At 32.4% G+C, this 72,089-nt stretch overlaps 4 protein-coding genes across 5 annotated transcripts; all 4 read left to right on the top strand.

The window, feature by feature from the left end:
- Nucleotides 1-16,995: 16,995 nt before the first annotated feature.
- On the top strand, nt 16,996-24,762 carry LOC142626668 (peptidyl-prolyl cis-trans isomerase CYP23). The gene is made up of 8 exons (XM_075800377.1): nt 16,996-17,262; nt 17,363-17,476; nt 17,580-17,728; nt 22,076-22,148; nt 22,235-22,324; nt 23,207-23,246; nt 23,846-23,928; nt 24,343-24,762. The coding sequence occupies exons 1-8, from the start codon at nt 17,143-17,145 to the stop codon at nt 24,361-24,363; spliced, it is 690 nt and encodes a 229-aa protein (XP_075656492.1). The 5' UTR covers nt 16,996-17,142; the 3' UTR covers nt 24,364-24,762.
- An 18,229-nt stretch (nt 24,763-42,991) lies between these two features.
- LOC142627341 (transcription factor PRE6-like) lies at nt 42,992-44,380 on the top strand. Its single transcript, XM_075801186.1, has 2 exons — nt 42,992-43,549; nt 44,030-44,380. The coding sequence occupies exons 1-2, from the start codon at nt 43,421-43,423 to the stop codon at nt 44,180-44,182; spliced, it is 282 nt and encodes a 93-aa protein (XP_075657301.1). The 5' UTR covers nt 42,992-43,420; the 3' UTR covers nt 44,183-44,380.
- Nucleotides 44,381-47,758: 3,378 nt separating this feature from the next.
- On the top strand, nt 47,759-52,473 carry LOC142628248 (binding partner of ACD11 1). Its single transcript, XM_075802314.1, has 5 exons — nt 47,759-47,812; nt 47,961-48,151; nt 49,915-49,990; nt 51,592-51,705; nt 51,819-52,473. The coding sequence occupies exons 2-5, from the start codon at nt 48,030-48,032 to the stop codon at nt 52,242-52,244; spliced, it is 738 nt and encodes a 245-aa protein (XP_075658429.1). The 5' UTR covers nt 47,759-47,812; nt 47,961-48,029; the 3' UTR covers nt 52,245-52,473.
- Nucleotides 52,474-55,252: 2,779 nt separating this feature from the next.
- Nucleotides 55,253-68,856, top strand: LOC142628150 (sucrose transport protein SUC3). 2 transcript variants are annotated; one of them, XR_012842994.1, is made up of 15 exons: nt 55,253-55,786; nt 57,355-57,420; nt 58,938-59,036; nt 59,121-59,185; nt 59,277-59,361; nt 59,472-59,505; nt 59,654-59,753; nt 60,057-60,132; nt 61,275-61,613; nt 65,528-65,671; nt 65,882-66,115; nt 66,210-66,273; nt 66,356-66,399; nt 67,900-68,175; nt 68,523-68,856. XR_012842994.1 is itself a non-coding variant. In XM_075802161.1 (14 exons), exons 1-14 carry the CDS (start codon nt 55,505-55,507, stop codon nt 68,068-68,070), a joined length of 1,803 nt encoding a protein of 600 aa, XP_075658276.1. In that variant the 5' UTR covers nt 55,253-55,504; the 3' UTR covers nt 68,071-68,365. The 2 variants fall into 2 exon arrangements, 1 of the variants encoding a protein (XP_075658276.1); XM_075802161.1 differs by lacking the exon at nt 68,523-68,856 and having other exon boundaries at nt 67,900-68,365.
- Nucleotides 68,857-72,089: the final 3,233 nt, after the last annotated feature.

The raw sequence follows: 72,089 nt of genomic DNA, 5'->3' as shown, positions 1-72,089 counted from the left end.
GTAATGGCCTAATACATTACTTAATAGACCAAACAAATGTTACAAGAAGATATTTAGTTTTGATAGGGCAGCCTCTCATGTGTTATTTGGCATCTATGGTAAGCAAGATTTAGATTAAATAAAAAAATCAATAGATTTATTTTTTGTCTAAGCAAGATTTACAATCATTATTTTTTGCCATTAAGTCAAGACATTAATCAATTTATTTTTTGTGTATGCTATATTTTAACCGGAGTCCTTTATTCAAATAACAGTAACCTGCCACAATTTAAAAAAAAAAAAAAAATTTACATCTATTGAAACTTGAAATTTGTGGGTGTGTAAAACCAATGAACCCAAATCAATATGCAAAAACTCAAAAGTGCAAACCATATCTTTTCTTATCTAACTTCCATATTAGGAGTTCCTATAAAAAAAAAAAGAAGGAAAAAAAAAAAAGAGAGGAAAGCATAGGTATTGGGGGAGCAAATAAATGGTCATAAGTGGATTCACTAATATGTTCATTCTTTATTTATTTTTTTTGCATTTTAATTTGTGTGATTGTTTGATAAGTAAGTTTTGGCTCTAACATCACTTTTTGCATTTTAATTATATTAGCTCTCTTATCTTGTAAAAAAAGTTATATTATCCTTTTGGGGATAATGTGAAAAAAAAAATGGTAGTGCATTGTTGCTAGCTGGTAATAGCTTAATACATTACTTAAAAGAACAAAATATGTTACATGAAGATATTTAGTTTTGATGGGGCAGCCTCTCATGTGTTATTTGGCATCTATGGTAAGCAAGATTTGAATTAAAAAAAAAAATCAATAGATTTATTTTTCGTGTAAGCAAGATTTATAATAATTATTTTCTGTCATTAAGTCAAGATATCAATCAATTTATTTTTTTATGTATGCTATATTCAAAACCGTGTCCTTTAACCCACCATAATTATTTTATTAAAATCAAATATACATCTATTGAAACTTGAATAAATGTTGCTTTGAGGATTGTACATTTGTAACTTCATTTGTACTCTATGCAATTATGAATACATGTAAAGATGTGTGTACACATATGACATATCTTGATGTATATGGAGAGAGAAATCAAGTTGGAAGGGACTCCTGTCAAGCTAGTGTGATTTAATTGTTTTAAATAATAATGAAAAAAGTCAAAAAAACAAGGATATAACAAAAAACCTAAAAAAGCCAAATGGAGAGGTCAACAGAAGAGACGTATTACTGTGCTCTCCCTCCAATTTTCCACACGAAAGAATATTATCTCAAAAAACAATGTTAGGCAAAGGTCACTTTCACATTCACATACTCTCTCTCTCTCTCTCTCTCTCTCTAAAGTTTTCTTGATGATATATGCACAGTAAATCGTTTTGTTCTATGGAAAATGGTGTAAAGAAAGTTTTTTGTGTTTTGCAGTATTTTGTAGCATTAAAAAAGATGGATTAAAAAAAAACATAAAAAGTATGATTTATTTTTAGAATTTTTTTTTTTTGAAAAATAACTTTACCTCATAACAAGCTAAATAAAGAAAGTTATAAGGTTGTTTTTCAATTCATTTGAATTTGTTATTAAATATTAAAAAAAAATATAATTTCATAAAAAATGTTTATTAAAAAATGATTCATTTTTTAGAAAACATCATTATTAAAACAGATAAAGCATAAGTATAAACTATAAACTTCTCTCTAAAATAATATATATATATATATATATTTTTTTTTTATGAACTCTAAAATGATATACATGCACAGCAATTTCGCTTAGTAGATGATATAGCTTTATGTCGTATTCACTCATAATAAAGAGGGGAACAAGAAATCCGTGAATTTCGCCTAACCAAAGCAACCGGCTTTAATCAAGAAAAAATACCACCCCCTCCCTAAAATGGTCATTTTAAACCACCCTTCATGAAAATGACTTTTCCCCATTAAGCATTTGGGAAAAAGAACAATAATAATGAATATAGAAAAGCATCTTTATTTATTTTTATTTTAAAAATAGAGTATCAATTGTGTCTGTATGCTCTATGATGATTGCTCTTTATTATCAGACTAAAATACTAATTAATTTTTGGTATAAACAGAAATCAAACTCAAAATTTCTCATTCAATCACAAAATATTTTACCAATTGAGCGAACTGGAACTTACAAAAAAAAAAAAAACTTTATTCTTAATAGAGTTTCAACCTATGGTTCGCTTCCAATAATTACACTAATTAATTTTTGGTATAATTATATAAACGAGAATCTAACCTCAGATATTTTATTCAATTACAAAATACTTTATTAAATGAGCTAATAGAAACCCATTAAAAAAAGCATCTTAAATTTTTTTCTTTTTAAAAGCTTAGCTTCTCAATTTTTTTTGGTATAGCCGAATAAACAAAAATCGAACTTCATGTTTTTTATTCATACATAAAATATTTTATCAGATAAGCTAATTGGAACCCTATATAAAAAAAAGTATCTTTAATTTTTTTTAAGCTTAACCTTCTCAATTTTCTTTTAATTTTCTCATCCTTTCATTTCCAAAAAAGCCAAAGATTAGATGCTCCTCTTACTATTAATGACATGACTTGGAACATAGGCCTATCATAATACAGTGACCTATCAATTGGAAGTTTGGAACCCAATTGGAAACAAGAATTGGGAGGATTCCAAACTTAGAGCCTCAAATCAACCACCTCTCTTAATCATACGTAGCTCATATAATATAAGTGGAGCATCTTTTAGGTGTGTGATACCACATATATTGAATAAGGTTCGTGTTACATTTTGGTGTTGATGAATTGTATTATTCCTTTCCCTTCGATTGCTTGTGCTTTGAGAATATTTGCATTTTTCATCTTCACGATTGTCATTGCAAAAATTCCCTAATTTTTTCATATAAAGGTTAAGAGGACATGTGGAGTGATTACGGACGGGGAAGATTGGTTAGGCTTGTTATGTGATATGTGAAATGGACCCCATTTTGTATTTGATAAATTTAAATTTAAATATGTATTTTTTAAAATATATTTTATATTTATTTATTGTTGTATCAAGGAGGCATTATTATTACAAAAGATACATAGTAGAGAAACAATGATCACCAAGGAAGGCCCATCAAACTCCTTTTTTAAAATTAGGTGGATTTTTTTTTTTTTTTTTGGATAACTTATTCGTTTTTTTCGACAGCCCATGTTGGAATCACTTTTTTTAATTTGCAATTCTAGCCAATACTAATCACATGCTGCCATGTCATTGCACTTTGGGCCTTTTTATGCTTCCAATAACAATGCCTACTTAACATGGTCTTGTTATAATGATACCAATGGAGATCATAAGATTTACGAAATAATACTACAAGATTTTACTCTTTTTTTTTTTCCCACTTTAACTTATATTTCATCTCAAAATTAACTTGTTAAGTTTAATCTTTATCAAGTTACTGTATGGTTTAGCTTATTTTCATTAAAAGAAAGAATGATCAGCAGATTTCTAAATTCTTTTTTTTATATAATATTAATTGTATTTTTGTAGGTTTTTAATTGATTCAACTGATAAAGTTTTTTGTTATCATATAAAGGATTTGTGTTCAAATCACATACGGTAAAAGGAAAACGATTGGTGTCTTGTCTATTACTAAAGTTGAATCTTTTCGAGTATATACTATAGTATAGATATTGAATTTTATAATATATATTAAAAACATATGTATAAGTATATTTTTACACGATTAATTTCTTAATCAAAATAAATTGATAAAAATAACTTATACCAAAAAAAGCTCTAAAACACAACTAATAATCAAGGGTCCACTCTAATTTATAGAAAGTGAATGAAGATGGGTTGCGTGTAAATTGCCGATGTATGGTTGGTATTATTATCACGTGTAATCACATCTCATTTTCTAGATCTGCCGGTGAATTAATGGCCTATCAAAAAAACTTTGTTGGTGAATTAATGGTCTATTTGTATCAACACTTTACGTGATGTAGCATCCATTTCCCAAACGTCGACCTTATGAGCTTTTTTGCCGAGTGAGAAATTGTTGGAAAACCTTGAAAGTAGCATTTGAAATTTTGAATTGGTCAAAAATGATGGGTTTAGACAAAGAGACCCTAACCACTTAAAAGAGTTTTTCAGCAAGGAGAAAAGTAACATAGAACAAACATTGGTGTAAGACTCAATAATAGTAACCCAAAAAGCCGCAAAGGCTTCGTTTGGAAGTGTTGTTGCCCATATATTCAATGAAATTTTTTTGCATATTTTTCTAAACAAGTTTGTCTGTTTTCTCAAATGATGATCCATTTTGCTTTGCAGGCCGCCAAAATTTATTCCTGCCATTTAATATTCTTTATGATTGGGTGTGAGTTGGTCACTCGGTCAAGTACATGGTATTGAATTTGGCAGCCATTTACGTGCTCTTAATAACTTACTTTTCAGGGTTTTTCACTTGGCGACTTTATGAAAGAAAACAATCATTGTTATTGTGTTTTTGTCATGGCTGGTGCAATTTGCTTTCCTTTCATATTGTAAATGCCAAAGAAAAACTACAGTCAATGCAATAATACTCAAGCCACACACACATTAAATGTAGCATTGATCAAATTGAAGAAAAAAAAAACAGAGTTAATACTAAAATTATGAACAAGTAGGTGACATTTTCATTACTAGTTGTACACCATTTAAGATTGAATTAAATTTTTTGTTTTCATTTTCGAAATTTAAGAAGAAAAATTTAAAGGAAACCAACCAACCAAAAAGGGTTAAAGGGAAATTTGAAAAAGAAAAGAGAAAGAGCAATACAAAGGCTCTCATTTGCGTGGACGATATAAGCTCTTTAAAGCCTTTTTTTGATTGGATAGCCTATGGTCATTTTCGGCTGCAGTGACTTTTCCTTTGAGGATTTGAGAGGTTATTAGTGTGAGCTGTGAGGGCACTTCACGAAAGTTATGAAACAAAAGAAAACACAAACAACAAAAAAGAAAGTTTGTGTTGTGTAAGTAAGGGTTGGCGTTGAACTGTTAAGAGTTCTTTTGTGGGGTTTGCCAAGATGTGTTCCAAACAAAAAAATTTTGAACCGCGTGTGTGCCTTTTCATTCTTTCCTGTTGAGAGTTGAAAAACTTTTTCCCTATTGGATACCTAATTACCTATATACTCTATCTAAAATTCTTGCTTCTAGATGTAATGGTCGGCAAATTAGAATGTTTTGTTTTACTAATGGAGAGGTTGTTTGAATAAGGCATGTGATAAGATATGAAAATAGATTGTCAAGCGTGTTGCATGACATAGATTGAGGCACTTGAGGAAAATAAAAAATAAAAAAAGTCCATAAACTTGACTATACATTTTTTTTGGGTTATTCTAGTGTGATTTTGGTGAGAGGTAAGATTAATAATAAAATAATGTTCATTCCTTTGTGGTTATTGTTGTCGAATGTCCACCACTTAATGTTATATCATGATGGGACTAATGATCTGTCTATAGTTGAACTCGTTGAAACAAGCGCACTTGGTTTGGAGAGAGGTAACTTCTGGGTTCAAATCGAGTAATGACATGTTACTAGCTTCCTCATGATTAATGTTGTCTACTACATGATGCTACTAGAACCATGGTGATGGAATTTGAAGTCATGTTATGGTTGAACTCGTTTAAATGAGCATACTTAGTTTGGGATTTAAAGAGAAGCAGATTGTAAATATGTTGCATACCATTACATATAGAGGCACTTGAGAGGGAAAAAACATATCTTAAGACATGTGAATATAATTTTTTTGAATATTGTCATGTTGCTTGGTGAGAGGGAAGACATTAAGTTCAAATCAAATAATAAATTAAAGTTAGTTCCGTCATGATTATTGTCGTCCAATGTCGACCATGTAACATTATATCATGATGGGACTAATGTTAGGTTATAGTTAAACTTGTTGAAATGAGCAGATTTGATTTAGAGAGATTTAAGTCCAAAGTTCAAATCGAGTAATGACATTGTTAGTTCCATGATGATTATTGCTACCGGGCCATCACTTGATGCTACTAAAAGTCTAAAACCCTAATGGGACTAGTGTCAAGCTATGGTTGAACTTGTTAAAAGGAGCATGCTTGGTTTAAAAAGAGGCAAATCTTGAGTTCAAATTAAGTAATAACATATTTTTAGTTCAATCATAATTATTGTTGTCTACCACTTGAAGCTCCTAGAACCTTGGTGATCGAGACTGAAGTCAAGCTATGGCTAAACTTGTTTAAAGGAGCAAACTTGGGTTGGCGAGCTATAAATCCTAAGTTTAAATCGAGTAATGACACAATTTTCGTCTCCTCTTGATTATTGTTGTTAGATATTGACACTTAATAAGTAGAACTAATGTCAGATTATGGTTAAACTCGTTGAAATGAGCATATCTAAATTCCCTATGTTGCGGACCTATCTATGTCATATTATTGGTTCCTCAACAAATAGAGACTATTACGATAATATTCAGTCAGGGTTGTACAACTCCTCTCATCTTTTACCTTTTTTAATCAATTATTTTTCTTCTTATTCTTCTTCTTCCTTTATTCAAAGTAAGAAAATAGTTCACTTTATGTTCACAGCTCTTACAGGAGTCAAATTCTAAACGTTAGTGGCTATCGATAAATGAAACTTGCTAGATCTTAAACTGTGGTAAAAGAGTTCAATGATAGGATTAGAATGAAATATTAATCTCAACCAAGAACACATAAACGATTTTTTTTTCTTTTAAGTGCCAATTATTGAGGCTGGGCCAACCCTTTTGTTCAACTTACTTGGTGCAATGTTTGAGCCCAATTTGAGAGCGGAATTCAATCCAGAATTTTAGCCAGACCAAAACGAAGAAAGAACAAAAGAATGTCACCACTAGAAATCTAGAATCAGGTTCTATCCGTTATGAACAATTTGATTTTGATTGACAACAAAACCATGCACTTCTTTGATTAAAAAAGAATTTCAACGTTGTAGAATAAACAGGTAACATTGCTGGCCAAAATGTGTTCACAAAAGTAATTTTCTTAAAAAATTCCTTTTTTCCCTCACAAAAATAGCTTCATTTGCTTGCAAATATGGAAATATGCCTTATTTTTGTCCTTTGGATTTGGGTTTAGCCACTGTGAGAATAAATATAGGGGCATAATAATCACATAGAGGCTACTAGGCTAGTGTGACAATGTGACATAACTATTTTTGTGGTTAACTCCATTGGAATTTTGCTAAAGACTTGTATATATCAAATTTTAAAAGATTGAGACTATTTAAAGGTCCACTCAAGAATCAAAGAAATAGTACTTTATTCGCATACTACATAAGATGGGTTTATATAAGGGAATAAATATGTGGGGGATTCATCATTGATATGAATGAGACTAATCGATACCAAATACAAATTGCACTTTCTCATGCACAATGTTTAATAATCAATGTAAGTAATCATTTTTTATAAAGAAAAAATAAACCCATCTATGGGTATTGAGCCCTCAAAACATAAATCATATTAAGCAATTTGAGGGTACTATGACTAACACGTTTCTTGTTTTAGTGCCACAAAGGCACAAAGCCACAGTTGTCGTGGCCCAAGTACATGTCGGTGAAAAATTATTAGTTTCTATGTTAGATTTTTAATCATTTGATTTTAAGACCTATCTTGTAGTACCATCTTCACCCTTTTTCTTTTTCTTTTTCTTTTTCTTTCTCTCTCTCTTTTTTTTTTTTTTTTTTAATACAAAATTTTCAGTTTCATGCCACATATACTTGAAATGAATGCTTGTATGTGTGAATTTCATTGATTTTTGTGTCGCAATCTATAGGTGAGCATGGAGAGGGGGACCATGCTATGAGAAAGAGAAAGCAATAGGAAAAAAAAATTATTAGATTTGGTTTATTTGGTATGTATTTCTTTGTACTGTACTTAAATAATAATGCTATAAATGGAATTTATACATGGTACATTATAACTTCGAGAAGAAAAAAAGAGTTTTTTTTTTTTATCTTTAGTAATTTTTAATGTCTTTTTATTTTAAATATACAATAACAAATGGTGGTGAATTTTAATTTTCACGTTTTATTTAATTAGTGAGTGATGAGACAATTTTTATTAAAATAAAAGGAAATCTCTTAAAAAAAAGTACTGATAGAAGGTAAATAAAAAAAAATCACAATTTAAAAGATTTCCTTAATCAATAGAGGCATATAGAATATTTCCTCAGATTCACCAACTCATTGAATTTGCTTCTTTCTACATCTTTTGATGTTGGGCTTGGGCTCTCCATTCGACCAAAAATGGAAAAACACCCATTTGAATTATGTTCTTGTAATCTAGTCTACCACTCTTACTCGATCTTCGTCTTCTGTAAGCCCTGTCTCTTGGGCCAAGATTATTCTTTAGGAGGTAACCAATAATTTAGAGGTCTAACATAACATGTATTGGGGTGCGTACTAAAGTAACTAAACCCTCCTACTCAAGAAGATTGACCAAACTTCACAAGTCGGGTTAGTGGGCTGGAATTTTTTTTTACCGAGTCTTGAGTTCAGCAGGAATTTTGTTTAGGGTGATTAAGAAATTTAAATTAAAAAAATAATAATAAAAATAGATATTGAATATATCAAGTTATAGACAAAAAAACAAAAAAAAAAAAACATGAATTTTTACAATTTCCTTTTACAAGTTTTCAAATTTTGAATTGTTACACAATTGCTCATTATGAGAATTTAGTGCCAATATGGGTAGCTATGACCATTTTATTTTGTTAAGTTTGTTTAAATTTTTATTTTTATGCAGTTTTTTTTTTTTTTTTTGAGAAGGTATTTTTATGCAATTAATATTATATATTTGCATTATTTTTATAAAAATATTTTAAATTAAATGACTAAACTCAACTCATTGACTTTATATTAATTATTAACGCACATAACCACACTGATTCATACATAAAATAATTTACTATGTGTTTACTTAATCAATCAAATGCTTGAATAATTACTAACTTTGCAATTTTTTTCTTCAAATTTTCTAACTTTATGACAAATAGTTATTATAACATAATAACTATACACACTCATGTAACAAATCCTCTCTATTTCCTAATTATTAAATTATATAAAGTTATATTATATTTATATTGTACACACAAACATCCACGTACACATCATTATTCACACAAATGACATTATAAAAAAAAAAGTAATGCACAAAATCAATATTAGACACACTCATACACATATAATAAAAATTTATAATAAAGAGTGATATTTACAATTCACAAACATTTACTCTTACTTTAAAGTTAAAAATATTTGTAATAAGGGTGCATAAAATTTAAGTCAGGGTGTGTAAAAATATTTTTAAACAAAAATTAATGTATTAAACTAATAAAAATATATTAAATAACATAAATTTTTTTTTTTTGAAGTCAGGGATTCAATTGAACTCCCTGGTTAAAGAGTACTGCCGCCCCTACTTGGGTTGGGTTGGATTAGATTTGGGTTGATAGTATTTTTAACTCATTCGACCCAACCTAACCCACCATATATGTAAGTTTATTTTATCACATTTATTTTTATATTTCAATTTGATTTATTTTCCTATTTTAAGAATTAATTTTGATAAATTTGGAATATAATTTAGATATATTATGTGGTTTGTAGTAGTTTAGTAAAAAATAATAATTAAATAATTAATGAGAGTCCAATTTTTTTATAAGACATGAAACATGTATAGCACAACTCACCAATCCAACTAGACTCATGTTGTTTGGGTTGTTTTCTCTATACATGTGATGAGTTGGGTTGGGTTGAAAAAGCCCTTCAATTTGACTCATTCAAATCTCTAGACACATATTTTATTCAGTGTGTGTTAGATATTGGATTATAAGTTGGATTTCTACTTATTTTATGCACTACTTGCGAGTTCTATACTACTCTATTTTTTTTTTTAAACTTCATTTCAGATAATTTAACTTTTAATTTATTTAAAAAAAGCTAGTTTTTAACTTTTTATTTTCTTATATTATACAAATAAGTTAAGGAAAATAAACGACTTCAAAACATGCCTTAAATACCTGAAAACAAAAAACTTTTTCAATTCCATGCCACGTATTCTTGAAATGAATGCTTGTATATTTGAATTTTATTGATTTTATACTTGAAACATATGAGCACAACTCATGTTATTTGGGTTGGTTTCTCTATACATGTGATAAGTTGGGTTGGGTTGAAAAAACCCTTTAATCTGACTCATTCACATCCCTAGACACATTTTATTCAATGTGTGTTAGACATTGGATTATAAGTTGGACTTATTTTATACTTGCGAGTTCTATACTACTCTATATCTTTTTTTTAACTTCATTTCAGATAATTTAACTTTTAATTTATTAAAAATAAACTAGTTTTTAACTTTTTTTTTATCTTATATTATACAAATAAGTTATCAAAAATAAACGACTTCAAAATATTCTTTAAATACTAAAAACAAAAAGCTTATTCAGTTCCATGCCACGTATACTTGAAATGAATGCTTGTATATGTGAATTTTATTGATTTTATACTTGAACATGTATAGGACAACTCACCAATCCAACTGGACTCACGTTGTTTGGGTTGGTTTCTCTATATATGTGATGAGTTGGGTTGGGTTGGAAAAACCCTTCAATCTGACTCATTCACATCCCTAAATATATATTTTATTTAGTGTGTGTTAGACATTGGATTATAAGTTGGATTTTTACTTATTTTATGCACAACTTGTGAGTTCTATACTACTCTATATATTTTTTTAAACTTCATTTTAGATAATCTAACTTTTAATTTATTAAAAATAACCTAGTTTTTAACTTTTTTATCTTATGTTATACAAGTAAGTTATTGAAAATAAACGCCCTCAAAACATCCTTTAAATACCCAAAAACAAAAAACTTTTTCAATTTCATGCCACGTATACTTGAAATAAATGCTTGTATATGTGAATTTTATTGATGTTTGTGTCGCGATGTATAGGGGAGCATGGGGAGGGGGACCATGCAATGAGAAAGAGAAAGAGGAAAAAAAAATTTATTAGATTCGGTTTATTTGGTATGCATTTCTTTGTACTGTACCTAAAATAATAATGCTCCAAATGGAACTTATACATGGGACACTATAACTTCGAGAAAAAAAAAAAACCGCAGTCTAAGATTTCCTTAATAAATAGAGAGAGGCATACAGAATATCTCCTCAGCCTTTTCCAACTCATTGAATTTGCTTCTTTCTGCATCTTTTGGATATTGGGCTTCGGCTCTCCACTCGACCAAGAAAAGGAAAAGCACCCATTTGATTTAAGTTCTTGAAGTCTACCACTCTAGGTCGATCTTCGTCTTTCGTAAACCCTATCTTTTGGGCTAAGATTTTTCTTTGGGAGGTAACCAATAGTTTAGAGGTCTAATATAACGTGTATTGGGGTGCATACTAAACCCACCAACTCAAGAAAATCGACCCAACTTCACACGTCGGGTTAATGGGTTAGAATTTTTCTTTTTGAGTCTTGGGTTGGATTGGATTTGAATTGATAATTTTTTCAACCCATCTGACCTAACCTAATCCATCACATATATATAGGTTTATTTTATCACATTTATTTTAATTTTTTTAGTTTGATTTTTAAGAATTATTTTTGATGACTTTGGAATATAATTTAGACATATTATGTAATTTGTAGTAATTTAGTAAAAAAAAAGTAATTAAATAATTAATGAGAGTCCAATTTTTTTTTACTAGGCATGAACATGTAAAACACAACTTACCAACCAACCAAACTTATGTTGGTTGGGTTGGTTTTTATACATGTGATGGGTTGGGTTGAAAAAACCCTTCAATCTAATCCATACACATCCCTAAACACATATTTTTTTAAGTATGCATTTGACATTGGATTATAAGTTGGATTTCTACTTATTTTATGCACTATTTGTGAGTTCTATACTATTCTTTTTTTTAAAAAAAAAACTTTATTTCAAATAATCGCAATTTATTGAAAATAAGCTAACTTTTAGCGTTTTTTCTTACATTATGCAAACAAATTACTGAAAAAAAAATGATTTTCAAATGGAATTTGAATACCAAAAAATAAAAGGGCTCGGAAGCTATAAGGGAACTCTCCATAACCATAACCCTACACAACAGAGAAAACTCGTTGAGGGAGCAGCTTAAGGATGGGAGCGGTCCCCCCCCCCCCCCCCCCTCCCCTCCCCTCCCCTCCCCAAAGCATTGCAAGTAAAAGCCCATTGGGAAACATTATGAGCAAGTCGATTAGCATTCTCAGTCTTAAGAACAAAAGCCCAACATTCAAAACCATTCAAAATAGTTTCTATACTATCAAATTAAAATTCATATCCTTAAAATTTAGAGCCATTTTGATTTTGTCTATGTAAATAAATGAACACACACATACATACTTCACTAGGCCCCTAATCAAATCTTGCAGACCCCAACCAATACCATCTCATATTAGCCCAAGCCCTTCTCCTAATGGGCCATTTTTGTTGTTTTAGTGCCACAAAGCCTAATTGTCGTGGCCCAAGTACATATCAGTGAAAAATTATTAATTTTTGTTAGATCTTCACCACTTTTTCTTCTTCCTGTTTCTTTATACAAAATTTTCAGTTCCATCCCACATATACTTAAAATGAATGCTTGTATGTATGAATTTCATTGATTTTTTGTGTCACAATCCATAGAGGAGCATGGGGAGGAGGACCATGCAATGAGAAAGAGAAAGAAAAAGAAAAATATTGGATTTGGTTTATTTGTTATGCATTTCTTTCTACTGTATCTAAAATAATAATGTTCCAATCCAAATGGGAATTTTATACATGGGACATTATAAGTTCTAGGAAAAAAAAAAAAAAAAAAAACGCAATCTAAGATTTCCTTGATCAATAGAGAGGCATACAGAATATTTTCTCAGCTTATCCAAATCATCGAATTTGCTTCTTTCTGCATCTTTGATATTGGGCTTGGGCTCTCCACTCACCTAAAAGAAAGGAAAAACGCCCAATTGATGTAATACTCTGCCACTCTAACTAATGGTCTGTCGGGAAGTTAAAAAAAAAAAAGAGGGAGAGTAAAGTAAAAAGAGAGAGAATAATTCAATTACTTTATTTGGAAGTTTTTTAAGAAAAGAAGGGGAGGGGTTTAGAGAGGTTTGAAGGGGTTTGAACAACCTCTAACCCCTCATTTTTAATTCCCCCAAATTGGAAAGATTTGAAAGGAGAGTAGAATAGATAAATTATTGACCAAATGAATTCTCAAATTTATCATTTCTAAATTAACAAAATTACAAACCGATTATATAAATAATTTTTATTTGTTTCTTAAGAAAATTTAAGGTTAATGAAAAAAAAAACTCACTATTTCACTGACATTGAAGCTAAACAACCCACCGATTCTCGAGTACTCTTAACTACTATATAGTAGTCGCAATCCAAGAATTGAATCTTTACACTATAAATTGAATGCGAAGCTTGAAATCAACGATTTTGATTTTCGTTGAAAAAGTTAGAATTATTCGTATTCTGAGTTTGGAAATACTAGTGTTGAAGCTGAGAAAGCTTTACAAAAGAAAGAAAAGTAAAAAAAAAAGGAAAAGCTTGCTTACATGGATCGGTTTCACATTGTAAGAGCATCCACAGCAGTGGATCTAAAATTTTAGCAATTTAGCTATACAAAAAGTTACTTTATCTATTTTACCTATACACTTTACAAAACATGCTGCAGCAGTGCATCTATTTTAGCTTTCAACACAATAAAATAATATAAACATTACAATAAAATAATATTTCTATTACAATAAAATAATACAAACACAAAACAAAAAAACTTCACAATCCGATCCACCACCACTGCCAACCAACCAAGATCACAGAAAAAAACCATCAGCACAAATCACAAATCACACCAACAAACCCACACAAATCACAAATCCAGCCATAGCCACGCCACGAAATCCGCGGCGTTCTTGAATCCGATGAAGGCGGTGCCGATGGAGATCGACGGTGAGATGGAGGACTGGGCGAGATGGGTCGGCGGCATGAGACAGTGACGTGGGCGATGAGAATGAGGATCGGCGGTGAAATGGAGGACTGGGAGAGATGGGTCGGCGATGAAGATCGACGATCCAGAAGTTATCGGCGGCGAAGCTCGACGATCCAGAAGTTATTGGCGGCGAGGCTCGACTATCCAGAAGTTATCGGCGGCGAAGCTCGACGATCCAGAAGTTATCGGCGGCGAGGCTCGACGGTCCAGACCTTATCGCCGGCGAAGCTCGACGGTTCAGAACTTATCGGCGGCGAAGCAGAGAGTATACGAGGGAGAGAAAAAAAAAAATAAACCAGAGAGAGAGAAGGAAAAATAAACCAGAAAAAAAAAATACGAGGGAGAGAAGGAAAAATGATGAAAGAAGAGAAGCCAGAGAGAACGAAAAAGAAATGAAGAAAAAATATTTTTTAAAGGATTGAAGAGAGAGAAATTTATTAAAATAATATTTTTTTTTTTACCTTTGAGCTACAGTACACATCTATCTTTAGATGTGTACTGTAGCTGGAAGCAAAAAAAATTTTGCTATAGCTCCACTGCTGGAGCACACATTTTAATGGTTGAGAAGCTAAAATATAGCAATATAGCAATATGCCACCACTGCTGTGAATGCTCTAAAGCTTGTAGTACAAGATCTGAGCCAAAAGTTCTCGAAGCTTCTAGAATGTGCTGCTTTGAGCTTATTATAGCAGACATAGAGAGAGAAAGTTAGCTGAGAATTGCTCTGAGCTTTGTTGTATTGTAATAGAGCAAGATTTTTAGAGAGAGAGAGTTAGAATGTTGAAGAGAGAGCAACTGTGATAGTTGCAGAGCTTCTTGAAAATTTTCCATAAATAAAGAAAATTTTATTTTATTTTTATTATAATTTTTTTGAGGTAATAAAAATTATTTTATAATAGTTAATAGTAGTTTTATACTTTTATTAGTGTAATTTGATGGAATGAGAATGTTGATTAAATTATTTAATCTAATAAATTAATTATAGACTAATGTTGCAAGTCCATTTTTAAATAGGGGTAAATTTTTCTTTTTAAATAATTTCATCTTCATTCCCCCTTACTAATTTTAAAAACATCCAAATAAGGTGGAGGATAACCATTCCCCTCTACTCTCCTCTCCATTACTTTCCTTCCTTCTACTCCTCTCTACTTTCCTCCATCTCTAAACTTCCAAACAAGCCATAAATCTTTGTCTTTTGGGCCAATATTTTTCTTTGGTGGAGGTAAGGTAACCAATAGTTTGGGATCTAATATAACATGTATAGGCGATGTGCACCAAACCCACCAACTCGAGAAAATCGACCCAATTTAACTTGATGTCTCAGGTTAGATTGGGTTGGAATTCTTTTTTTGAATCTTGGGTCAGGTTGAGTCTGGGTTGATAATTTTTTCAACCCATCCGACCCAACCTAACCAACCATATGTATAAGTTTATTTTATTTTTCAGTTTGATTTATTTTCATATTTGAAGAATTGAATTTGATGAATTTGGAAATTTGTAATATAATTTAGATATACTATATGATTTGTGATAATTTGTTAAAAAGAAGTAATTAAATAATTAATGAAAGTCTAATTTTTTACTTGGCTATAAATTGTTCCTCAAAAAAAAAAAAAAAAATTGGCTAGTTGTAACATAAGGTTACTACTCTATCTGATATCTTTTTATTAGATGTGAATTTTAATAAATACACAATTAGATTGCATTTTATTTTCTTATATCCTTCATGTTTGTAAAATTTCCTGAATATCAAAGAATAATAGTTATGTCATCAATCAAATGTTTAAATTCAAAATTTTGAAGTCTAAATTCATGCATAAAAAAAAAGTTTATGAATCAAATATTAAATGACATCTGATTGACATAAATTTTGATATGTATTTTAAAAACATAAAGAACATATAATCAAACAATTGGAATTTTAAAATATATAGCCATATTAATTTTTTTAACGGGAGCAGTTAACTAATTAAGTTTATAGCCAAACTTTGTCCTAAAACATGTAAACACAACCCACCCACTCAACCCAATTGGACTCACGTTGGTCGAGTTGGTTTCTATACATGTGATGGGTTGGGTTATTAATTTCTCAACCCAATAAACTCAAGTTGGGTTGAAAAAACCTTCAAACTCGACTCATGCACACACCACCCTAGACACATATTCTATATTTTTATTAGGGTAAATTGCAAATTGCACCCCTAAAGTTTGGGGGTATTTGGATTTTACACTCTCAAGTTTCAAACTTTGGATTTTACCCCTTGAAGTTTGGGGTGTTTCGATTTTATACCCTAATATTTCAAATTTTGAATTTAACCCCCTAAAGATAGGGAGTGTTTGGATTTTACACCCCAAAATTCTGAAACTTTAAGATGTAAAATCAAAACACTCTCAAATTTTAAGAAGTAAAATCCAATCACCCCTAAAATATAGGGGATAAAATCCAAATTCTGAAATATCAAGGTGTAAAATCCAGACACCCCCAAACGTTAGGGGGTAAAATCTAAATTCTAAAATTTCAAGGTGTAAAATCTCATTACTTCGAACTTTAGGGGTGTAATTTACAATTTACCCTTTTTATTAATACCAGAAAAACAAAAGGCTATTTCATAAATTTAATAAAAGGCATTGAGAGACCATGAGGAGGGGAGCGGGTCCCCAAGATTGCAAGTAGAAGCCCATTGGGAAGTATTATGAGCAAAGCACCTTCCAAGTCATAAAAACAAAAAGCTCAACATACAAAATCATGCAAAAATAGTTTCTATACTATCAATTAGTACAATTCATATCCTCAAAATTTTAGAGTCATTTTGATTTTGTCTATGTAAAAAAGTGAATACACAAATATTAGCCCAAACCCTTCTCCCAATAGGCCCAATACCCAGCCCAATTTCCACATCCAATATTTCTTTCTTTTTGGAGTCAAGAACCAAAATGTGAGAAGTTTCTCATATCATATAGATACTATAGTATTTACCCAAAAAAAAAAAAAATACTATAGTAATATTTTTGATTTTGATACTCGTAAAGTCAAAAATATTCAGATCATACACCTAATTTTGGAGCTAAAAAAGAAAAATGTGGGCATGGAATTTATGGATCCCCTTTAGCTTACTCTGGTGCGTGGCATCAGTTATTTCAGTTAGCGCACTGTCCCAAGAAGAACCCCAACTGGGTTCTGTTCGTGTGGTGTTCCAGGTTCTTATTTTTCGATTATTTTAATGTAATTTGGTTTGGTTTTAGTAAAATTTTTGTTGGGTTTTAGTTTATTTTTGTGTGTAACATTTTAGCAAAACAGACAAACTATGGAGATATCGAATTCGGTTTCTTACCAACCGTTGCACCCAAAACCGTTGACCACATTTTCAAGCTTGTTCGGTTGGGATGTTACAATACCAATCACTTTTTTCGGGTATTTTCATGATTTTTTTGATGAAGCTGATTATGTTGTATAATGTACTTGTTGTTTGAATTGATGTGTGTGATAATGGGATTAGTGTGTACTGTATTTGTAGGTTGATAAGGGATTTGTTGCCCAAGTGGCTGATGTTGTGGGTGGAAGAATAGCCCCATTGAATGAAGAGCAAAGAAGAGAAGGTGAAAAAACTGTTGTTGGTGAATTTAGTGATGTCAAACATGTAAAGGGTGTTCTTTCCATGGGGAGGTAATGTAAATGTCTTCTTTGCTAAGCAATTTTTTTTTTTTGGGTTGTTTATAACTTATAATTTAGCTTATATAATTGTTAGTGCTATGATATTTCTCTGTTTAGTTCCTGTGTGGTTTATATATTTTGCATTCTAAAACAGAATGTATTACCAGCCTTACCTTTTTTTTTTGGATACATGCTCAGTTGATTTTTAAAGCAAAATAAACCAATTGAATAGTTACAACCTAGGAAGCACAAACACGGACACGGGTATAGGGACAACACAACGACACGAAAACTTTCTAAAAAATTACAACATGAAATAGCCGGTATGACACTAGTACGGCACCCTAAATGAGGTGTTTGTGTTACCTAGGTTACAACAATGGGGGAGGGGAATTTGAACCCTAGAGGTTTTTATTGGAAAGATCAGGAGGTGCCTTTTGAGCTACAAGGCTCTTGGCAAGCAAAATATACCAATGGAAAAAGTAACACCAAACAAACACTTAGTTGGTATTGTCTCCCTCAAAAGCGTTAATTTTGTCACACTCATCGCTGGGCTAATTCACACTGTAGAAATAGTTTTATTGGGAGTCTATTCTTTGAGGGAAATGCAACAAGAAATGCAGATGAGATTAAGGGGGGCATTTTACAGTTATATAAAATCTGCATTATGAAACACTAAATTGGATACCAACACTAGATGGGCTGCAATTGAAAATACTTGACAGTGAGGAGGCAGTTGGGTTGGAAAGACCTTTCGAGGAGGTGGAAGTTGTAGAAGCAGTCAAAACCATGAATGGAGACAAAGCATGAGGCAATTTCAATATGATGGCCTGGGCATCAGAGGTTTCATGAGCTATCAAAAAAATCACTGGGACTCCTACATTTTCAATGTTGAAGTTTCACTTGGTAAATTAGAAGATAGTTTGTTAGCTGATTCAATATCATGGTCTGTGCATTTGTAGTTTCCTATGTTTTAATGATGTGTTATTGGGAAAGTGGATTTGGCGCTATGCCACGGAAGAAGACACAATATAGAGAGCAGTAGTAGATAAAAAAATATGGATATCATGGGAGAGATTGGGTTTTGGGGGTGATCAATGAACCTTATGGATTGCCTCTTTGGAAACATATTTGCAACGGCTGGGTGAGGTTCTCTAAATTCATCAAGCTTGAACTGGGTAGTGTATTTCATATTTGTTCTCGGCATGATCCATGGTGTGGGTTGGTGATCATTAAGGAGGCTTTCTTGCAGTATTTCAAATAGCCCAAAATGAGGAGGCTTTTGTGAGGGACTATATGTGATGGAACAGTGTAGCTAATTATTGGGACATTATGTTCACTAGATTGTCCATGATTGGGAAATGAAGTTTTTACATTCTTTTCTCTACCTTCTCTATTCCACTAAAATTACTAGAGATGGGGAAGACAGAATGTGTTGGAACTAGGAGATGTATATTCAAGGTTAAGTCGTATTATCAGGCTCTTACTAGTGGAAGCCCTCATTTCTTTTGTGGAAAAGCATTTGGAGTGTTAAGATTCCTACATAAGTAACTTTCTTCACATGGACAGCTGCTAGAGGAAAGATTCTCACTATGGATAATCTACAAACCATTTGCTCATTCATTGGGGTTATGGGCGTAGACTATGGTCATTGGTGGTTTGTTTGTTCAAACTCCATTGGATTATGCCAAAAAGGGCAGTGGATTTGTTGGTTTGTTGGATAATGGATTTGGTAGGCATCGTTTTGCTTATGGGGGAAAATTCCATTATTCATCTTGCGGACTATTTGTAGATTATGCTACCAATATACTTTTGAAAGGGTTGAGGGTTTGCCTTTTGAGTTAACTTTGTTTTTATTACACTCCAGGCACGATTGGATGGCTGCTTTGAGTGGTCACGCCTTTTCTATTTTAGGGGAATTTCTAATTTGTGAAAAAAAAAAATGGTGCCTCAAAGAGATTTGTGATTTTAGCATCCTTTGTACATGGGTATGCTTTTCTAAAAATAAATAAATAAAAATCTTTGATTACTATCAAATAAATAAATTGAAGTGTTACATGCATCGTAAGGTGTCGCACTGTCTGTTAGCTTGGGACATTAGAGTTGATTACCAAAGATAGTTGTTAGCTATGAGGGTTGAAATGTCTTGTGGAAGCAAAACCAACCACATACTGGCTTTACTGAAGCATATTAAGTCTTTAAATTTTTCTGTTGCTTGTTGAGTTCCTCTGAAACTGAGGGTCAATCTATGTTAATCAAACCATTTGTGTGCAGTGTATGGTCAAGCCTAGGAGACAGTTACAACTGATTGGTAGATAGGATATAAATTTTGTATGAATGCTATGTGATAGTAGCAAGTCAATTGTATTTTGTTCTGATTGTATCTGCAGTATGTCAGCTTTGTTTAGAATTCTTTATAGTCTTGCATGTTCTTGTCTATTTTTTGATGAATTAACTTATTCATTAAAAAAAGTGGAAATGAACACTTCTAGAGGTGAAAAAGTGCTGGAATTCTGCTGCTCATTGTGAATCAATACTTAGGGTTCAGTAAAACTAAAATAATCGTTTATAAGGAGTCAGAAGTACCTATACAATTCTGAGACAGTCTAGGGTGATTGAACGGGAGACTTGTTTGGTATGAGGTCTTTTAGGGAGGATGAACGCTTGGGGAAGGAAAAGAGGAGAGAGATTACAATTTTCTTCTGTTTGGTAGGGAAAAAAACCAGGTGGAAAGAAAGTACTCCCTGGACCCACAAAATGTTCCCCATCCAAAAGTGAGAAAATATGGGAAGAAAAGTGTACTATTTTGACCCTTATCTATCTGCTTAAAATGTTGCCGCCTGCAAGTTCCATTGCACCAAGGCCAAGACCTACTTTCTTGACCCCTCCTCTTGCCCCTTCCAAGAACATTCTTTTTGCAACTTATTTTCATCATCGACATGGTCATTTTGAGCACTAGGTGTTGATCTTCCAATTGAAGAGCGGAGTCTTGGGCCGGTTATGCCTCCTAAATGGGGCTCTGAGTCTCCAGAAATGGGTCAGATTTCTGGTTAATCACCAGGCAGGTGGTCAGCCTGTGCTTGAGATCTAAGTTAAAGACAGGTTTAGGGTTTTGGACCAGAGACTTGTTGGGACTGATGGATTTGGTAATCTTAATCTTCGCTAGCTAGATTCTCCCATTTAGAGAGAAAATAGAAGCTAGAGAAAGATAAGGTGTTTTTGTGTGAGTTTGTGTTACAGTAAATTGTATAATAGTAAATTGTATAACAGTAAATTGACAATTGTTATTTCTTTTCTTTCATTTTCTTCTCAACCAAACAAAGGAAATTTGTTGGTATTTTCTATTCTTTCATTCTTGCATCTCTTTTTACATGATGGAGAATTGGTATTTTCTCCATCCTCCCTTTTTTCTATCCTTTTGTTTTTTCATCCTTACTTCCAAACAGACCCTAAAAGATAAGTTAGAGGGTGCCATCTGGATGGAAGCAGTAGGAGCCTATTTATATATGATATATGCCTGAACAATGTAAGCATTTCAATAATTCTGATTTCTCCAAAGCTCTGCCTTTGGAACAGTTAGAAAGGAAATTTTAGATTCTGTGCTAAACTGACTTTCTGGTTCTCTATTTTTGGTCATTTTGACAGCTTAAATTCGTGAAATTCAGTGTCTAATGGGGTTCGAATTGTTAACCCAGTGGTACTGGCACCCTTTGTGGTGCCCAATGTCTAGGGTTTGAATCCTACCTCCCTCTTCCCCTATTTACCTAGCCAAAAAAAAAAAAAAAATCCTAGTACTTTTAATCCATTAACCAAACATTTTCTTTTTAGAAAAAAAAAGGAAGAAGAATTTTTTATGTTACTGTTGCTTGGTATACCCTTGGATTACATCTTCAAAATATATTGAAGAATAAGAACCAGATCATCACAATGGGACTGAGCTGAATACTTCATACTGATCTACTCGTGATTGTAAAATATTCCATGGTGGTCTATAGTCACCAACAGATGAGGATAGACCAAGAGAGGGCTGTGATAAAGTTATGAGCAACAGATGAGGATTCCATGGTGGTCAAATATGTTGTAAGCTCATGTAGGGCTAACCCTAGCTTCCATATACACCACTGGTTTCATTGTAATAAATAATTGAGAATACAGTAAAGATGTAGCCCCTAGGGCTCTATCTCTTGGGCATAGCCCATCGGGCTGAACCATGTAACTCTTGTATTCTTCTCTCTTTCCTGCTTCCACATTTCTATGTTTTGTCATCCTCGTCTTTAACAGTTGCATTTGACTTTAATCTCCTATGGACTTCCTTATTTAGTTTGAAAGTTTGACAGGTTGATTTTTGCTTTGGTGTAGGTATGAGGATCCCAACAGTGCTCAATCCTCTTTTTCGATGCTTCTCGGAGATGCCCCTCATCTTGATGGCCAGGTTTGCCAGTTACTCGTTTCCAGCTTTGATTCAAAGATATTTATCTCGTATGATATGATTACTAATAAAATGGCTGACATCTTCAGTATGCAATTTTTGGACGAGTTACCCGAGGTGAAGAAACATTGAAAAAGTTTGAGCAGCTCCCTACTCGTCGTGAGGGTATTTTTGTAATGGTAATATTCAGTTGATCACTCTCAATAGAACGATCTGAAATCTAGAACTGGTACAATTTTCACTGGCCTTCTGATTGAAAATATATTTTAATGATGAACAACTGTGGGAAGTTTTTTTGAGTTTGGATGTGTCTCTTGCAGTATTTCCCATGTGATATGTTAGTAGTTAACCCTCTTCTAATTATTCAATTTGACTGATAACCAATATTATTTTTATCTTTTCCCAATGTATTATCTTTTCTACTATACAAGATTTGCATCTTAGACCTAATCTAACCCCACTGGATCCCTTTACCATCTCATCTAAAGCCTAGGTTTATTGATGCTGTCATTTGATTGTAATATGTACTATAGTTTTACCATGAAGACAGATAATCATGTCATGTAAGGTTCAAGAAAGCAATGTTTGTCCTTGTCTCATTCTTTCATGTGGGACAAGCTCTGGTAATGACCATTTCATTCACTTGGTACAACTTATATTGGTTTAGGTAGGGAATTTGACTTTACTGCATTCTTTTACAGGGACTAACATCTGATTGGGGAATGCTTAAATCATTGTTATGTTAATCGTGTGATTTTCAGTATGATTTATGAATCTTTGACTAGGATTTTTTGATGAGACTGGTTTAACAGTGATTCTCATGCCTCTCACTCTGAAACTTATGCATCAAGAAGCAGTGAGGATGATCCCATCCTAGTCTCTCTGACTTTAGTATTCTTCCATATGTAAATCTCATTAGTTCCATGCAGTAAATCTGGCCTTTTCTTTGTCCGGCTAGTTTGTCTGCTTCTGAAATTGTGCTGTTACATCACTTTGTTTAGCATTTTAATTCTTCATTCTCAGCATTCAGCTAATTTCTCTCTCTTTTTCTGTTATTTCAGCCAACCGAACGCATCACCATCTTATCAACGTACTATTATGGTGAGAATTAAGCAGCCTGTTAATTTGATCTTGTTTGTGCATTCTCGGTAACTCGCCTTTTTATTTCTATTGATATAGATTGAAACAGAATGCATTAGTAACTTCCCTATATAGATGTAACCTACATACCCTTGGCATCCAGAGAAAAACTTCTCTAGATTTTCTTGATGTTTACAAGCAGGATTGGGTTTTCTAGGAAAGCTTGTTATAAAATTTTATATACAGATTATCACTACAATGTAAATTAGTGGCCAGATCACCTGCATGGATCAATTTAGCCTGCCAAGCTATCTGGAAAAAATTGAACAGAGTTTATAACTAGTTAGGATGAGTAGGAAGAAGATTAAATTACTGAAGTCAAATCAGCATGGACTATATGCCAATAATAGAAACTAAGAACATGCAATAGAAATTGGGTTTTATTTTCTTATCAATTAAGAGACTTCATGGTTATTATGAGAAAACTGATTATTATATAGCCGTCTGGTCAGTGTATTTCGATAATAGAAAGAAGAAACGAGTAGATTAATATGTTAGAAAAATTGCATTTTACTCAATATAATTCTTGTTGCTTGTCTTTTTTATTTATTTATTTATAGATACTGAGATGGAGAGCTGTGAAACGGAGAGGTCAGTTTTGAAAAGAAAGCTTGCTGCATCTGCTGTTGAAATTGAAAGACAGGTAATGAGGAATCCTACAAGATTTATACATTTCAGACTCGTGAAGACATGACGCTCATGCGCCCCAATGTCTGGGATCATTTGTACATGTAGAAAAACTCTCCCCTACTTACCTAAACGTACAGAGTTATGAAGTGTTCTGCATTCCGTCAAGATAACTAGCACATAATTATTTATTTTAGTCACGATTCTTACGCGAGGAAACATTCACTTACAGACACGATATTATTGATCAACAAAGACAAACACAGCCGTTATTATGTCTAGATTTTTGGGGAGTTATTACGCACGATACCTTGTTTCTGTGTTGAAACACGGCATGTGTGCCTCTGTCTGCTTATCTTCCAATTAAATTTACTTGATGACAATGCTTTATTGTCTGACTTGGCCTTGTCCTGTGTTTTTTTTCTTGCAGAGAATGAAATGCTTCCCTTGATTTTGCAAGCATGAGCCTGATCATCAAGAAGAGATGGTACAATCGCTGTAAAGTTCTCCAGTTCTAACAACAGAGCTCTGTGATATGATGTTTACTCAAAAACAAGAACCTGTATTTAAGTTTGAATTGAATAGGCTTGTGTGAAGTAGCCAAGAAGCACGAACAACGAGCTCACTACTATATTTTTACCAACATGAACCGGTTCATTCATTGCATGAATAGACCAGAGCTGGTGTGCAATGAAGCTAATAGCTCAGAATTCATGTTGGAACTTGGATCATCGACTTGGTGAGCTCAGAATTGGCTCCTAAAGTGAGTTGTATGACAGCTTAAATTGTTCTGTAGCATGTGTGTAAGTCCATTCTAGACTGTTAATAAAGCCCTATGCATTATGGCCTATTAAGTTGCATGAGCCAGTTGCCTTTCTAAAGGACTTTCCCTAAATGCAAGAAACCATGGTAGTTATAAAAAATTTTACCAAAAAAATGAAAAGAAAAGGATAGCATAAAATCTAAGTGAAATATGCTTATACTTTGCAGCGGTTTAGAATTGCACTCTTTTAAGGGTTTTTTTTTTTAAATTTTTTTTTAATTTTTAACTTTACCTTTTCTAGTTAGTTTTAAAATTGCACTTATTTTCAAAAAATTGTAAAATAAACTATACTAAATGTGCGCTCTTAATGTTGTATTATTGACAACCCTAGGTTTTTTATTTTTCTGATCATATCTCATATCATTGATTTAATCAAATATATTCATGTACTTGTTTTTATTTTATGAGCTATTTTCATCTATTTGTTAAAATCATTAATGCTACTTAGTCAAATAAGATAAATGCAACCTTACATGTTTAGCCACATCTCTCCCTAATCATACACATATGGTATCAAAATGTCATGACACTCTGTTTGTTTTGACGTTAATGTTTTTTAGAAAATGAGTCATGTGGGGAGTAAAAGGACCCAAGCAGGCATTTGGGCCTTTGGGCTCTAGCAAGGTGGGCCGACCTATTCTTAAATCAAGAACTTGTTAGTATAGCATACCGGCCCATACGCCAAGAGTCCGAGGACACATCCGAGGGTGAGTTCCTCCTCGGATAGACCCAAGAGAACTCGGAGATTCACTGTAAAGATCAAGGCAGAATTCCGGAAAGACTGTTGGTTAAAAGGGGGAATTCCTGAACCTCTTAGATACACCGGTGTTAGAGAAATATCTTAGGAAAAGGCTGCTACCTCCACATTAAAGACTCTGCACCTACCTCCCTGGCCGCATTAATGGAAAGTGACCCCTGAACAGTAGAACTGAAACTTTTGGTTACTATTCAAAGGCACTAAGAGAAGAAATATCTAGAGGGGAGGGGATTTGAGCGACAGGTGGATAAAGCATCAAGAGGAGAAGTATTTAAATGGGGTGAAGGCCAAAGAAAAAGGGGATCAGTCAGTAACCAAGAAAGAAATTAAGAATTGTAACCTTGAAAGAAATTAAGAATTGTAACCTTTAAGAAAGAAAGAGAATTAATACAGAAGTGGTCATCGGCTCACGTTCGAGGAGGTCCATTTGCAATTATCATCTATTATTTACAAGTGTTTTCACAAGTTAGCCTGTTATCAAATTCTCAGTACCTCTAACTTGGATTTCAAGCCCACACTCTACAAATTTCATTGTTTAAGGCTTATTGGGCCTGAGCCCATAATTGTCTTTGGGTTCAGGTGCAATTGTGCACTTATAAGTCATTTCTCAAAAAATATTTTTTATAAAACTATTTTATTTTCCTATGTTTGATAGTAATCTTAAATCAGTTGGAAAAATATCTTCTAACTTCTTTTATTTAACTTACTATGCGATATAGTTGTTTTCTAAAAGAAATTAGTAGAAAAACAATCTCCAAATATTAAGCCATATTTTTACGTTGACCAAAAATAATTTTTCTTTGACTCATTTTTTATGATACTACTAAAAAACACTGAAAAATGTGAAAAAATATCTTCATAAGCGGAGTGATGACTAACTCAAATTGACATCAAGAGAAGCGGATGGGAGTAGTTGACTAGACCAGTTGATAGCACAGAATGTGACTCTAAACTTGAGGGGTGGGGGAGTGAATAGAACTGTTAGGTAAGGATAAAGATTTATTGATAAAGGGAAGAGGATGGTCCTAAACTCCTAATCCTAAGCCATCTCCTCCCTCCTGACAGAGCACCGAAAGAGGGATGGAGGACATGGATATTGGACCATCATAGAGTTATAAATGTCAACATCAAAACTCAAAATGACTTCCAGGCTTATAGCAAAACCTTTCATCAAATTCTTAGAAGTTAAGTTACACAACCATTCTACAAATGGTGGTAAAATGTAATTAAGGAAAACGGAGTCATTTTTCAGTTCTTCATTTTACGGATAAGGAAACAGCCAAAATGAACAGTTTTTGCCGACTAAATCAGCTTGAAGTAGAGAACATTCTTGTGTTTGTAAAAAGAGTTGACGTGTAGTGGGACCAAGTGACAAACTAGTTTGGATGAAAGTTTTGTCAATCCTTTAGGTGACTACTAAAATGAGTATTCACGTGTATTGTTAATCATATAAACTATTGTAAAGAGTTTTATAATTCAACTAATTAACATTTCTTGGTGTTTCTAAAATGAGACATCTAAGTTCAAGTCCCTCATCCCCAACTATAGAATTATCAAAAAAATAATCAGATGAACTAATTAATACTTTAATAGAATATAATTTCTTTTAAAGATTTAATAAGTCATGTGGTTATAAATATATGTGGATAATCTTCTAAACTGTCACAAAAAGGATTGAAAGAAAAATTCTGTTTTACATTTACATAAATCAACCAAGAATTGAATTGGCTAAATATTTTTAGCCACAAATTTTGTGTGTGTGTATAATTAGGATAAACCTTAATGAATGGCCTACAACAAAGTGCAAAAACGATCACATGTATGATCAGGCCAAGTTGGAAATCTAATCACAATCACATGTAAGCCATGGTAGTGAGAGCAAGTCGGTCATAACCTTTTCACACTACTATACAAACAAGTTGAAAGCGATTTGAACGTGTCTCAAATTCCGATTCATGAAAACATAGCATGTGCTTCCAGCCTTTAATGAAGCCAAATTAACCATGATTTATCGCAGAAGTTGAGAGGAAAAGAAGAAGAAAAAGTCACCTCAATAAAAACAATGTTCTTTCACAATCGAGCAAAAGCTACATGAACATGGAAGGTATTGAACATTGTTACTTGCCAGCACCTCAATTCCTGTAGTACAACTACAAGGGCTCCCCCTGAATTTTGAGTGCTGTCAACAGATGCAGACGCAGTTTTTGGCTGACTTTTTTGGATGCTGCAGTCTTCGCATGCATCCACTTTTTATAATGACTTGTCTTCAACTAAGCCAAGTAGGAACATTATCACATGAATAAAACCTTAAACACCTCTCATCTCATGTGTGATCCATGAGATCCTCGGCTCTAATTTTGAAGTCAATGCTTTGAAAATGGTTTAGTTGTTTCCAAATCTCATAATGTGATCCATGAGATCCTTGATTCTAATTTTGTTCAATAATTTGAAACTTGTTTTAGTTGTTTCCAAATAATCTCCTATGCGATCCATGAGATTGTTTAGTTCTAATTTTGTAGTCAATATTTTGAAGTTGGTTTAGTAATTTCCAAACCTCTCATATGATCCATGAGAATTGAGATCCTCGGTTCTAATTTTGTAGTCAATACTTTGAGTTTCAAGGGATTTCTCACTGTCATACTTAATGTGCATGGTATAGGGGATTACATATTTCATGGGGATTAGTTATGTACCTAGCTCTATGTTTGAATAGGACCATGGAAAATAACTAGAAAGTAGTTGTACCAAGAGCATGTTTGTTACACTTTAATAAATCTTGTAATGAAATTTTATTTATGTGGAATAACTACACGATCTTTGGTTAGATTTTATTACATGTTATTGTTATTCATTACGAATTACTATTCCTTAAATTGAGAAATAGCTATTCATTTCTTATAATATGTTTGGTTGGGGTGAAATGATAGAGAGGGAGGGAGAATGGGGTTGGGAGAGTTTTCTTCCCAGACCCACATTTAAGAGGAAAAAGTTTCCTCCCCAATTTAGGGAGAAAACTAGAGAGAAAAGTGAAAAATGAGTGAATTTGACAGAAAATTACCCATTTGTCTTCCCTTTATTTAATATTGTTTTTTTACTTCCTCTTCCTTTTTGCTGGCATTGAACTTGACTTTGTTCTCATGTTTTGCTTTTTAATATTTGGCGTTGTTTTCATGTTTTGCTTCCTTCTTCAAACAATTAAAAAAAATCAAATCAAACGGAAACTTATTATTATTATTATTATTATTAGTTTTTCTTTTGCTAGATGTTTTATTAATTATGTTAGTTTGTAAGTTTGTAGTAATTAAAAAAAATTAAAAATAGGAGCATGAGAGTAAATTATGTTAATTTTTAGAAACTATTAAAAATAGTTTTTTATGTAATAGGGGCATGAAAGTAAATTTCTACAAACTACATTTTCTATCCTCACTTTTTTACCCAACCAAACAAATTTTCTATCTCTTCACTTTAATTTCCACTCCCTCAACCAAATACATGGAGGGAAACTAAATCTTTTCTATCCACCAACTTTTTCACCCCCTCCCCATTTTCTATCATCTTACTTTTTCATTATTCCAATCAAACAGACCTTAAAAGAGATGTAATAGCTATTTATTAATAGTTGATACATTTAATAACTTTAGAATTTATTACAAATTTGGGGTTCTATTCTTATAGTTATTTCACATCCAAACTTATTGACATGAATAATATTTCTATTATATCACATTTTATTCCTAGTAATACAAATTTTCATTCTTAACAGAACTATCATTTAGTGTACTAAATGAATTCTAAATTTTAGTATATTTCAGACGCCTCCCCTTCTACTTTCCTCACTTCTCTCTTCATTTGAAACATACCATAAGGTTATTCAAAAAAAAATTATAAAGAAAAAAAAAGAAGAAAGAAGAAGAAGAAGAAGAAGAAGAAGAGAAGAAAGAAACATACCATGAGAAATATGGATACGACATGGAGGCATCAATTTACACAATGGGTCCGTTTTTAACAGTGTTGTCTTGTTTCTTTTACATGGGTTGATGCCCATGTTTGGAGGCAAAAGTACGAGACAACAAACCTTTAGATCCCATGAAAAACGATCAATGTTTGGTGTGTTTCATGTCAATCCGAATTCCTGCATACATGCTTTCTTCTTATTATACAACTTAAAACGAATCCAAAGAAATTGAGGTCCTCATTTTGACAATCTAAACTTTGTCCATGTTTATATTATTCTCAACCCGAAATAGATAGAAAAAGTTTTCTATGGAAGGCTTAGTTGATTTAGTTTTCACCTTCAATAATTAATTTTGATCATAAGTGAAAAACTATGTTGTGGTGGGGGACAATATTTTGATGTAACCACTCTTAATTAACAATAAGTCTACGAACATTTTGATCAAAAGTTGAAAATTCTGTTGTGGTGGGGGACAATATTTTGATGTAACCACTCTTAATTAACAATAAGTCTACAAACATAACAAAAGTTATCGAGAACTTTACACTTAACACTCTTCATATAAATGTGTCACCTAATCTCACTTGGATTTGTGAAATTTTATGTGAATTTTTAGGTGCTTGTGTAGATTTATTGCTTAATTAAACCTATAATAATTTTTTTACACAAACTAATTTTGACAAAAGCTGAAAAGAGTTTTCTTCTAAAACATTAAAATGTATTCAAATTCAATTTTAAAAAATGGAAAAAAACTTTGGCTAGGTGCTACACATTAAGTTTTTTATTTAAATTCAAACATGTAATTGTATTGATTAAACCAATTGAATTCAATAGGTGATTTATTAACCAATTCAGCCTTAGTAATTGAATTCAGTTATGTGATTTATTGACCATAATATTTGAAGTTAATTAAGAAGTCTAAAGTATGTTTACAACAAAGTCCAAAAGGTTCAAAGAATTTAAATTTATACTTAAATTTTGTCATCTAAAATATATTACATATGGACAAAACCATTTTAGTTATGGTGACCAAATTCAAGGTGGTGTCTATTGAATTGAAAGGACCTACAAAAATAACGGCGGCTGTCGGGGTTGTATGAAGCACATCAATTGGTCTCTTTAACAAGAAGTTTCAATTAGAGCAAAAGTATTATAATGTGAAATGCTTTTTAGTACTTTCCATCTCTTATCTTCGTCTGAATTTTGGCTTTTAATGATTTTAATTGTGATGGAACTTTACCTGATTTTCTTATCTAATCAACCTGGATTCACAACACTAGAGTGATTTTTTTCATGTTTCACATTTTTATTGGTCTTTGCAACAACTAAACAACCTTGACCTTTGTAACTTTTGTTTGTTTTGTTTTGTCCTTTTTTTTTCAACCCTTGTGGTGGCTACAGGTATGAGATTGGATTTCCAAAACTTTAGTACTTGTTTTGTTTTGTTTTGCTTTTTTATTTTTTTCAACCCTTGCGGTGGATACAAGTATGGGATTGGATTTCCAAAAATTTTAGTACTTACCTAACTTTAAAAAATAAAAGTTAAGTAATTTTGCTCATCTAGAATCTGTCTTTTATAACCAAGTTGTGTACTTAGAGAATTATCTTTTCATTTTTCGTTCATTGGAATAAATTTCAGCAGATGTCTATGCCACAGTTTTCCTGAGCACATTTATCAACAATCTGGTAGCTTTGTGGTACTTCTTTATGATGGTGGGGGTGTGTGATTCAATAACACTAAAAACGCCTTCTCTTAGAAGGCTACTCAGAAACTGATACTATATGTTTTAGACCCAACATTTGAGACATTAATACGTGCACAAATTTTTATTTATTTTAGCATAAAAATCTACTATATCACTTACATACACACTAACCAAAAAAGTGTATTAAGAATTGAATAAAATATGTCGTTGCACATGAAGAAGGCCGTGTAATTTTACATAGGTATTGTGGTTGTGGACAAAATATGCATAATTTTAAAAAATTAATGTGTGTGATTTTTTTTGAGTTAATTAGACAAAAATTTGTATTTATGTTATTTTAATTTTTGCATCGACTAATGCAAGTACTCTATATTGAAATCTTAATAATTCTTACTCCATTTAAATTAAGTCAGACAATTTTTGGGTAAAGTTTATTATTAGTCATTCAATTATTGGGTAAAGTTTATATTGATCTTTCAAGTCTCAACTATCAATCATGTCATTTAGTCCCCTTGACTTTCAAAGTTTAGTCAATGTCATTCTTGAATTTACTCTCATTCAATTTTTGAATGAAATTAATAGTTGACGTTCATTTGATTTTGAAATTTTTCATGATAACCTTTTAAGTGGAGTAAGTCTAGAAACATACCCAAATCCATAACATACTTAAATGTCACATTGTGATTGGTGCATCTTTTTCCTTTTATCTTTTATCCTTTTATAACAAATGCTCATGGTGGTCTCATATGTAAGTACTAAAATTCAATAACAAGTTAACCTCCAGGCATGTTGTGGGTTGGGATGTGTCCGTAGGAAGACTCTCTAAGGTGTGCTTCATTTGCACTTTTGCCGCATCAACTAATTTAAGTAAAAATTAAATGAAGAGGAGATTCAATAATGAAATTGAAACAATTTTTAAGGTTAAAAGACTTTGTTTATTCTTATGTTTATTATTCGATATTCGGGGGAGAAGGATTTGAAATACCACAAAGTATCAATTGATTTATAAATCTTTTGGCAGGTTGAAACAATTATCACAATTAATAATTGAAGGGGACTAAATTTACATAAATAATAGCTGAGAGATCAGATTAATTGAACTTTACTCAATAGTTAAAAAATCAAATTATATTAAGTCAGCCTTAAATAGAAGAGGAATATGAGATGGTCATAGAGTCACTCAAGAATATTGAATACAACTCCATCGATATATTTGATATTTTGCTAACTATTTTTTACCAAAGTTCTAAGTTCTAACCACCATATGACAGATTGACAAATGCATAGATTCAAGAAAAAATGTATATAAACAAGCTAGAAAGTAAAGGAAGCCATCACAATCTCAAGTAGCACAGGCATCGCTGTCCATTGGGTCAAGCTCATGTGCCCATCTTAATATTCTTTATGAACTGTTAGACAGAAAGATTGTGACTCTTGAGAAGTATTTAAATTTAAAACCCAATTTCTCTATTAGTTTGTTCATTCCCAATAGTTATTAACTTGTATTAACTGCAATTAACTACTACATATATTATATGTTGTCAGGATAAATAATATATATATACAGACAAAAACTCATACAAATGGTCCAAAAAAATGAATCAGATAGAGTACATAGAAAATTATAAATTTATACGAAGGGAATTATTTATTTTATTGTTATTTGAGAGAATAATTCTAATTGCAAGCTGGTTGAATTTCCGTACACTGGAGTTTGATTTGTTGAGACTCATTAAAGAGTATCCAAATCCAAGCACCTGATTAACTGGCAAATTGTGATGTTAGTATCAATAACGAATCAAACTTGTTTTATATTAAAGACAGAAAATAAGTTTGCAGGATACTGATTAGTTTTTTAATGTTCAAATGTTCTATTCTATTAATTTTATATAAAAAAATGGTGGTACTACAATTAAATCTTCTTATTCCAAATCTAACCTAGGATACGAACATTTGAATTGTATTGTATATAATAATATAATTAAAATTGATACTGATCAACTAAAGATTGAGTTCTAATTAATTTTTAATTTTGTGTCAAATACCCTAAAATATATTTTAATATTATAAGTGTCTGTCCACTTTAAAACTAATTTCAACTCAAAATTATTTAAAACTATTTCCAGTACATTAAAAACTACTTCCAATCTATTTTTTTATTGGGACATTGAGAGTGCATTATAGAGAGAGAAGAGCGAGAAAGTGGAAGTAAGGCTTAATAGGGTTTAACTTGATGGCCAGTGGTACAGTGGGAGGTCTCTAGTTGCTACATATTCAATATATTTAATGGGTTACAATATAGTGGACCCAATATATATAAATATTGTACGTATAGGAGCTAATTATAAGTTAACCCTAGACTAAACTTAGATTGTAGCACTTGTACTACAAATAAGACTAAGATTACTTTGTTAAATTGTCTACAGGATGGTAGAGTTTAGGACAAAGCTTTTCCTTGATGTAAAACTTCTCTTATCATAATGATTTTTTTTTTTTTAATTTGGAAAGTTTCTTTAATAGTGTTTTTTTTATAGAATAGTTTCTCCATTAGTTTTTCATGCGTTACATATTGTTGTCTTTACTATGCGATTAGTGACATGTTACATAATTTGCCATCACATGTTACTTAAGTTGTTTACTTGTGAATGGGACTTGTGGACAATTGGAATGATCTAACCATCTAACTAATTCACTTGTAATTCAACAATTAGGATCTAAAAGCCTAACAATTGACTATTTGACTGTAAATAGTAGACAATTACTTTCACGTGAATTTGTTTTTTCTTTTTTTTTTTTCTTTTCTTTTTGCCACTCATAATTGACTATATTTCAATAAGTTATAACAAAAGTTGTGTACATAGACTTTTTTTATTCTTGCATGAGCTTGTGTGGACCTTTGAAGTAAGATAAAGGGAGACAAAAAAGGAAAAAAGCACTGAATCTCTGAGTTGATTAGACATTTTTCCATGTTGATCCCATGCAGTGAAGTTGTTAAGTTCCACAAGTGAAAGTATATAGAACTTGGTAAAGTTAGCAGTACACAGTAAATCTTACTCTTTGTGAAGGGCTTGCATGTATCTGAATGTTTACTATCAAATCACTCGTTACAGTGAGGGGGACTCGCTACAAATACGCTGTTTTCTATCAAATTCATTTGTTGGTGCTTAATTTGCCTTTCCCTATTTCCCTAAAAAGTCATCATATACCAGCACAGCACAACAGTACTACTATATGCCACAACAGACTTGGCATTTGAGTATGACTTCTCATCCATGTGAAACTAAACCCCAATTCAAATTTGTACTCTAATTGTCATCACCTTTCAAACCATAGAGCTTGCAATGAGGAATGGGGTTCATGTGTCCATGTGGTCCTGATGTGGAGCTCCTCAAACATAGTATGTAAAGTTTTAACAATGTTAGATTTATACTCAATCCTCTGTCTAAGTTAATAATTATACCATGTGGATTCCACCCGCTATCGAGGTTCTCACACTATTAAAGTAATGATGCATATGTTTGATACTTGTTCTTGTTTAGGAGGACTATAGATTCTTAAGGAGCATGCATCTATCTTATGGAGCAGTTCCCATGAAATCATCCTTTCATAGTAGGACCCATAGATGTATGAATATACCACATGTTGTAAGAGATTGCTTCAAAGAATTGTTTCATAAGATAATTTTCTATTCCGAATGAGTTGATTTCTCATGATAAAAGCGTAGTTATGGTTGTGACCAAAAAAAAAAAAAAAAGAGAGAATCGCATTTAGTAAGATTATATTTGGGTGAGAGTATTTTCATGCATGAAGAGTGATGATATTGTTTGATGTATATTGGAGCTAGGTTTAATTAACAGGAGGAGGGGAGTGATTCTTCACCACATCTTTAGGGGCATGGCCACGTTATGGCTTGGGGGGGCATGACCCTATGGCATCTAAAGTTATTAAGCATTAATTACAAATGGATAGCCTACAAATATAGGAGTCCCCCCCCCTCCCCGAAAATAAAAAATCCAATGATCCTCTTAATCAAATAATTGAGTGATTGACTAAGTGATTATATATATATAAAATTTCTTTCTTACATTTGCTAAATTTTGGATTTGACTTCATTGTTTCCGTTGTAATTTGTTTATGCACTTTGGTAAACAATTTAATAGTTTATATTTAAAATAAAATTTGTACGAATTTCATTTTTTGGAGATACATAATTGTACTCAGTGCATAAAACTCTAACTTTTGTTAGGTTTGGAAAGGTGTGCGTAGGCATCCTTACTCCTAATTTTTTTAGATGAATTTTATTCTAAGAAAAAATTTGGTAATTATATATATGTTAAAGTTGATAATTTTAAATGTAATATATTTATAAATTGTGACTTACTCTATAGTTAGAATATGTGTGTGTGTGTGTGTGTGTGAGAGAGAGAGAGAGAGAGAGAGAGAGAGAGAGAGTATGTGCGCACTTGTGTACACATGTTTAGTTTGTTTTGATTATTGTATCCATATCATAACTTGGCCCCCCAAACAAAAAATATTGTTGGCTCTGCTCTTGCACATCTTGATTGAATATATTATCTTCAACATTAATCTTAAAAGAGTTCATGCTATATAGGGTTCAAATCCCTCTCGCTATTATAATTATCAAATAATCAAAAACATGGTCCATGTGGGCTAAAATGTTTGTAAAATAGATAATATAAACGAGTGACAGATATAAAAAATAGATGCATAATGTGTTTTCTTCTTCACGGTTCACCTTCTACTTTTTTTTACTATGTATAAAAAATTGTTAGATTTACTTGCTACTTTTAGCAAGATTGTGGGGGTGATAAAACCCAAAGATGATTTAGGAAATAGTTATACTAATTTATAACTTGCTATTAATATAAACGTGAAGAGTGATGATATTGTTTGATGTCTATTGGAGCTAGGTTTAACAGGAGAAGGGGGTGATCCTATACCACATCTTTATAGGGGCATGGCCACCTTATGGCTTTGGGGGGGGGGGGGGGGGGGGCGCATGACCCTATGGTATTTAAAATTATTAAGTATTAATTACAAATGGTTAGCCTATAAAAATAGGAGCCCCCCACCGCCTAAAAATTGAGCGATTGACTAAGTGATTATATATACAATTTTTCTTTCTTTCTTACATTTGCTAAGCTTTGGATTTGACTTTATTGTTTCTGTTGTAATTTGTTTATGCACTTTAGTAGACAATTTAATAGTTTATGTTTAAAATAAAATTTGTAAGAATTTCATTTTTCTGGAGATGCATCATTGAAATCGGTGCATAAAATTCCAACTTTTGTTAGGTTTGGGAGGCGCGCGTAGGCATCCCTACTCCTAATTTTTTTAGATGAATTTTATTCTAAGAAGAAATTTGGTAATTATATATATGTTAAAGTTGATAATTTATTTCTCAAAAAAAAGTTTATAATTTTAAATATAACATAGTTATAAATTGTGACTTACTCTATTATTAGAATATATGTGTTTGTGTGTGTGTGTGAGAGAGAGAGAGAGAGAGAGAGAGAGAGACTTTGTGCGCACTTGTGTACACATGTTTGGTTTGTTTTGATTATTGTATCCATATTATAACTTGGCCTCTCAAAACAAAAATTATTGTTGGTTAACATTGTCCATGTGGGCTAAAATGTTTGTAAAAGAGATAATATACACGAGTGATGGATATACAAAATAGATGCACAATGTGCTTTCTTCTTCACGGTTCACCTACTACTTTTTTTTACTATGTATAAAAAAAATGCTAGATTTACTCACTACTTTTAGCAAGATTGTGGGGTGATAAAACCCAAAAATGATCTAGGAAATAGTTATACTAATTTATAACTTACTATTAATATAAACGTGAAGAGTGATGATATTGTTTGATGTATAGTGATGATATTGTTTGATATATATTGGAGCTAGGTTTAACAGGAGAAGGGGGGTGATCCTATACCACATCTATAGGGGCATGGCCACGTTATGGCTTGGGGTGGGGGGGGGATGACCCTATGGTATTTAAAATTATTAAGCATTGATTACAAATGGTTAGCCTACAAAAATAGGAGCCCCACCCTTCCCCCCCCCCCCCCACAAAAAATCCAAAGATCTTCTTAATCAAATAATTGAGTGATTGACTAAGTGATTATTTGTTTATGCACTTTGGTAGACAATTTAATAGTTTATATTTAAAATAAAATTTGTAAGAATTTCATTTTTGGAGATGCATGATTGTACTCAGTGCATAAAACTTCAACTTATTTTTTAAGGTTTGGGAGAGGCATAGGCAGCCTTATTTCTAATTTTTTTAGATGAATTTTATTCTAAGAAGAAATTTTGTAATTATATATATATATATATATTTAAATTGATAATTTTAAATCTAATATATTTACAAATTATGACTTATTCTATTCTTAAAATAAATATGTGAGCGCGCTCTTGAGTACGCATGTTTGGTTTGTTTTGGTTAATATATATATCCATATCATAATTTGGTCCTTCCGAACAAAAATTCTTAGCTCTACTCTTGCACATCTTAATTGAATATATTATTTTCAATATAAGTTTATAAAGAGTTCATACTTCTATATGGGGTTCTAATCCCTTTCTTTATTGTAAATATCAAATAATCAAAAACATTGTGTCACTTTCATTTGATAAGGATTTAATTAGTATGTAGCATATGTACTCATCAGTCATTGATATTGCTTTTCATTTCACCTGTAACTCATTATCAGACCCTGACTCGTATGCTTGTTTGTTTTATAACATTCGTATTGGCACTTCATGCAACTTTTACGTAAAGTTTGGACCATTTCCAGATGAGCTAGCGGTGCCCTTTGGGTGCTTAGTTTGGCCATGAAAATGACTTGTTAATTAAAGGGGACACAAACTGTTGGTTCCCAAAACAAAATACCATAATTTTAAAAGATGCTAATTTTTTTTAGTTTAATTTTATACGGCTTACTATAGTATAAAGAAAAAAAATTGTGATTATTCTCCCAAAATGAGAAAATTTGGTAGGATACATTGTACTTGATTAATTATGAAAAAAATGTACGTAACAATGACTTTTTAATTCATTATTGCTTTCTATTTTTGCAAGCATGGGGGTATTACGTACCTTTTTTGTTGAAACTTTATGGAATAAGATCCTCTATCTTATTCATTTAAACTAGCCACTTCAAAAGTCCAATAAGATGTGATACTTTAAGAATAACTTTGGGTTTAGACACCCTATCAACTTAGGGGATCTCTTAATTAATTAGTTCCTCATGAATTTTCTCAAGGGTATGATAAAATGTGAAAAGAAATTCCATTGCATATATAATTATTTATATTGTAGATTCATGACATTGAGATATCATTGAATACAAAGTTCCACACGTAAATTATTCCAACACTTTTCTCATCATGTATGTGAAACCGAATACAAATATTTTTTTTTAGAGAGTTTCAATTTATGGCGTCTGCTCTTGATCATAACTTTTTATCATCAAATCAAGACACCAATTGGTTTTTAGTGTAGGCAGAAATTAAACCCCAGATCCCTTATACAACCGTCAGAGACTTTATTGATTAAGCTAACTAGAATCCACACACAAAGATCCTTAGTGTAGAACTCTAAATATTTTGGGTCCTATCAAGGTTGGCGCATGCTATACAGTTTGAGTCATTTTATATTTAAATATTATTTAACTTAAATAATATTTAGTTAATGTTCTATATTATAATTTTTTTTAATTTGAAATATTTTATTCTACTTTTTAATAGGTTTGATTACTAGATTTAATGGGGATTGAGTTAGATTAATCTACAATTTTCTTTTTAGGGAAAATGCTAATACTACTTTAAGTTTTACTTTAAAAAAACTTATAATTTTTTTTTGTAATAAAAAAAAAACTTATAATTTGATATGGCGATGAATGCGATTGGTAATACTTTAACAAGATAATAAATTATTTCTTTTAAAAAAAGATAATAATTAAATTAACATTTATAATTGGTAAAATATCAATTTGTAAAATTAATATATTAAATTTATTATAGTATATGTAGTGTCACTCGATTTTTTAGCCTTCCTTCAATTCACGGTAAAGGAAAAAATATATAACTCATAAATTTTAAAAAAAAAATCAATTAATTGTCTCCTACATTTGGGGGTCTTTCTCTAGTAAGGGCTTAGCCCCTAGCCCCTAGCCCCTAGGCCATGGCCCCAAGTACTATCCAATTATGTTGTCAAAGTTCTAATTCTACTTGTGCTAGGGACGTCTTTTCGTTACTAACTTAATTCACTGCACCTAACCCAAATTAGATTAGGGTTATTCCTAAATACATGCATGTTTTGTATTTTACTTCAATAATAACATGCACATTTGGACCCCCTCTATTAAATATAGTGCCATTTGGCATAGTGGTTTGAAATCGTTCATTTCAAAGAACAGTGTTTTTTTTTTAAACTTTATTTTTCTTAGGTATAATTTTTTCAAATAATTCAAAATTTTTATTTATTTAAAAACTGAAAAATAAACTGTATAAAAAGCTCGATTCTAGTTAACAGTTAAAACTTGTGCAGTTATCTTTTTCAGTACTTGCAGGTTGGCTTTTGTGTTCATGAGATATTGCCCAGAGTTTTGGACTAACTAGTACAGTGCATGCTAACAAAAATAGAGAACAAAACTAAAGTTTGAACGAATGTTGGCTGTGTATAGTCAGATTAATACAGTATGTCCTTATCTTTTGGGTATAAGAGTATAATTATACAACCGTACAGTCGTATATGTATAGGTCAAGATCATTTCTACCTTTTAATGTTACTTACAAAGTTCTGACTCACATTTACTTTAGTGTCTGTTTTTTACCATACCCTTGTTTTGGAAGTCATTTTTAACTTCAAGAAATAGTCAATTTTACATTTTGGTTTACTCAGTCATTGTTTGGCTCGACTGAGTAGTGTTGCAACACATTTAGTCTTTGCTAGTTTGGTACAGAAGATGGAATATGTAGCTAAGCCCACAAAAGCTACAGAGATATAGCACCTACCTAACTGGCTATAAGCACTTTTAATTGCACAAATCAACATTATTGTAACATGCATAGAACATATATATGGTCGCTAATATTGTTCAATTTGCTACCTCTCTTTACCTAAAAAACTATTCACATGCTTGTTCACATGACTATGTTTTGTCTAGTCCAGTTTTGGTACATCTACTATTTTTTTTCTTCTTCTTGAGCTATAATAAGAGTATTCACGTCATTTATGTATATAAGAAAAATGTGTAGAATTTATACAGTTTTTTCTAAAAATGACTCACATCAATCCGCCGTGTATAAGTGTATAAATTTACATGTTTGTTACAGTAACCGTGTAAATTAATAGTGACATTATTCATTTTACATTTAATTGTTTATTTTTTTTTCACATATCTCAATGATGAAGGAATAGAGTGGATAATGGATGTTGTGTGTAAAGACAAATAAACTTTATAAAAAAATTTAAGAAAAAATAATTTTTTAATGAAATATAGTGTAAAATAAATAATTTGATATGTAGTATTTTAAAAAATAAGTATGTAAATATATTAAAATAGACAAGAATTTTTGCAAGATCTGGTGCTGATGATCTAATAAACCTTTTCAATAGTGAGTGATAGTGTGGTAAATTCCTATCCGATCTTTATACTATATACCAAGTGTTTATATTACTGTTGCCATGGCAGCTCTTTCAAATTCCAACTCCCAAGCATGGGTTACGTCCACTAAGTGACTTCTAACCAGGAATCTCGCCGGGAAAAATTGAAACATATCTTGTCACATGCAGACATGTAACGTCCAAAATTTTTACAATTACCTTGCTTATATAGCTAGATTTCTTCACTGAAAATAATACAATATTATAAGATCTTTTAGGGTGAGACGCAACTTCTTTTGCCGATGTCTAGATAATGGGCTCAATGAACTTAAAAAAACTTATGTCATAAGCTTGGAGATTCCAAATTCCATCTATCATATTAACTTTCCATGATGTTCCATAAATATATATAGAATGGAATATTTAATTGACCAAAAACTAAGACATCATTTCTTTATATTAAAAGATTTTTTTAATGCATAAAATCCAGCTTTTATACTACTAAGTATCTTTTTATTAGTTAAGATTTTTTGTCAAAATCATTGTTCGGTTGTATGTTTTCTATATTAAGAAAGGAAAATGACTCATTTCTATCTCTAACTTCATAATGAAAAACCCAATTAGGGAAAGAAAGGATATTAATAGATCCATCTTTGCTGCAAGAGGCTGGTAAACAAAAAAAGTTACGGGACAAAAGAATTTACATCTCTAATGACGAAAACAAAATCCCAGCAAAAAAATGAGTTTAACGCAAATTTGATAGTCATCGAATGGAGCCAATAAATCTTAAGGTATTGACAAATAATAATTACATTTAATGATACTAACTTTGAATAAGCATGAAGAGAGCATGTGGTCTAACAGTCATATTAAGTACTAACACAATGTTAATTTAGTGAGTTATATATTTTTTTTATTAAAAACATAAAGGCAACATTAAAAAAATATATATATAAACGTAAAGTTATGTTAGGTATAACTTGAACTTAATTCTTATGATTTAATAATGAAACTCTATACCTACCTCCCTATCCCTACCTCCCTATCCCCTTTTTGACTACGAGAAGGAAAAACAACTAGGAGATTATTAACACAGGAAGAAGATTCTATGACAAATGGTATATTTGACAGTAATAAATAATTAAGTATATGAATTTCAATTTTTAAATAGTGTTGATATTGACAAACTAAGAAATGAATATTGAATAAGACATGGCCTCGAATAGGGTTAGACCACGCAGAGTTTCCAAGATGACACATGCAAATGTCGTTTCCAAAGTCTGGAAGGAAAAAAAAAAAGCATTGGGGATCATATCTGACTGGTCAAAAATGTCATCCTTTAGCAGCAATATGTGCAAAATAACTTTCAAACTAGGCCAAGAGCCTTAAGTTCCCTAACCATATAGGTAATTAGATTAGCTAGGCACTGTAGAAGAATGAAGACATGCATAAAAATATTACTATATTATTAGTGCATGTAGCAAACTTGTTTAGGACAAAAACACAGTTATTTAGGCAAATCCATTAAGGACAAAACACAGTTATTTATGCAGAATCCCTTTAGGACAAAACTGGTACGTTAATTTAAGCAATTTCAATTAAGACAAAATAAGAACAATTATTTAAGCATTCGTATTTAGTTTTTTTTTAATACTAAATTCAATTACATGATTTATTTACCAATAAAATTTATTATTATTATTTTTTTTTAAAGAGAAGATCTTGGCACATTTTGTACTGCAGCTATCCATGCGATCATATAATATTTAACTAAAAAAATTTAAAATATTGTTGAAGTTGACTCATATTTGCTACTGAGTCGTTAAGTCAGAGACTAAGAGTAGTTTTATTAGTTGTGTTGTGTAGCAAAGAATGACATTGTTTTTACAAACTTAGGCATATTGTCGAATCGTGTAAATTCTATGCATTAATTTCTTTTCACTCCTTCTTTATTCTTTGCTAAGAAATTGTACCTAACTTATGCCTTGTAAATTACATGAAATTAAGTAAGACATCCTATATTGTACAAAAAATGAGGAAATTATTCAAATGACAGGAAGTAGTAAGATAACATGGGCTTGCGTGCTAAGACTGACACATAGAGGTCCCGCTAAGTTGGCTGATAAACAAGCACATTTCCCTTAACCCACTTGAGCTCTAACCCCAGTTTGGGGACATACAGAGAAAGCACAGTATGGCGTATCTCTCTATTCCCTTTATAGCTAGATCCCTCTCTCCCTCTCCCTCTCTCTCTCTCTCTCTCTCTCTCTCTCGTTCACACGCTTACACATGTAACACATACACATACACACAAACACAACCCTATTTAATAACAAGCATAGCCCACCTCTTTCTCCCATGCACTTGTCCTCTTCACTCCCAACACCACCTCTCTTCTCAAGTTTTTAGTTCATGGTTACTTGCTTCCCTTATCTCTCTGTCCATAACTTGTCTCAAACACTCACTTCCTTTCTCTTCATATATACCTCTCCATCTTCTTCCATACCCAACTAAATTAGTTTTCTGATACAAACTTTCTCTGACAAGAGCTTGAGTTCCACTTCTCCCTCTCTCTCTCTCCCTTGTCTACTATTTCTTTCTGACACTCCCTCTTAACAACAATGTCTAGCAGAAGATCCCGTTCGAGGCAGTCAGGTGTTTCTAGGAATATCACTGATGACCAGATCACCGATCTTGTTGCCAAGTTACAACAACTTATCCCTGAGATCCGCAATAGGAGCTCCGACAAGGTTTATTACTCTCTTATCTTTCTCTTTCTCTCTCTCACACACACACTCTCTCTCTCTCTCTCTCACACACACACACACAAAACATGTGTGGTCTCCATTTGCTTTAGCTAATAAGATAAGTCACACTCACTGCCTCGCTTATTTTAATCCACAAAGCCCACAACTTGAGGTGTGTGGACCTTAACACACACTTGGTTTGCCTATTGGATTACTAGTTAAATACTTTTTTCCCCTTGTCTAGCTAGAGAGGCAATTTGAACCCAAGTTCATATATAGAAACAGCAGGATAATACCAATTAGTATCAAGACTCTTGACAAATGTTTATATATAGTTTACCAAGTTCTCGAAAAGAATTGACGAATAATGTTGCTAAGTTATACTCTGTATTACGTATGTATAGTTTAGTCAATGTTGTCATATTTTATATATATTTGCAATTGGTTTAGCTAAGTATAGAATTTATATGTACATTCTGGCAGGTATCAGCATCCAAAGTATTGCAAGAGACTTGCAACTATATAAGAAGCTTACACAGGGAAGTGGATGACCTAAGCGACCGTTTGTCCAATCTTTTGGCTACAACAGACTCTGATAGCGCTCAAGCTGCAATAATAAGGAGTTTACTGATGTAATAGAGAGTGTTACATTATATATATTATTGTCTTTCTTTTCTTTTCTTTTCTTTTCTTTTTCTTTATCTTCTTCTGTCTAGCTAGGGATTGGTCACTAGGCCAAGACTATGGGTTGCTCCATGTTATCCCTTAGTTTAAAAAAAAAATGTAGTAGTAATTAATCTTATATATAATAAAAGAGCTTCTAGAGTTATCAAATTTTGAGTGCTCCAAAGCTTTTTTATATCTAGATTAACCTGTTAATTGTCTCTTGTTGGTGATTGTGACACTTCTATAGTAAATTAGTTTTGGAAAAAAAGTTTCGTTTTCAAAGTTTAAAAGTCCATATAAAAAATATCAATGTTTCTAGTCTCTTTTACGTGAAAAACCTAGAAGTAGACCGTTAAGGTCCACCATGTTCATGGCATGTGACATTGATATCACTTCACACCAATTCTTTTTAATGATTTTTCACACATGACGGCCATATCAACTTAAATGACATAGCATGACCATCATGATGATGATGATCGTCTTCAAAAAAAATTCAAGCTCAATGCAGTGAAGCAAACTGAATAATAATTTTTCCACATTCATTAAATTTGGGGAGGTTTTTGTTTTGGGGTTGGGGGGGCTTGATCTGTTTAGTCTTAATCGCCTAACATGGGTTTGCCGCAGTGTGGGCGCAAAAAGTTTTAGCTTTGAAAGTGCGGGAAGAAAGAAGAAGAAAAAAACGTACAGAACTAAAGCTTTGAGTTACTTTCATGTCACGTACTCTCAGAGTTTTTTTTTGTTACTCCAGGCTATATTAATTATTGGGACTCCATAGTACAATTCTGTATCAAATCTTAGACCAATGACATTCTAGGGTGGTGAAGTTGAACATACGTAGAGTTATTATATATTTTATTTTTCTTCCTCTATGTCACTTCACTGTTTTATTACCTCTCATTGAGGGATTGTTTAGATACTACTTATTTTATTGAATTTAAAAAATTACTATTAAAAACAGGTAAATAAAGGTAAAATTTAATTGAAATAGTACAGTAGGACCCATGAATAATACCAAAAAGTACAGTAAGACCCATAAATAATAACAAAAATAAGCTAAATAGTGAATTAATTTTAATTTTTAATCCTAACCCAAGCGTACACTAAATATATATAAGGAGTTTCTACGGTGTAATTAAACCTCACATAAATTGTGGCTATCAATAAGCAATGAGGGCAGTGACATTACCTATTAATTGGTGTAGTGATTGATGTAACAAATTTCATAATTATTTTTTAGAGATATTTTCAACTTATGATATTTGTTTTTGATTATTATATTTTATAATCCTTCTTTTATGTCACTTCTCCCTTTACTAAATGTAAATAAGGGATTTTAGTTTTTACCACAAAATTAAATGTCACATAAATTGCAGCTATCAAAAAGCAATAAAGGCAGTGACATTACCTGTTAAAGTTGGTGCAACGATGTAACAAATCTCATAATTATTTTTGCAATTGTTTTTTGAGGTATAATTTCAATCTATGAAGTCCACTCTTAATAATTTTTTTTTATCATCAGACTAAGGTACCAATTGGTTCTTGATATAAACGGGGTTTGAATCCCAAATTTCATAGTTGATTGATATATAATAAAATTTAGCAATGTTATACTAATTACAAATTATCAATAAATCGTAATTTATTCTTTGTTTTTTTTTTGTGTTTTTACCATTGCTCTTCTTGGAGGCAAATAAAAACTTACTAACCAGGCAACAAGTACATGTTTACACTTCAATAATTAGTTTGATTAATCAACAATGCCTTCTACCTTATTCCTCAAGTCAAGACATTATCTGCTACACAGATTTGATTCACTACCGTCAAATGATTTCCAAAGGGTCAACTTCAAATCCTTCTTTCGGCCTCCAGAACATACAAACCACACCGCTATCCTCGCAAAATTAAATCTAACTTTGCAGATAATGTTTGACAAATGTTGATTTGTATTTTAACTTTAAAGTTTGAATTAATCAATCACCTATGCTAAATGGTGTCTATATAGTGCACTGTACAGGTTAGCTTTGAGCAAGTTATCAAAGTTAATCTGCATGTGATTTTGCCCAAATTCTGATCACAATTGTGATTATCAGAAGGTGCATGTTGAGAGATTTTTTATAGGCAAATGGTCAAGTTGTCCTCGAACTCAATTAATAAAGAAGTAACGTGGTCCTTGTTTCAATAAAACCAAAATAAAGGGAATCCAAGTTAAATGGTTGTACTAGAATTCTTTGTTTAGCTGGTCCCTACAGAATCAACATTTTGATTTCTTTGATTGTAAAGCATCATATGAACCAATAGTGACTCCTATATTTTATATAATTCTTATAATTTATTATTGTGATTATTATTTTTTGATAAAGGCGAAGTCAGGATTTCAAGTTAGGAGAGCCGAAGTATAAGAAAAAAAAAACCATGAAATTTCAAATAAGCATTCATTTAGTGTCAACAAACTATCAACAAAGGCAAAGATACAAAATCCTTATTTCATAATACATTATAATGCAATCATTTACCAACAAAGACAAAAACATAAAACACCAATATTTCTTACTACATTAGAGCTTTAGTTTCAGCTTGTACAAAATATTCTATTTATTTTAGCATAAAAACATACTTTTTCTATTTTATATACTCACTTTCCAAAACATCCTACATTAGATTATCTATTTCATTAGAATATTATTTCCTTATTAATCTTTTATTATTATCCTAAATCATATCTCTCTCTTTCTCAACTAAAAACCATTGCCCTCAATCTCAAGAATTGCTAAAATATTCATTTGCATAGCTATAATAATTATGCAAATTTACTTAATTATTGTAATACACATGTATTTTTGTACAATGATATATAAGCTTATATGAGTGTATTTGGGGTTGATTGGGCAAATTTGGGGCCTTATGCTATGCTACAATTAATATAAATTCTCTTACAATGAAATCGATGCAGAATTGTAGGGGAAGGAAGGGGCAAGATTTTTGGAAGAGGTGCCCAAATATAAAACAATTGAGAATATATACATATCTTGTTTTTTCCCTTCAAGTTAGTGTGCCACGAGTCCCTTTAGCCCCCCACCGTCTCTATCCTTGTTTGTAACCAAGTAAAAGACGGTTTATTTCGTTCTTTGGTTTAGAAATAATACTTTAAGTAATTGGTATACATATCATCGCTTTCAAATCTATGTAAATTCGTAAGGAGAATATTGTATATATCTATTACATAAGATATTTAAAACTGGATTGTGACTAAACTTACAAGTGGGTCCCTATGGCCCACTAGATTCTCATCCATGTTAGTGCTTGAAAGGACCAAAGGTGTTAAAAAAACAAAACCCATCGATTATGGAATGGATCACCATTTCAAATCCCATGGCACATTGCAATCATATGTTGCAAATTTAAGCCCATTAATGTTATCAAATCATCAACCCAAAAAAATACCTCTCAAGCCCGTAAAAAAAGCCCAAATAAAATGGGCCCAAAATCCACATCCACAAAAAAAGACAAAACTGACAAAATCTGATCCGTTAGGTCGCATTTGGTTTAAAAAGTAAAGCTCATCCACTTTTCTTCACCAAACTCTGCTTTTTAAAACCAGTAAGCAAAGCAAAGAAGAAAAAACAAAATCAATGAGTTCTTGAAAATCAAGTTTCATTATTATTTGTGAAAATTCCTCGTTGTCTATAATTGTGTACATGTGTTTTCTAATGATATGTTTTCCACTTGTTTTTTTTTATCATCCCAGGTTTGAAAGTAGTAGAAACAACTTGGGTACGAAGTTGTTTTTGTTAATTTTGACGAGAGCTTGGAAAACATGAGTAATGGTAGTGGTGGATATACTATAGAAGTTTCTGGACTGTCACCGGAAGCCACCGACAAAGACGTGTTTGATTTCTTCGCTTTCTCTGGTGCTATTGATCATGTCGAAATCATCAGGTAGTGTTTTTTTTTTTTTATTCTTTTCTTTTTTCTTTTTTTTTTTGTGTGGGATGAGCTTGAATTTTATTTTTAGTTTTAGTTTTTTTTGTTTTCATGTTGGGTTTGTTATTTTCGATGTTTGTTTCGTATATTTGTTTTTTGTTTTGCGCTTGTGGCACTATTTTGTTGGGATAAACTACTGTTTTTGTGTGTGAATTTAAGTTGATTAACTCGAAGCAGTAGTGAAAATAATGAAATTATGCGAGTTCCAATAGATGAAGAAGCCACACAAGAAAGCATCAAATTTATGTGGAAAACCCTCCGAAAAATCATGGGGCAAATCTAATAATTCAAGTTTATGTGCAAAACTTGAGTTTGCAATAAATTGGGTTGTGGGTCTTTCGCCTTGTTAAAATAGCGATTTAAGTTATTGGGATACGGTAAATATAATCATTTAATCACATACTTCTAACATACCTAATAGCTTAAACTGTTAGTTTGGATGATCTAACATAGTATTGGAGCTTGGTTTATTTGTTTGTTTGTTGGTTCCTCTTGTTGGGTGCATGCCGCATGGACATGGGTGTGGGTGTTGGAGAGGCTAATGTTGGTTAGATGTGGAGTTTGATAACTAGTTTATATACTAGTTGGATTGCTCCACCCAATAGCTCAAGATTTTAGGTTTCGTTGTGCTAATGGTGGGAATTAGTTAAACATACCCACAATTGATAAATTACTAGTTGTCCACAGAGCTTAAGTTTTTAGGAAATTAGGAAATGGTGAATTTTATAATTTAACTATTATCATGATACTCTCCCTCACGTACGGGCTACTTTCCCTTTCATTAGTGGTGCCTAGGAAGTGGGATTTTTTTTAATTTTTTAAGTAGGAGGTAGAGTGGAGACGTGGTTCAAACTTAGGGCCACTTGCTCTGCTAACACGATAAATTTCCAGTTGTCCTAAAACCTTAAGCTATTAGGAAATGGTGAAGTTAATTATTTAACCATTATTTTAACACAATTTGCCTCTATCTTTGGTTTTTACATTGTATTCAGTTTTGGTCCTTCGATCATCTACTCAGGCAGAAATCCTATTCCTATGATTAGTTTCACTCTTGTGATTGGTATGTTTGTTTGTTGGAAATTGATTTACTTTACCTTACATTATGAGACTGATAAGTAATAACTTAGGTAGCGTATAATTTAATTTACACACAGTCTGTTTTCGTATCCTGTTGGAGCTGACTGAGTCCATTTTGTTTCAGAGCTGGGTTTTGAAAAAAAAAAAAAAAAAAAATTTACAGGTTCTTTTGGACATAAGGTTGTTGTGAAGATTAACTTAGAAATCCCTTTTTAGTTCTTTTGTTGCTTAGGGAGTTTTCTTCATATGATGGCATAACCATTAAAAGTTGCATTCAAATGTTGGGTTGAAGAGGATGGACTCTTTCAATCTTCATGGGATGTCCAAGCATCGCCATAAATATATGGTGATTTGTTGTCCATACTATTGTATTTTACAGTACTTGAACTGAATGTTCAAGTGTTGTTATACACAAATAATTTTAAACCAAATAGTTATTATTAATTCTTGTTGGTAAGTGAATTATAGTCAGCTCCAGATGGCTTGGCATTACATTTTTCTTTTTAATTACCAGTAAGTAGTAACGAAGGTATTTTGTTAATTTCCTTGGCACCTTATGAATTTTCTGTATAGTGCCCTACCATATCCTCTGATTCTTGTATATGATTAGCCCTTACATTTTTTATTTTGGGTGAAAACAGGTCCGGTGAATATGCCTGTACTGCCTATGTGACATTCAAAGATGCTTATTCTCAAGAAACTGCTTGCTTGCTCAGTGTGCGTATTGGTGAAACTCTTTGCTAGAAAAGTGATAATCTGTTAGGCACAAAGCTAGAATCTTTAGTAATATACTTGTGTTTAGGCAGCTATATTTCATGAATCTCTATATATGGTGATTGACCAAGAATTGTGCTTACATGAACTCATCTTCAACTTTATAAAGCTAAAAATTATTTTATTGGGTTTGTGCATAACTTAACAATAAAAGAAAAGAAAAAAAAAAATCACATTGGAGCTCTTTTAGCTGTTCTCCATTGTTGGAGAGCACATGTACTTATTCAGTCTCACATTTGGGGAAAGTAAAGAAATGAATGGCTGCTATATATTGTTGGTTTCAAATCCATACACTGAGCCTTTTGGATTGGAGTTATGTACAAACATGCATGCCAATGGGCTCTTGGTGAACTTCTTAAGCATTTCTCCCTCAACAAATTGATATCTGATATGATGGTTCAGGTTCCATTTGAATGGCTTGTTCTTGGTACATTTGGTATGGCTTTGTTGAGAGTGTGACTATTGGAGTAAGTTGCCTCTGATGGCCCTATATTTGGTGCAACTTTTGTATGCATGACACCCTGGATTTGAGAATGACTGAACACATGAGGGGGGAGTTGGGTCAATGCAGTAGAGATTTATACATGAGTGGGAGATTTATTGTTTTTGTCACTTCAAGGAAAAAAAATAAGAGAAAAAGAGCAGTTGATATACATAGTTGGGCCTAATCCATTGGCTTAATATTTTCAGTTAAAGTGGTGTCCTCAATAAGTATATTAACGGGTTTTTGGCGGACTTTGTAAGCACTTCTCTCCCCCAATGTGCATAGATCACTCGGAACCTTTTAGGAACCATAAGAGCTCATTGCTTGCCTTATGTCATCCCATTAAAATTGGAGTGAACTTGCAAAAGTAAATATAGATTGCCAATGCTATAAAGCTAGGATTTTCACTAAAAAGCTGTTGATGGTGAAACTATGCCCGAACTAAAGATGGCAATGGTAAAGATATACTTTTGGAAGATAGTTTCTTTTCAGTTTGCAGTAAGAATGTACAAATCCTACTTCCTGACAGATGTCTTGGGCTGTTTGCCAGCGTGGTATGACGACTTTAGCTTGCCCCCCTACCCCCACCAAAAAAGAAAAAGAAAAAAGGGAAACAGGAAGAGCACTGAAGTAATAGATGTAAATTTTTATGAAGAAGGATGACTCTATTTTACTAGCTAGAGGCGATTCCAAAGGGCTCTTCTTTAGAAAGGTTCCCTACATTATCATATATATATATATATATATATATATATATATATATAATGCATGCCTTCAGTAGTAACATCTATATATTGGCATTAATGGTAATAATGGTATTAGCTAAAGCATGTCTTAATTTATTCACTTTCCTGCTACCCTATACCAGAATTCTAGTGATATTCCTTAATTATCCTATTTGTTCATTTGATCTAAGTTTTCTTTATCAATAGGTTTACTCATTCAAGATTTTTTTTTCATAGTTAGGTTTCTAATATTTGTTTGGTTTTCCACTTTTCCTTGTCCTTTTGCATGGCAATTATGTGATACTTGGTTTATACTCTTTTTTTTTTATTTTTAGGGTGCCACAATTTTGGATCAACGTGTATGCATAATGCGCTGGGGGCAATGTGAAGAAGAATTTGGTTTTTGGAGCAGACCTTCACATAGCTATGAAGAGGAAACTAGTTCAACTGTATATCTTTCACTCTTTTGTGTCCTCCAGTTGTTCTAGCGATCGTAGCTTGTTGCATAATGATCTATTTTTCTTAATCACTGTAGCTAAATATTTCCTTTCTACCTTGACAGGCTGCACAAAGAAGCCATTTCCCCAGCACTGGAGAGGCAGTAACCATGGCTCAGGAAGTAGTTATAACCATGTTAGCCAAGGGATATGATCTGGGTAAAGATGCATTAAGCAAGGCCAAAGCCTTTGACAGGTCTCATCAAGTTTCAGCAAATGCAACAGCCAAGGTGGCTGAGCTCGGTGATAGATTTGGCCTCACTGATAAGATATGTGCAGGGGTTGGAGTTGCTAAATCTGTGGATGAAAGGTACCATGTCTCAGAGATGACCAAGTTGGCCGCATCAGCAGCAGGAAGAACGGCAGCAGCAGCTGCACACACTATGGTAAACAGTAGCTACTTTTCGAAAGGAGCTCTTTGGGTCTCGGATGCTTTAAATCGAGCATCTAAAGCTGCAGCTGACTTGGGTAGTCGCGGTGTTCAGCACTGATGCTTTTGGTTAACTCAAATATGGTTTGTTTCTCCTTGTCGTGTGTATATTACTAGCTTATGCAAATATGCAACTATAGAATACTCGCTATAATTAGTTAACCAATAGAGGACAAAGAAAGATGCATCATAAACTTGTGTATTAGTACCTAATGTGATCTTGGTTTTTGTTTCACTTCCCGTGTTGATTTAGTAGTAATGTATAATAAGGCTTGTGCCTTTTTGCTGTTTCTAACGTGTATCTTCCGCACACACAGCATTACACAACCCATATATATATATATATATATATACACCTCATTTAGATTATGGTGCATTGGGCTGAAGAATCATGAGCCGTAGAGGTAATATTATTTTCTAGTTTTGTGCTTTCTTAATCTGTGTTGATGATGGAGATTTGTTTTCTTTTTGTTCTATATAGAAATGCTTTTCATTGATTCATTGGGCTTAAAAAAAATATAGGTTATAGGGCTTAAAAAATAATTTTGATAAAAGTACAATTATATTTATAAAAATATTAAAACATTTAAAAAGTTGTTAAGTTGAATAAAGTGGGAAACTATGTCAAATAAAAACTAATCTCAAGTCACACAATTGTCGACTGTTCTCTTCTTCTAATTCTACACTTGTCCATCAACTTTGAATCTTTGACCATAATTCTCCAATTCCAATATAATCATTTCAATTGAAAATTAAAAATAGTAATAATAATCATTTCCTGCAAATGTGGAATGAGACTACGAGATCATGAAAGAGAAATCCTAACTATACCCAAAAAAAAAAAAAAAACACAACAGCTAATATGATAAATTTTTAGTGCTGAACCCGATAACCTCCCATATGAATGAGTAAAAACTTATTGACTCAATTGTTATGAAATTAAAAAAAAAAAAAATATTTATTTTAACATTACTCTATCTTAAATAATATTAAGAGGTAGCTGTATAGTTTTAGGACAACAAATTATTTCAGAACTTTTTTTTATGACTTTGATATAATTAAAAATAGTTCTAAGATCACAAATTACTCTACAATTTTTTTGCCACAATTCTGACATGGCAAATTATATATAGACCCACTATTTTCTTTATCAATCACACTTGTAACAATAAGTGGTGAATAATTATATTGTGCTAGACTTTTCCATGTAATAATAGCTCAAAGAATATTGTTTTGGATAACTGTGAATAGTGCACAATTATGAAACATTTTCTTTATAATTGGTTGGCTAAAACTTAATTTGACAGCTCCTTCCGAAGTTTTGATTGCACGTGTCATTCCACCATTTACCATTTTTTGCGATTTGTGGAAAAGTCTTATATGTAGACTAAATGTGAATCTGACTCGACAAAATTCCACTGTCGGTGGGTTTGAAATCAATGTTTGGAATTTTTTTTAATCCCGATCAACGGTCCTGATTCCATTACATTATCCAAATCACCGGATGTCTCTTCCAACACTTGCATCTCACCTTCCCTTTGATGTTACTCATTTACTTACCCGAAAAAGACAATTACCCATTTTTTTAATACAAAAAATTAAAGTCAGATTTTATTTTTTGGAGTTGAATCAAAGTCAGAAATTAGAATAAAGTTTCAACAAAGTCCCCTGACCGTTCCTTAAGTTTCTATAAAGTGGTGGATCCATTTTGGATTTCATAGGAAGCATTACTTTTACAACAGCTTTTTTTTCTTTTAAGTTTTTAATTAATTTATTAATTTAATATCTTTTTGAAGACCCGCTTTTTCTATTTTAAATATGATTATATTTTACAAAATTTTTAACTAATAAAAAAAAAATTACATCCGGACACACTCCATTTAGACATGTAATCCTATCTTTGCCTTTTAATCTTTAACATATAATAATTTTATAATTTTATCTTTTTTTTTTTGTTCAGAAGTTATTTACGTTGGTCAACAAGTCAACAACAAATGTTGAGCTATCTCACTACAATCAAATTGACGTAAAACCTATTTGAGAGAAATAAATAAATCAAATTGATCCTAAACACGTGAATAGATTTTTTTTATAGAAAATAAATGGAAGAACGGAATTGTTCTCTTTTTAAAATTGAGGATAATTTCCATTAACATATTTTGAGTTTATCCTAACCAACTTCAAGATTTTTTAAAAAACTAACCAATTTAGTCCATAAAGCTTACTTAGTTCATAAATATTGTTAAGTTAGTTGATTATTTTTCTCAACTGTCTTAAGTACTAAGCTGACTTTAGCTAGGGTTATTTAGACCATCCATGACAGTCAACAACGATTTTCGACGTTTAAAACCCGATTCTGGCAGGTTGGTTGGTAGGTCATTTCTTCAAAAACTAATTTCAACCAACTTGAATAATTCTACCACCAAAAGCCTGTTGTTCTTCGGCGTCTAAGGAATTCCTTGATCAGATCTCACTAGACACAGCCATATTTTGGCTAGATCTAGTGAGTTTTGGCTATATCTCCTCCTTCCTAACTCCAATTGCCATCCAACAAAGACCCGACCAATCTAACTCAACTCCTTCATCGGTCGTCGGTAGGTCTAGAAAATATCCACCTAATTTGGACGAGCTAGTTACTGGTTGGGCACAAACCCGACCTTGATTGACCCATGAACACCTTTAACTTTAGTAAATTGTGAACCTAGTTGATATTAACCCAAACTTCAAGGTATATTAATATAATTAACCCTAAAATTAAAATGATTTTTTTCTTTAAAAAAATTAAATAATTGAATAATAGACCAACAACAAAATCATTATCTTTTTCACCCATAAAAAAAGAAATTATAACTTTTGCAAAATTTAATTTGACAATTTTTTCTTATAATAAATTTAACAACAAAAAAAGAAAAAGATAATTAAAGAAAAAAAAAGATAAGTTCTAGAAGCACAACAAAATTAATTTAACATTTGCTGACGTGGCAAATTGTCCAGATGAAAAAAAAAAAAGGTCAAATTTTTATTTATTTTTGGTATGTAGTAACATGACTCTTCGTGGTGCTGCAACGTAGCAAAAACAATACAGACTGATCTCAGTCTCTTTCTCTCACAAATTCACACCACCATACCCGCCGAAAATTCTCTCTGCAAAATTTTTTTTTTTCTCTAATTTCTTTAAATCCAAAACCCAAATTCTACATCCAGATCTCTCTTCCAAAACAAAAACAAAAAAAAAAGCCAAAGACCTAAACTCTCAGTATCGAAAATATCTTGAATGTGAGGCGGTTGTAACTCATCGCAACCGAGTCAGCGTCCGAGTCCATGGCGGGGAAGACCGAGTCAGTGTCGATCCGGTTTCCGTACAAGAACCTGAAGGAGGATGCGGCGGAAGTGGAAATGGTTGGAGTCGTCGACGTCGACTCCCCAAACCACCGGATCGATCTCAATTCTTCTTCTTCTCCTCCGCCTCCGTCTTCGTCTCCGCCTCTTCCCGGAGAGAAACAGAACTGTAGTTTGGCGACTCTTGTTCTCAGTTGCACCATCGCCGCCGGCGTCCAATTCGGCTGGGCCTTGCAGCTCTCTCTTTTGACTCCCTACATTCAGGTCCATTCTCTCTCTCTCTCTCTTCAAATTTGTTTTCGTTTTTTGTTTATGTGATTTTGAATTGGTGTGGTTTGTGTTCGATTCGGATCTGAGGAGCTTGAAACTGTTTGATTGAGAATTTAGATGCTTCTTTAAAGATTTGAGAGAATTACAGAGAGTTTGTGATTTTGATGTCGTTGTATATAGAGGGAAACTGAAATTCAATTAGTAGGTATATAATGCAGCATTGTTTGGAAAAGAGAAAAATGTAGATTTCAATGATAGTTCATGTTAATAGGTTTAGGCATCTATTAACTTTTCCCTTGGAGGATTTAAATCGATATTCGAGATGAGATTATTTGTTTTTCTTGATATTTGTGTATAGTTCGACTTTGTTTTTCTGAAAAAGGGAAAAAAAAAAAATTAATAGAACTGTTATATTACAACTTATCTGATATCATGTTAAATTACAGATTGTCCCAAAAGTTTGAGCTGTTGGGTTACCATGTGATTCTAATGATAACAATGAATGCATTGAGTTATAAGGCACTCGTTAATGAAATCCTATGTTTAGTGTTTTTGTTTTTTTCGTTTAGAATTTCCAAGAGAGAAAAGTCTAATTGGCAGTGTACATCACTTGTGCACAAAAAAGTTGATTGCATCAATGTTGACATTTTTTTTAGAACTCTGAATGAAAAAAGACTGCTAATTGCACTAATGAGTAATGAGCGCGAGCTCAATGTCCTCTTCATTTAAGAGCAAAGTGGAGGGGCGGGGTTGTGTGTTGGAGAACTTCTGGCCGCATGTGTACCTACCAAAAAAGGACAAAATAGTTGCACCAATTTGAATTCGATACAAAATATAGCTCTTGATTGTTGATGCCTAATTTAATGCACTTTCTTATTTGGAAAAAGGAGAATAAAATCTACTTTTTGAGGAAAGTGTAATGTTTGAAGACTTTTGTCTGTTTCTGCTAAACAAAACTCATCTTTACAATGTTTGGATGGTATCACCTAACATAACTCCAGATTTAAAAAAAAAAAAAATTACATTGTGAATTGAAGATGAGTTTAGAGAACTAATAAATCCGTTTTCTAGGAAATTTGTCGATCAATAGCCATTCTCCCATTGCTACTTTGCATGGGGCCTTACCGTTATGTATGCTAAAATATAAAATGCCTCAGCTCCAACTCTCCCACCCACCTCCCCTGCTGTCAAAATTGACAACTAAATAATAACCAAAATAAAATAACATGGTCATTTTTGGTATCACAAATGCATTTAATGCTTGTAGCATCGAGATTCCGGTGAATGTTGAAAGCTCAAATTTTTAAGTGTGAAACAGAACTGTTTCAACTGTTACTATGTAAAAGGATGTTTAATGGTAATATCATTATCATCTCTGTTCTTCTGAATTTTTTTTTCCCAGCTTAAATTGATGCAATTTGTTATCTTCTCACAGTTTTTTCATTATTGGTTTGATGGTTTATAGTATCTCTGCCTTGATCAGTCAAACTGCATTGAGTTCTTGTTAATTTTATGCTTGAGCTTCATTCTGATTAACTAATGCTCTCAACTAATTGTTGCAGACACTTGGAATAGAGCATGCCTTTTCTTCATTTATTTGGCTCTGTGGCCCTATTACTGGTCTTGTGGTAGGTGATAACAATCACTTTATTTCCTTCTTTTTTGGTTTTCTCACTGTGTGACTGGTGGTCCAGTTTTTGTACATTTTATATCCGCTTTCTATGATTTGGTATGTATTGCCCCTTTTAATTCTTACCAATATAACACACATCATCATATCATGTTGGAATCAATATGGAATGCAAACAGTTTCTAGTCATGTGTTTGTTTATCTAATGAATTCTATCTTATACCTTGTTTCTGTTTGAAAAGAGTATGCCTTTTCCCCAAAAGCCATCACATGCAAATAGACAAAATGAAAATGAAAGGAGCAACTTGCATGTTGAGTAGTTTTACCTTCAATAGAAAGTACTTGTGCTTAATGAAGATGATTTATAATATTTGCCACAATGGACTTTGACTACACTATGCATAGTAGCAGTTGAATACTACCTTTAGTTTGTGAGATTCGTTATGTAGTACCAAGAACAGCCCAAATAGTAAATAAGGAAAATAGGAGGCCTGTATTGGGTGTCTGCTTCAATTGGTTACAATTTGTCCATGGGAATGGATAGTTTCTACAGCTTCTTAATTTTCTTGTCATTTCTTTTTTTTGATAAGTAAGAATTATATATATACGAACGGCTACTCTATGCCTGAAAAACACAGAGCAACCCAGAAAATACAAGAAGAAAAAACAAAGAGAAATAAGAGAGAAAACCAAAGAACAAAGAAATTACAAAAGGAAAAGGGAGCAGAGAAAAGAAGGGAGGGAATCACTAGACGTGAGTCCCCACACCCGAGACCAATCAAAAAGAGATCCACTAAAAGAAGCAAGCAACTGATCACTAGAGCAATCCAAATCCTCAAAAGTCCTCCGATTCCGCTCCTTCCAAATACACCAAAGGATGCACAACATGACTAAATTCCAGATCTGAGACGAATGCTTCCCCAGCCAATTCCACCATCCAAAAAGCAAGTCTGGAATCGATCTAGGCATCACCCAAGCCAGGCCGAAAATTATGAAAACAAAGCTCCATAACCGATAGGCCACATCACAATGAAGAAGTGATTTACCGTCTCTCCATAATGACGGCACATAATGCACCAATCCACAAAATCCAATCTCCTCAATCTCAGATTGTCTCCCGTTAGGATCTTATTCCAAGCTACACACCAAACAAAAAAAGAAACTCGCCTAGGGGCCTTTACTCTCCAAATAGCTTTCCAAGGAAAGATAGTTGAAGGGGAGTTTCTTGTCATTTCTACAGAAAATGAAAAAAATAAAAAATAAAAATTGTTTCATAAGCTTCATCAATGTCTTCTGGTACTTCAGATCCTGTTCACTAAGAATCTATGATACCTTTTGATTTTACTGAAACCCTTAATGCCCTTTGATGTTTGTCTCTGTGGTGATTTATTAATTGTCTATAGATGTGCTCATGCAATACAGTCTTAAATTTTCTGCATATTTGTCACCTTTATATATGTCTGCTTCCGAATTCCGATAGTTACGTTCTTGAGTTACTTGCTTATTATTTTTCAGGTTCAACCATGTGTCGGTATTTGGAGTGATAAATGCACTTCTAAATATGGAAGAAGACGGCCATTCATTTTTGTAGGATCTCTCATGATCTCAGTAGCAGTAAGTGTTAGGAACTCTTGGATCTCTTAAATTTGTTGTTGTCTACAGCCTTTTATATTAGCTAAACTAAGTCTTGCAATATAGGTGATATTAATCGGGTTTTCTGCAGACATTGGATATATATTAGGTGACACGAAGGAGCATTGCAGGTTCCTATTTCCTCCTCTTGATTCTTTGTTTTTTCTATTTTACATATATGGAATATTTGAAGTTTAAAAACACTCATCTATGCAAATGCAGTATATTCAAAGGTACCCGGACTAGGGCAGCTATTGTCTTTATTATTGGTTTCTGGATGCTGGATCTTGCCAACAATACAGTGCAGGTAAAGCTTCTTGAAACAATTTATTTCTGGTTTCCAATCACTGCAATTTAAATCTTATGCCATTAACCACCATGAATGTGAGCAAACAATGGAACTTTTATTGTTTGTAGGGACCAGCTCGTGCTCTTCTGGCCGATCTATCAGGTGGCTTATTTTTTTACTCCTATATCTTTTCCATTTGGGTTATTATAATTTAGCGAGACCTACGAACTCAATCTTTATTTACATGTTTTACTTACAAACTACATGCTAATGCAAAACATTATAACTTATGTTATGACTATATTTTTAGGGCCCGATCAACGTAATTCAGCAAATGCTGTATTTTGCTCATGGATGGCTGTTGGAAACATTCTAGGATACTCTGCCGGTGCTAGTGGAAGTTGGCACAGGTGACACCCCTTGAATGTTGTTTAGTTGTAATATGCTGTTTCTGTAGATTTGGCTTGTGCATGTCTTTATTTGATTCGTTTGATGCATTCCTTCATCTCTGATTAGATATCATAATCCATTCCCCATTTTTAAAAATTTTTATTATTAAAAAATCAACCATATAGACTTAAAGAAACTCTGTGTCTTGCACTTCCCACTCTGGTTTGTCTCAGTTGAAATATGATTTTGTGTTTTCATTGTTCAAATTCAACACTTAAGTTTTGGTGGAGATTAATTTATTTGAGAAATTCATTTATGAGCAGATGGTTTCCATTCCTGACAAGTAGTGCTTGCTGTGATGCTTGTGGAAATCTCAAAGCAGCGTTCCTTGTTGCGGTGGTGAGTTAGTATACTTGCTTGAAACTTTCCCATTTTATATAGTTAATTACTTCTCTGACATTTATTTGAAAAAAATATTTTTTTTTTCCTGTCAATCATGTGTATTATGGTATCTATTATTGTGGCTTCTTACATGATTTATTATATGTAAATGAAGCACAATTTTTATTTTATTTTGATAAGTAAGAATAGTTTTAATAAATGAAGACTACTTCATGTACAATGAACACAGGTAGCCTAAAGAATTACAAAAAATTCAGAACACTTATGTACAAAAGGACAGACTCTAAAAATAATGGAATCAAATCTCTATGCTTAAAACCCCCTACACGAGATTAATCAAACAGAGAGCCTATGAAGGTGGGTAGTAGCTGATCCCTGTACTCACCACATCATCAAATGTTCTCCTATTGCCTTTCCGCCATATGGTCTTCATCAAGAATAACGGAACCAAATTCCAAATGCCTGAAGAATGTTTACCCAACCAGTTCCTCCAGCCAAACATAAGATCAATTGCTCTCTCCAGTAGGACCCTGTAGATCCCCAAAGATTGGAAGACAAAGCTCCACAACTGATAGGCCTCGCCTCATTGCAATGCATCAAAAGGTGATCCACAGTCTCCCCACTACATAGGCACATGCAGCACCAGTCCACTATAATTTAGTCTCTCTTCCTAAGATTTCATAAGTGAGAATATTCCCCCAAACCACCGTTTAAATGAAAAAGGAAACCCTTTCACGGGGAAATGCTATTAGTAATTATTAGATTAGGACATGCCTACTATAAGTTGGGGAAATGCCTTTCAGAAACTTGTGGAAATGCTATTTTTACACCCAAAATGGACCCCTCATGTGTAAGAGAGAGGAGCCTGGAAGCAGATATTATCAGTATGGAAATAATAGTTCCCTATAAGTAACTGCTCTAGGTTCCAATTGACAAAGGAAATCCATATTGACATAGCTTTGAAATTTCTTTCTTCTTTTTATACACCTACCTTTTTAGTAGTTCAAAAGTTCACTTATTTTTTAATTAATTAATTAATTAATATTATTTTTTAAAAGAGCAGTTTGCAACTGTATGTGTTCTGCTGGCATCAAATTGTACGATTCTGAGTCGAAGAATGGTGTTTGGTGTATCTGCAGGTTTTCCTGACTTTTTGCACACTGGTGACACTTTATTTTGCAAATGAGGTTCCACTTACTGTGAATCAACCCCAGCATCTGTCGGATTCTGCACCTTTATTGGATGATCCTCAACAAAATGGCCTTGATCATTTGAAGTCAATGCCTGATATGCCAATTAATGATAATGCCAATGGTGAAAGGGATAGAAACCTAACACAGGTCACCTCTATAGTTGAGGATCGTCAAAATGAAAGCATTAATGATGGCCCAGGATCTGTGTTAGTCAATTTGTTGACTAGTTTAAGGCATTTGCCACCTTCAATGCATTCAGTGCTTATTGTTATGGCTCTTAGTTGGGTAAGCACTCCAGTTCTATTATCAATATCTCCTGTTTCTGTGTATTACTTTCAAATTACGCTCCGTTTGTTTCAATGGAAAACCTTGTGTAAAGATAGTTTTCCTTATTTTCCAATGTTTGGTAGCATAAAAAAAATATGAGTCAAAGGAAAACTATCTTTGGTCAATATAAAAAGTATGGCATATTTTTAGAGATTGTTTTCCATTAAATTTTTTTGGAAAACAACTCTATCTCACAGTAAGCTAAATAAGGGAAGTTAAGAGGTTATTTTTCAACTTATTTAAAGTTGCTACCAAACATTAGAAAATGAGATAGTTTTATAGAAAATGCTTTTTAGAAAATGACTCATTTTCTAGAAAATATCATTATTGAAACAAACAGAGCGTTAGTTGTCAGTCATTTTGCTGTTCATATTTTGTTCTGACCTTAAGAAAGATTACTTATTTTAGGCCAAGAGATTGTTAGTAAGATCTTTGAATCAACTTATTGGTCTTATGGTATATCTCAGTCTTGCATGGATATTAACTATTAGCATATTTGTTTTTACTTGATAAAAAGAAATAAGTCAAATGGATAAGTTTACGTGAAATGGAAACTTGCATATACCTATAAATTTGTAATTTAATTTTGAACTAACATGATCTTATTATAGAGTTTTAATCTATCAATTTGTACTTACAAAATCTGTAATTATTTATTGTTTAACTCATTGATTGTATTTTTAAACACGGAGATTTAAGTATGATTTGGGAATGATGTAATTTTCAGAAATTGAGTATTTCGAAAGTTGGTGAAGGGAACATTTAGCTCCAATACAAAAAAAAAAATTATATGATGTAAAGCCTTTAAAAAGAAGTTTGAACTACTAAGTTGTATATTAGCAAAGAATATATGGAATAAGTGCAACTATTTTCATATACAATCAAATGGAAAAAAAATTGCAAATCAAAGTTATCATTATAAAACTAAGTATATCACTAGGTTCTCAACTTATGAATTGAAGAAGATAAATATAGCTATTTATATTCCTTTTGTACATTTTAGACATGTCAGGATGTCAAACACCTTCAACAATGTTGCATTTTAATAAAGAAGATGAATGATGCCGACTATTTCTTACCAAATCACACTACAGAATAATATGGTGTGGCATTCATTTAAGGGTAAAAAGAAATGCCTATATTAATGCTTTCTGTCAATTGCCTAAGATAAGGGATAGTATTGCTGCAGCTATCAAAGATTCATTTCTGTTCTTCGCAACTTTGTAGATTCTAAGATTTATGGTTTGGAAGGTCAAGTCAATTGAAATTTAGGAGTTAAATAATTGTTTCTTCACTACTTATCAAAAAATAATACTAATTGTTTCTTCTCTTAAAAAGTTATCATTAGGTTTTTTTTTTTTAATGTCGTATCTGGTTCTCCTTTTATTTTTTATGTTTTAGGTGTGTGCTCTTTATTCGCAAATTGACCAAAGATAAATATGTTCTGTTATAATCTTTTTCTTCTTTTTTTTTTCTCTCTCTCTCTAATTTATTTATTTTACGTCAACTTTATTATTAGAACATCAATTACCCCCAAAAGAGAATGAAGCGCTTATCCCCCCCAAAAATATTTATTGTTAAAACAGTTCCTTATTTTTGAAACCTGAAAAATGTTTATTATTATTATTTTGAAAAAAAAGTTAAATCAACGTACTTTTGTTGGCAACTCACATGAAGTTGAGAAACACGAAAAAATCCTAGCATTGTAGGAAGTGCTGATTGGCAGACCGAAGGGCCTTATCGGCACTTCCATCACTACTTAGTGCTGAACGGCAATCCCTTGTCCAAATGCTCCTATATTTTTGTGACAGATTTCCCTCACTCCCATTCATTTGGATCAACCTTGATTTCTCAACCAAGAGCATTTTGATTGTTTGGATCAAATTGCATGATTGGCACATATAAGGGTTTGTTAGTTGCAAGTTAGTTACTAGTAACTAGACTAAGTTGGGCTAGTTAGGGTTCAAGCACAAGCAACACATTAATCACGTGTTAATTCTTGTGAGCACTAATTAGTAAGCCAATTATTGAGTCATGTGTGGCCACTTAGAATAGGGCAAGTGATGTATAAATAGGTGTTGTCACTCTCATTTGGACCTTTGAATGAAGAATAGTCATTTTGACTGCTTAGTCTTGTTTTCTCTCTTGTTAATTTCTTGGAGGTAAAGACTCCCTAGAAGTAGTCTCATCTTGGCAGAGGTGACTCTTGAAAAAGTCACAATCCATTCCATCACTCACCACATTCATGTAATCCATCCTCTAAATCCATCATCTGATGCTTGCAATCTGAAACCCTTGTTGCATTGTCATCAAATTCTACTTGCATATTCCTTCAAGAACCCGCATCAACCACTCACATTCTAATATTCCCATACTATACTTGAAGTTCCCAAGGCGTTAAACACTACCCCTAATCTTCAATCTACCAAAATCTCAGATCAAACATCAGTCTCATCTCATTTCCAAGCTATAACCAAACCCTCAAGGCTTTCCAATCCTAAAAACTGGCCCATAAATCCCTACAAAGTCTTAGTCCCAAAATTTTGGGATCGGTTATGGATCCTTAACAGATTAGTTTGGGTCAGCTACATTTAACTTAGGGACACCCCCAATGAGTGACTAAAGTCTACGCTGGCTGTTAACCTATCACTACCCTTCTCCTTTTCCAGGGATTGGGACCGGCTATAAATAAATATATGATACTAAGAACAGACCCAGATGAAGTTACGAAATATATATCAATAAATTAATTGTTGTGTTCTCAATGTGTTGTATCATAGTTTTCAAGAATTGCCATATTTGTAATGTGGCCGTGTTCCTAGAGTCAATTTAAGAATCATGTACATTTGTGCTCAATGCTTTCAAAGAATTCAAAGATTTTGATTAATGGATTATTGTTTGTTTTGGGGCAAGAGTGCGTAGAGTATTTTGTTCTTTCGTTCTCTTCTTCTTTGGCATGCCAATATTGTTCACAAAATTTTCATACAGCTCCTGAACAGCAACGATATTCTCTCTTTTCTTCCCTCTTAGCAATCCCAGATTGCACCATGTTCCCTTCCTATCAATACTCTAGAACTTTATATATTTTCTTACTTGTTAGCCACCAAATAAACCATTAAACCAGCCATAAGATGCTAATTTTGATGCTGCCTAGAATTTCTACAACTTGGAATCCTCTAGCTCCAAGATTCAAACTTGTCAAACATAATTTGGTTGCAAACTAGGCCAATCTCAAGATCACCTTTCTTTCTTTCTTTCTTTCCAAAATCACACCAAAAGCACATGCAGACAGAGTTCCCTTATCTATCCTATGTGAAGTATGATTGAATCAACAAACATGGGGGGATGGGGGGGTGGGGGAAGAGAAACATAATGAAGATTTTTACAGAAAGTTAAGGGTTATCTAGAGGGAGAAATGAGACAACTGAGGTTTATTTTGAAAACAAATTGGTATCTAATATTTAAAATGGACACTAAAAAGTAAGATTAAAAATGTTCTTTTTTGTTTAGTATTAAAAAAAAAAAATTATTGACTTATAGAGGGAGAAATGAGACAATTGAGGTTTATTTTGAAAACAAATTGGTATCTAATATTTAAAATGGACACTAAAAGGTAAGATTAAAAATGTTTATTTTTGTTGAGTATTAAAAAAAAAATTATTGACTTATAGTAACTAAGTTTCTAATTTGGAATTTTGTTAAGTTTTTAAAAATAAATACTTCTACTTATGTCATGTGTTGGAGGCCTTGGCCTCATCTGCCATTACTTCCGCATTACTCTGCGTGTGTTAGATTTGTGTTTTTTTGTGATGATTGCTGGTCAACCCTCCATATTAACCTTATGATGTTTGCAATTATAATCTTAAATGCAGTTGTCCTGGTTCCCATTCTTTCTTTTTGATACTGATTGGATGGGGAGGGAAGTTTATCATGGAGATCCAAAAGGAAACCTTTCTGAAGTACAAAAGTATGATCAAGGTGTCAGAGATGGTGCATTTGGTTTGCTATTGAATTCAGTAAGAACTCAAAAATTGAGCATCTGTAATTTTAAATTTTATTTGAAATGACTCATTCTTTATTCAAATTACAACAAGAATATTTTTCACAACCTGATGATAATGGAAATTTGTAAATAGTGTCTTATCTTGCTAAACAGTTATCTTTTTTTTGATAGGTATCTTGCTAAATAATTATCTAAAAGAAATTTCATATTTCTTGTGGTATAGGTTGTTCTTGGCATTAGTTCTTTCCTTATTGAGCCAATGTGTCAGTGGCTTGGGGCAAGACTAGTATGGGCAATGAGCAATTTTATTGTGTTTGTCTGCATGGCAGGCACTGCTATCATTAGTTTGGTATCCGTCCGAGAATATTCTGAAGGGATTCAACATGTAATTGGTGGGAGTGCAGCAATCAGGATAGCTTCCTTGATTGTATTTGCTCTTCTTGGCTTTCCTCTTGCTGTAAGCATATTTTTCTTGCAGTATTACTTGATTTGTCTCCATTTCTGCCCTCAGAAGTATGTGGTTGCTGGTATTGATTGTTTGTGTTTTGCAGATTACATACAGTGTTCCATTTTCTGTCACAGCAGAGTTGACTGCTGATTCTGGTGGCGGCCAAGGTTTGTAACAATTTCTTCTTTCTTTCTTATTGTTACGATCTTGATCTAGTTGTAATTCTGAAGAGTTTGTATGGCTATGCAGGGCTGGCTATCGGAGTGCTAAATCTTGCAATCGTTGTTCCACAGGTATTTCCATGCATTCTTCTTTATTTTCTGTTCATTTTCCTCTTTAACATTTGTAAGAGGTTACTCACTTTATTTTACAAAGTTGGAATGGAAAGAGTCCTAAAACAACAATCTAAATCTTAGTATTGTTTTGTACTTTACCAGTTAAGTGCCCATTTATTACCTAGTTTTCGGTCTTAAAAAGTGAGTGATGCGGGAAGTGCAAAGAAATATTGTGTAATTTGGCTTTATTAATTTTGGGAGTCAATTGTATTTTTATTGGTCAAGTAGATTTTTGTTTTAGATTTTAGTTGCTAATTAGGTTATGAGTATTTTATTAATTAGAGAGTAAGGGTTTTTTTTTTTTTTGTTTTTTTTTTCTTGGGTGTGTAATTCAATAATTGAGTTTTCCCAAGTCATTTAGAAGTAGGCTTACTAAGTGTGTGTTTGGCAAAAATTAAAAAGACAGCTTATTTTACTATTTAGTTTATTTTTGTTACTATTCTTGGGCCCCTTTGCACTTTTTGGTACTATTCATAGGTCTCACTGTACTATTTTAGCTAACTTTTACCTTTATCTACAGTACTTTCAGCAAAAAGTTTTCAGTTTCAGCAAAATAAGCGGATCCCAAACAGACCCTAAGTCAAGTAGAATTGGAATTAGGGTTTGGTCCTAAGCATATATTGCATTCCTAATGAGATGGATAACAGTTTTTTTTATTAATAAAATTTCTTTGGAAATTTTCCAATGGTTTGGTGTTGACTCCAACCAAGTGTAAGTGCCGACTCCTAGAGGTTCTCTCTCGCTTGGTGCTAACTCCAAGTAAGCCTAGGTATTGATCCCTAGGTTACCTATCCTTTATTTTCTGCTCTTCAATTTTATTGTTATATCATTTTGGTTTTTGTCTTGCATCACTGTGTTTTTAAACCCAAACATAATGTTAGTCCCATTTGGCAAAGGCGTGTTTTAAAAACGTCCGTAATTTACATGTTCGTTTTCATAGCTCCACGAGGATGCTTTTTTATTTTCATTATTGTTATTATTATTGTTATTTCTTTCTTTCTTTAATACTGCTAATCTTCTCCCCGCATTTTTCCGCCTTGTGTGCTTGTTTGCCATATATTTTGAGTTTGAGCTTATTATGGCAACAAAAATTCTAACTTCATTTCAATGTGTCTTTTGATACTTATATTTACTTACAATGTACCAATTTAGCCACACTAAAAAAATTTCCACCAACAATGTACCATAGTAACCTCTCTTTTTTCTTTTTCTTCTTTTTTCTTTTTTTTTTTTCTTATTTGGGTATAGAGTTCAGAGGTAGCTAATCTAGCTTGTAAAGTTGTAATATATTCTTTAAAATTTTGGGGATATTGATGGGGCTATAAAAGTACTTTTCCTTTTTTATTCTGGTTTGGCTGTGATAAACGATTATACACACTTACTTTTATTTTGAAGTTATTAATAAATGAAAGTTGTTAATTTAGTTGATGCTGATATCAACTGTTTTGATTTATTCAGATGATTGTATCACTTGGTGCGGGGCCGTGGGATGCTCTATTTGGTGGAGGAAATATTCCTGCCTTTGTTTTGGCTTCCTTTGCTGCCTTGGCAGCTGCTGTTATTGCAATCCGCAGGCTGCCAGATCTTTCCAGCAGATCTTTCAAGTCATCTGGTTTTCATTTTGGTTAATGACTGAAGCAGCCTCATCAAGTTGACAACCAGCCTGAATATCATTATCAGCAGCCCCATGAACATGCTCAGTGACTTTCAGAGGGATTGACTCTGCCATTTTGTGTACGTATCATATTCTTATCAAAAGAATTTACACATTACATATTCAATTTCATTCATTTTTTTCCCCATTGTGGGTATCTGTACCTTATTTAGAGTGTAATACATCACTATTTTTAAAGAATAACGTGTATATAGTGCAAAGTTAAGTCATTCTCATTAATAGAAAGATGAAAAAAAAAAATTCCTTACTCGTTTATTCTTTTTAACATTCCTAATTATCATATTTCTGCATTTTGAGTTCATACCAACTGTTTAATCTTTTTTTCCTTTGTCGTTGCTTATGTGTATGTTGTTATAATGTTTTAAATTAACTGATAAACCATCATTCCGATGGTGGTTCTGTGTAGTGGTACATTGTTAGTTTGGGTGTCGCACGTCACTGGTTTGGTCCTGTCTGACATAAGCAAACTCATAAAGGACGGTGAAGCTTTCTTCTGAATTCCAAAAGCACAAACTGCTCTTCTAAGGAAGTGTGCCAGTTCAATCTTAGGTAGTTTCACATGCATTTTTCCGGTATGGCTCTATTAATATCTTGTTCTTTCTGGAGTTGTATGAGTATAGAGCGGCCTTAATACCTTTTGGTTGGACAAAAAGGATTTGACTTTTACATGACTTGTTAGTAGGCAGAATTTGTTTCTGTTTTTTTCAATAATAATTTTGACATTAGTGATACAGATATTTTAACAGCTTGCAAAGGGAAATAGTAATTGTATGAGGCAGATAATTTGGCCTTTGTTTTTTTCCTTTTAGTTTGTGGGGGACTTGAGTGTCTCTCATAAAAAAATGGACTTGGGTCTAGGCTTTTTGGCCTGTTATTTCCTATTTTGTGAACCTATTTGGGTCAATTGTTTAGGTAGCAACTGCTGGCCTTTTTAGACTAGCTCGGTCTATGCCAGGCCTGTTAGTCTGGGTTAGGTCTCTGGGTCTGTTTAACATGGCTGGACCAAACTGACGGATTACTCAAAAACTCCAGTCCTTACTGAAGTTTATGTTATGTTGAATTGCTATATTGTGGTATTTGAATTTTGAACTCGAGGGATGAAGTCATGAAGAGCTCCTTAATTTGGTAGTAGATTAATTCTCACTTGATTGCAAGGGTAACAAAAAATTAAGGAAAATAGAGGATGCAAGGGGGAGGGGGAAAAATAAAATATAAGTAGGGGGAGGACAATAAATATTCCTCTTTCGATGATTTAAAATTTTGAGTGATTAGAAATGATAAAGCATAATATAAATTGACAATTATGCCTGTCCTTTGTTCCATTCAAAGAAATAAATAATAAATTGACATTATAAGGTAAAATTGATCATTTAATTTTTTTTTTCAATATAAATGGAATCACTGCCCATCCATCTAAATACACTACTGTTATAGGTAAGGACTGGAGTGAGGAATAATAATTATTTTTTCAAAGGGTTAAAAACTCAAGAATAACCAATCCCATCTTTACTCAAAGTTATTTTTCACTTAATTTTCTTGTACTCTTATTGTTTAAAAAAAAAATCTTACGCTCTTGGTATCAACGATTTATCTTAGATGTCGAAATTTTCATTTTCCAATTCAGAATATGTTGGGCTTACCTTCGTCACCAACAACATTGAATAGCCTAAGACTAGGGATCGATTCTGGATGACGATTCTGGCTTGATAAAATTTCTCATTGATATGCTTGCATGAGTACAAATGGATATGGTTTATGGACTTAAGAGTTCAAGGTTCAGAGCTTATTCATTTTCATGAAATTTTTTTTCCCTTTTCATTCTTTTCATTACTTACATTATCACTGGGTTGAACGTGAGAATCTGAAAATCGATTATCTTCGTCATCATCGAAAACAAACAAATTTGTTTCATAGTGAAAATGTGTTGAAGTATCTACGTACGTGAAAAGTGTTTCCTACCTTGTTAATTATTATTTTTTCTCTCTTCAACAGAAATTTGTGGAACTTTATAAAGATGTTTCCAATTGTCTAAAATTTCTATAATACTTTCATATTTAGTATATACTTAAGAGTCAAATTCTCGTTGAAGGACCATTATATATTATGTTCCATAGAATAATCAAAGGATTTTGTTATTACCACAATTATCTTATTCATCGAGTGTAATATATATATATATATATATCTATAAATTTCATAAATAAATTATTTGAAGTTTCCTTTGTCTCTTTTTTGAGATCCCAGTCAATTATTGTTCCTTTAGTAGTAGACAATTAGACATAGACTCTGGTTCAGATTTTACATAGTTCTCATTAATAAGTTTTTTTCCCCCTAGTTTTTAAACCATGAGTGATACTATCACTTATACTAACATTTTTAGATTTACGTTCTAATTATAACATTTGCCTATAATCATGTTTCTCATGTCTTTACCAAGAGTTGATACACTATCTTATCATTACCATATGATACTATTCTAGACTACCGTTGGTATCTAAAACTAACTATATTCTTCACTGTGCCTAGATGCTTCCGACTTAAACTTGATTTGAGGCAAATACATGTTTGTGGATTTACAACAACGAAAAAATGAAGTAGCATACCAAAAAAAAATTAAGAATACAATAGACTTAATAAAATAGAAAAGATACATACATACATACATATATATATATACACCTTGTTTATAGAATCTTTTAAAGACGGTAGCTACGTTCTTTCAAACTTAATTGTGAACTATTACAAGAAGAATATGGCTAGATGTATGGGTTGAAGGTTTGGACACTCTGGATAGACAATCAAACTATAAAGATACTTGAATCATTTAGTATTTGATATTTTTACACTTAATCTACTAGTTGCCATCTTTAATAAAGTAACCTAATTTTTATAAAGTAACTTTAGTTTATTTTGGTTGTGAGCTGACACTTTGCTTTTTTGTATAGCGTTCACTAAACTTATGACATGCTTATCTTATTTTTACATATGATTGACAAGGTTGAGATATTCTTCATCGCCTCGTAGGAGACAGAGAAATAGGAACTTAGTTGTCCTCTAGCTAGCGTCTTAGGAGCCACCCTTAAGACTTAATTAATAATTAAAATAGAAAAGACATAACCTTGTTTATAGAATTTTTTAAGGATGGTAGCTAGGTTCTTTCAAACTTAATTGTGGACTATTACAAGAAGAATATGGCTATTGGCTAGATATATTGGAAGGAGGTTTTGACACTTTGGATAGACAATCAAACTCTATGAAGATACTTTCTTCTAAAAAAAACTATAAAGATGCTTCAACCACTTAGCATTTGATATTTTTAGACTTGATCTGTACAAAAGGGTTGTTGCCCTTTTATCCTGGAAAAAAGAAGAAGATAAATATAACCAAGAAAAATTTATTAGTTGAACATTTTTAATAAAGTAACATAACTTTTATAAAGTAATTTTAGTTTATTTTTGTTGTGAGTTGACACTTTGCTTTTTGCATAGCATTCACTAAGTTTATGACATACTTATCTTATTTTTATGTTTAATTGATAAGATTGAGATATTCTTCATCATCTCATGGGGGACAGAGAAATAGGAACTTGGCTGTACTTTAGCTAGCGTCTTGAGAGTCACCCTTAAGACTTAATAAAATAAAAAAGATACATATATACCTTGTTTATAGAATCTTTTAAGGATGGTCGCTAGTTTCTTTCAAACTTAGTTGTGGATTATTAAAAGAAGAATATGGCTAGATATATGGGAAGGAGGTTTTGACATTCTCGATGGACAATCAAACTATAAAGATACTTTCTTCTAAAAAAACAACTATAAAGATACTTGAATCGTTTAGCATTTGATAGTTTTGCACTTAATCTGTACAAAAGGGTTGTTGGCTTGTTGCCCTTTTATTTGGTAAAAAAATAAAAAGATAAATATAACAAAAAAAATTTACTAGTTGACAATCTTTAATAAAGTAACCTAACTTT

The sequence above is a fragment of the Castanea sativa genome, chromosome 3, assembly GCF_040712315.1.
Source record: "Castanea sativa cultivar Marrone di Chiusa Pesio chromosome 3, ASM4071231v1".
Classification (NCBI taxonomy): Eukaryota; Viridiplantae; Streptophyta; class Magnoliopsida; order Fagales; family Fagaceae; genus Castanea; species Castanea sativa.
This window is presented reverse-complemented; position numbering and strand designations above follow the sequence as displayed.

Bases quoted from the DNA above. Each gene is read 5' to 3' on its own strand.
- LOC142626668 (XM_075800377.1), top strand. From the start codon at position 17,143: ATGTGGGCATGGAATTTATGGATCCCCTTTAGCTTACTCTGGTGCGTG. The intron at 17,729-22,075 runs GTAATGTAAATG...GCTTTGGTGTAG, and splicing joins GGTGTTCTTTCCATGGGGAG to GTATGAGGATCCCAACAGTG. The intron at 23,247-23,845 runs GTGAGAATTAAG...ATTTATTTATAG, and splicing joins CTTATCAACGTACTATTATG to ATACTGAGATGGAGAGCTGT.
- LOC142628248 (XM_075802314.1), top strand. From the start codon at position 48,030: ATGAGTAATGGTAGTGGTGGATATACTATAGAAGTTTCTGGACTGTCA. The intron at 49,991-51,591 runs GTGCGTATTGGT...TTTTATTTTTAG, and splicing joins AAACTGCTTGCTTGCTCAGT to GGTGCCACAATTTTGGATCA. The intron at 51,706-51,818 runs GTATATCTTTCA...CTACCTTGACAG, and splicing joins AAGAGGAAACTAGTTCAACT to GCTGCACAAAGAAGCCATTT.
- LOC142627341 (XM_075801186.1), top strand. From the start codon at position 43,421: ATGTCTAGCAGAAGATCCCGTTCGAGGCAGTCAGGTGTTTCTAGGAAT. The intron at 43,550-44,029 runs GTTTATTACTCT...ACATTCTGGCAG, and splicing joins GCAATAGGAGCTCCGACAAG to GTATCAGCATCCAAAGTATT.
- LOC142628150 (XM_075802161.1), top strand. From the start codon at position 55,505: ATGGCGGGGAAGACCGAGTCAGTGTCGATCCGGTTTCCGTACAAGAAC. The intron at 59,362-59,471 runs GTAAAGCTTCTT...TATTGTTTGTAG, and splicing joins TTGCCAACAATACAGTGCAG to GGACCAGCTCGTGCTCTTCT. The intron at 66,400-67,899 runs GTATTTCCATGC...TGATTTATTCAG, and splicing joins TTGCAATCGTTGTTCCACAG to ATGATTGTATCACTTGGTGC.